This window comes from Phodopus roborovskii, unplaced genomic scaffold, assembly GCF_943737965.1.
Source record: "Phodopus roborovskii unplaced genomic scaffold, PHOROB, whole genome shotgun sequence".
NCBI lineage: Eukaryota > Metazoa > Chordata > Mammalia > Rodentia > Cricetidae > Phodopus > Phodopus roborovskii.
The window spans coordinates 25,116,803-25,188,891 of record NW_026126447.1 but is presented as its reverse complement, the minus strand read 5'-3'; positions in this window follow the sequence as shown (position 1 = coordinate 25,188,891).

The window sequence follows — 72,089 nt, the reverse complement described above, 5'->3', positions numbered from 1 at the left end:
ACTACAGTTAGAAATCATTCAAAAGGTTCTTGTTTTGTTTTGCTTTTCCAAAGCTGTAATCATCTACATGCTGGCTGGCTATCATACTTAATTAAATTTGTAAGGGTCACATCAGAGGTAAGGAATATTATCTATACAAGTAATGCAGTCAGAATACTAATGCAGTCAAGGGTTTTCAACTGCCCTTTCTGCTTTGCCCTTCTTATAGACATTATTTGTCAGAATAAAAATATCAAGCTAAACACATCCAGTAACTCATAATCCTTGTTTAAGCCTAATTGAAATATTTTATAAATGTATCAATTTCTATGGTCAATAAATATTTTATTTGGTTTCATCCATATGTTCTTATTCAAATAGAGGAGGATATTGTTTGTATACATGGAGAAAATGTATCCCAAGTAAATGTGTCTTTGCCATTTACTCACTACAACTAATACTTAAACTGCCATAATTCCAGGATATTTCATAACTACAGGGCAGGAGTTATTGATGTGAATAGTACAATTAGCAACTATAAAAACCCTTATCGAGATCCAGCACTGTACTCTGGTGATTCCTTTAAGCGGGCTGTTCTTTGATGGTTCCTGTAAGGCTGCTATTTCACACAAGCTGATGTTTCATGTTTACAGCTCAGATTCTACTACCCTGGACTATCATGATTTTCTAATGAATAGATTAAGGCCATTTAGATTGTGAGATTGTCAACATTTACCAACAGATTACTAAAGAGATAACTCCTTTACATTTCTTGATTTCTTAAGCAATGAGTTCATGAAAAAATGAACATGGAATGGAACAGTTAAACCACACACACTAAAAATTATGTAATCATGTAAATCACTCAAACATTCTGAGCCCAGGTTTCTTGACTGGAAATAAGCTGAAAGTAAGATATATAGCATTTTAGTTCTGATGGCTCAAATAACACAAAATCCCTAAAATTCACTTCTATTGTAATAGTAGTCTGTATAATCTTTCCAACATATAAAATATAATTTATTGAATAATGTGTGTGTGTGTGTGTGTGTGTGTGTGTATGTGTGTGTGTGTGTGTGTCTGACTTACAGTTTCTATTGGTGTGATAAAACACCGTGACTATGTCCATCATTAAAGAAAGTCAGGAAAGAAACTTAAGGCATTAACCTGGAGGCTGGAAAATAGGTAGAAGCCGTAGACAGCTGATTACTGTCTTGTTTATCAAGGATTGTTCGGCTGGCTCTCTTGTACACTCAGGATTACCTGCTGAGCTCTTACTACTCACAATGTTATAAATCCTTCCACATCAACCATTAACCAAGAAAATTCACACACATCTATTTATTGGGAATATTCTCTCAATTGAGGTTCCCTACTACTAAATGACTCTAGCTTGTGATTTAAAACAAGAGTCGATCATATCTATTCTGTTTCCTTTAGGTATATTACCTCTGTGAATATTACACAGATATTCCATTAACAAATAGAATTATATTTATTTAATATAATCACAAACAATTTTTTTCTAAACAAAAACAAAACAAAAAACAAAAAAATAACATGACCTACATAAGAATAATACCTCAAAAAAGAGTAGAAACATATAAACAATATAACAAAAATAACTTTAAATTTGTATCAATACTCCAAAATCTATATCAATGTAAAATATTTGAGGTTAATAGTTATCTTTTGTTTGTTTGTTTTGTTTTTCAAAACAGGGTTTCTCTGTAGCTTTTGAGGCTGTCCTGGAACTTGCTTTGTAGAAAAGGCTGGTCTCGAATTTATAGAGATCCATCTGCGTCTGCCTTCAAGTTCATCTGCCTCTGCTTCCAAGAACCACAAAAATATAATGTGATGGAAAGTGAGGATGTCATTACATATCACAGACAAAAGAAAATTTTGATGACTAAACCACTGTCTTTCTCATCCATGATGTTTACTCCCTTCCATTTCATAAATCCATAAATATCTCCAAAGTACAATTAATATATCAATAAGTATAGCATGAATATCAGTTTTATTCAAACAATTCTAAGAAATGACAAATAGAGAAAAGTCAGGAAAAAACCCAATTTGTTCTTTCACATCGCTAATATAAACTGTGGCATGTAGAGCAAAGCATAGCAAAATTCAGGATTGAAAATCCTCTACATAGATACCAAAAGTATTGCTCCAGTTAGGAAACAATGATTTATATAATCAATATTGTTTTCGTAAATGAACACTATTCTAACACAAATGAATCTATATGCTATCATATTATATTGGTCTTAACTTCTTTTGATCAGCTTGGAGATTGAAATATGAAATGTCTAAGTTTTGTTTTGTCTTATTCTGTAATTACTATTTTCCAAAAATTTCAATGATTTCTTCAAATGAAATATATTTCAGTCTTGTTGAGCTTAATGGTATAGTATTTAAAATTATAGTTAATGATAGGAATGTGTAAGTTTTGTGTAAAATTAATAAATACGAACACAAAAAATTAAATTTGTAGCAATATATGATTTTCAAGTAATACTACATTTACATAGGTTGAGGTATTTCCTAGATAATTTTGCTAGAAAACTGTTCTTGTATACAGGTAAAATTATAACAAAAGATATCTTAACATCCATTTTGTGATATATGATATATGGGAATTTCTTTTAGTACTCACAATTCATTTTAGAAAAGATAATATAAAATTATTATACAAAATTTTAGCTATACTTACACCTGCTGAGACTGACTTTTTAAAGTTGCTTTCTTTACCTTCTATGAAATCCACCACATTAGCTACCACACACAAAACAGAGAGAGAGAACGAGAGGGAGGGAGGGAGGGAGGGAGGGAGGGAGGGAAAGGGAACCGGGATTGACATGTAAAATAAAAAAAAAAAATACATGTAAAATAATAAATTAAATTAAAAAATGCTTTGCCTCCAAAATTTAAGTTCAAGGACAAGTTATTGGGGAAAAGGTTTTCTATTTTTGTTTCCACAGAAAATGAAAAGATGTGGATTCCTTCCAGACTAATGTGGTTTGATCAAGCCAGACCGCCTGAAACAGAGTACCAGGTGATTCTACATTCAAAACAGCTGGACCAAGCAGCCTTACAGACTACAGCCAGGATTCCGGCATCTTCTTAAAATCCCCCATGACAGCGCCCCTTACCAGCAGGAAGTAGTTTGGAAAGAACTACGTCCAAATTCCCAAATATTGTCTATAAATGTTTGTTTTCATTTAAATGGACTTGGTTTTATATATATATGTATATATATATATATATATATATATATACATATATATATAAAGAAATAAAAAATAATAATAGTAAAACTAGAGTCAAGTGTGGCTGTGTGTGTGTGTGTGTGTGTGTGTGTGTGTGTATGTGTTATCTTTCACCTGTGTGTGAGTGTATCTGTTTGTGTCTGTGTGTTTACTTATATCTTTCACCTGATATAAGTAAAGATAAAACTGCAAGGAAAAAATGTCTTTGCTCATAATCTTTGGGTAAAGAAAGTGACTGTTTCATTATACTTGCAATTGTCATTTCAAAGCCCTGGCTCTGGTTTCTTAAGGCTCTGGTAACTTTCTGATATAACTAGATGGAGATCATTCCGCTGTGACCATGTTACATCTCAATACAGAACACTCATTTTTCATGTCTCCTGCTTACAAACAAACAGCAAACTCCATAAAAAAGTCTTGTACTTAGCTGATCTAAACCTAGACAACAACAGAGGCAGTTTCAGAAATGAAGCCAGCAATTCTCAATGATTTAAATCTTAAATTTTTATCTGTGAAGAGCATTCCAACATATCTTGATCTTGGATATGAACTAAATTTTATCTTCCCAGATGGGTCAATATGCTTTATGATACTGGTTTAAGAGACAGCTCCTGGGTACTACCATTATGTTATTCTGACTATTTTACCTAATAGCTACATTTGTGCCTTTTTGCATACAAATTCCTGCTGAAGAACTTTATACTCAGCAAATAAAATTTCAAAAGTAGTACATTATCTGAGCTAATAATTCACATGTAATCAGAGCACTGTATAAAAATAACACTTGGGGAGTAATCAAATTGCAAGTTTATTTTTGTCTTCTAGAACCCATTTAAAATTTATCCAGTGGGAAAAGCAATCCCTTTTACATTTTGGTAATGGATAGCTCAACAATAACTGCATTATAAATTCCTGTCTCAGTTTAGTAATTAGATATATCCAGTATACATGTTAACCCTTTTCAATTATTTTCTTCCCCTGGAGCTGAGGGCTATCCTTCTATCCTTCATAACCTGTTGGCCTTGAGGAAAAACTCAAATTCTTTCCTTGTGTCATTCCTGCTCTGTTTTTTCCATCCTTTCCCCCCCCAAATGATTGGCTGTTTTCACAATCTCAGTAAGAACATGGGAACCGGCTGTTCTTCGTCTGAGTAGATGATATCATACAGGGGTCTGCCTCTGCAGAGTTTCACAGCACCTTCCCATTTCAACCATCCCCTTCAGTGTCCAGGTCACCCCTGTGTCCTGAGATCCAGTTTTCTAGTTGTCTCTGCTTTACACAATTTGGGAACCTATGATGGACTCCAGGCAAATACTTTTTTACACAAATTCATTTCAATTGGAAAAACATTAAGAAGTAAAGTATATTTATTGCATTAAATAATCCCTTCTCTTATAAATATATTCTAATGCCAAGCCTCATACATACTTGTCTATATATCTTTATGCAAAGTAGAAATTATAACATAAAGATTTCATCTACATAAAAACACTGAATTTCCGTGTTTTTGAGAAGAAAATATTTTTTTAAAAAGAATTAAAATAACTTCCAATTTTTGTATTCTTTAAATTAGAGCTTGCCTCATCAAATAGGAAGTCTTCTTATAGAATATTTTAAGGAAAAAATAAACTATACTTAATTAGCTATAGCATCAAAACTTTGAAAGCAACTTCCCATATCAGCTAATATTTATAAACCTTATTCTCTTTTTGCTAGTTAAAAGTAGAAAAAGCAGAATCACAAATCATAAAATGAGGAGTATCTAATTTGGAATTTAATGATCTCTGTACTATTCACTGCTAACCTCAGTAGTATAATATATGCCTTTGAGTAAAACTACTGAAGTGTAAACCCTCCTCTGTGGTGGTTAACTTTAGGCAAAATTTCTAATCCCTTTAAATCAAATTTCATCAAATCTGAAAGAGGCATCTTTGATGGATGATATTGTCATCCTTGTCAGGATGCCAGAAGGACACAATGAGATGACGCCCATCAGGATCAGCATAAATCCTGTTACATGATTACAGGAACAATAATTACTATATTTTGTCCTATCTTATTTAACTGAATAGTAGCAATTATTTGTATAAGTCATGAGTAAAAGTTAAGAGAAACTCAATGATAAAAGCATTAATTAGCTATCCAGTTTTGATTATAGTCTGTTTTTCCTGGTGATCTTGAGTAACAAGCATATAATATTGAAATGGGATAATTTGAATATACAATACATCTTGCTACAGAATAAAGATTACTAATATGAAACAGAAATTTATTTTATGTTACACAAAGCTTGTTATTTCCTCTGATAAGTTTTTCAGTATTCCAGTGATACTAGAATACATCTTTTGAATAGTAAAATTCTACCATTTCAAAGAGAAATTTAGAAATAAATGTTGAAAGACACTTTAGTGCAACAAGAGAGGCTATCATTGAAGCCTTGAAAGCCTGCACAATCTATCATACAATTATGAAATACAGACATGAAGATATTGTTCTTCCCCACATACACACAATGAAATCACAAAAAGAAAACAGAAGTAAATTTGTGAGCCTGGTGCTTAAAATTAAATAGCTAACATAGTTTTCAGAATGCAGTTTTGTGACTCAGGCTGGACAAATCAACTTCAATTGCTTCTGAGGAATAAGAAAATAGTGTTCCTTAAGGGTTTCATATATCTTTGGGAGATAATTGTGACTGGCATATAACACAAATAAATTCTTCTTCCCCACCTGCTCAAGGTCCAAGCAGTTCAATACCTCTTTTGGTCAAGTAAATGCAAGTAGTAGAACACTGCCTAACTTCGGCCCGACAAAAATTAAAGTCCTATATACTTAAAAACACTGCTATAAAGGACCTTTTATTTTTTTAGGCAAGTGCTAAAGAAAGTGTCATACCTCTCTGGGCATTTCCCTAGTGCCAGATTTCTCCTTAAATCTATAATGGCTCCCTCTATTATGGTATCTCTTTTCTTGTTCTCCTCTATTCTTTCCTGTCTCAATCTAGGTAAATGCCTAGAGATTTACAAGGATGAACCCAACTAACAATCTAAGCAATAGTGGAGAGACTGTCTTAAATGCCCTTCCATGATAATGAGATTGATGACTACCATATATGTCGTCCTAGAGCCTTCACCTAGTAGCTGATGAAAGCAGAAGCAGACACTCATAGCTAAACACTAGACAAACTCATAGAACCCAGAAACAGAGAGGGAGGAGTGATGAGCAAAGATGTCAAGACCAGGCTGTAGCAACCCACAGAATCAGCTGCCATGAACAAGGGGGAGCTCATGCACCCCACTCTGATATCTGGGGAAACCAGCACTGGACCGACCCAGACTCCCTGAATGTGAATGTTAGTTAGGAGGACTGAGCAGTCTATGGGGCCTCTAGTAATGGATGAGTATTTATCCCTAGTATCTGAATGGACTTTGAGAGTCCATCCCATAGAGAGGGATACTTTCTCAGCCTAGACACATGGTAGAGGGCCTAGGCCCTGCCCCGAATAATATGAGAGACTTTGAAGACTCCCCATGAAAGGCCTCACCTTCCCTGGGGAGCAGAAATGGGATGGGCTGGAGTTTGGTGGTAATAGGGGAGGATGGTAAGGTGAGAGAACTGGAATTGACATGTAAAACAACCTTGTTTCAAATATAAATTACAAAAAAAGAAAGTGACATAGCATTTAATGGAGCGTACACTAGATAGCTCCTATAAGGGAGAAAGTGTACAGGATCCAAATATAGCAAAAGGCATAGGATTGAAAACAGTTTCTGTGTGACGATTTAGCAGGTTTTGATGAGATGGTGGGTGGGCCAAGCAGAAGACCTTGCGAGTTCTGTAACATGTCAAAATGACAGTAGACAAGTGTCCCATTTCATCTCCTCAGGTGTAATATTGCCTAACAGGATTATATGTTTACCTTGTCAACAAGACTGTCTTGACACCCCATTAAAACTACATTCCTTTTAGTTCCATCTTCCTTCTCAACATTAGCCACAATATTTATTCAGCTAATCATCTGCCTACCTAAATCATGAGCTTACTGGATACACGGACCTTTATACTTTATTGATTGTTGCTATTATATGACATATATCAGGCATGATACATAGGTACTCCTGATTTGTTAAGGTGGTAATGAGTCATGGTACTGATTGTAAAGCTGAGGGTAGCTGAAACAGGAGAAATAAGGCAAGATCCATGTTCACTCCACTCACAGCTTTCTGGGTCTAATTACTCATTAAAAAAAAAATCAAGGCCAGTTGATATAGTGTACACCTACGATCTCAGAATTAGGTGGGTGCAGGCAGGTAAATCTCTTAGAGATCAATGTCAGGCTGGCCAACATAGTGAGTCCCAGGACTGTAGAGCTACACAATGAGTCCCATGTCCAAAAATATTGGGCAAACAAAAACAAAGATTAAACTCTGGCATTTCTATCACACACACACACACACACACACACACACACACACACACACACACACACATCTTTAATTGATCCTAAATTGGAAATCATTTCACTCAATATGAATCCTGATCCCAGTCCTTAGTGTCTTGGCATCTCATAATGTCCACTTCTCCATATGAACCATAGTCGATAGTATAAAGCACTATACTTTGTATGTCACCTAAGTTCTTAACATTTCATACAAACACATCAGCCCCCCACTCTCAGAGGGCTTCTTATAATATGCTGCTTGATGTCTCTTCACAGCATTTGTGATAAATAGAATTGTCATGCTATCACTTAGTATATTTCTCTTCTACTTTTATGCACAAAAACATGGATATCATAAGGGTAGGAATTAGATTTATTTTGCAATCTTCCTTCCAACTTCTAGAGTGTAAGCAATAGACATGTGACATGAACTAATGGTTTTGTGAATAAAATATCTCCAATGTTTTATATTCATAAAGAAATAATATTTTATGCTATCCCAAAGTCTTAAATAAAACTGGATAATTTTGCCAACATATCGTCACAGTAGAACATAGAATTTCAACAATTATAATTAGAAAATTTTTATATATTATAAAATGTTCATAAATATCCATAAGCTCAAAACTGGCTGCTCACCAGGACCCTTATGCAAATCATCCACAGGTGAAATGAAAAATAGAAAAATTGTATCCATCAATATGCTTTCTTACAAAATCTTATATAGACAGATGTTTGTAACATCTGAAGCTTATAGAGTCTTATACTTTTTCACGAATAAGTAACTTGTCTCTTGCAGAGATAATAACTATGGCCATTCTAATAATAGTTTTATATTTTGAAAAATGCATTCTGGTTATAGTAGCAAATTACTTACAAAACACTGAAAATTTTCTTCGAATTTTTTTCTTTCTCCACAAACTCTCTGGCAAGGGCCCATTTGTCTTGTGGCAAAACATGGATTTGCAAGAAGGAACAGTTATTTTTGTGAGATCAATCCCAACTTACTTTTCACAGAAATCGCACGTAGAGCTCCAATCTGCCCTGGAATGTTGCAGAGGGATTTCAGCTGTGAAGTTCCATCAGAGCTGATAGCTGTTCTGGGATCATCAGGTTCCAGCTCACAATGGCAGAGGTGACCCAACAACACACTCTTGTTGACCAGCTCGGAGGATGGTGCCTACACTGTCCTCTGTAGCATGACTGATATCAAGTCATTGTTCTCCTCTATATTCAGAAACCTAGTGGTGGGGATAGCCTTAGTGAAAAAAATAAATAAATAATAAATAAAAAAAACATAGAGCAGAAGAATTTGAGCCCTGCTGCCCTCACTGGGGAAGTTGGGACTCTATAGCAGAGTTCTGTTATATATTCTATTTACAATATAATCTCAAGTCATTGTAGGCATATGGCCACCACATGCCTTTTCAAAGACATCACATATGACCCAAGCTTGACTTTCATGTCTCCTCTGCTCTATGGGCTAAGTGTTTTTAGCACTAATTTTGTCTTAGTTACTTTTTCTTATAAATAAACAAGAAATGTCAACTGCCTTTCATGAGAGCTACACTGTGGGAATGTGCCATATGGAAAAACACTAAAGTCTACCTTTAAGTAGCTAGTGACAACAATGAGGATACTAAAATATAGCTGTTGTTAGAGAGAGAGAGTGAGAGAGAGAGAGAGAGAGAGAGAGAGAGAGAGAGAGAGAGAGAGAGAACAGAGAGGGACCAGAGAGAGAAACCAGAGAGAAGCACTTGGCTTGTAACTGAGTCCTCTGGCCTCCAGGTAAAGCTGATGACAGGGCCATGAGCATTCTGCCCATGGTCGGGGCATGGGTCAGCTGGCTGCTAGTTCCTAACAATAGCCTTAAAGTTATGTTTCTTATCTTTGCCTTTTGATGGCAAGCTTAAATTGAAAACATAATTATGAATTCCATGCAAGAGCCCAAGTTCCCAGGAAGTTTATTACCAAACACAATTGAGATCTGACCTGCATTTTGTCTAAGAAAAGCCTGTGCAATTAACAGTCACTAAATTCGTGTCTATCAGACAAAATTTATTCATTAAAAAAAAATGTTAAACCTCTAAAACCCTCCAATCTTTGAACTTACCTATATGGAGTGTTCATTTTTTAGTGTATAATAAATTGTATGCCAGACATCTATCTTATGCTATATTTTCAAGAACAGGGTGGACATAGTAGTACAAAAGATGAAAGGCCAATTTTTAAATTCTGGGCTCAATAGTTTATAAGCTTGTGGCCTTAGGAAATTATTTAACCATAGTAAGTTCTATCATAAAAGGAAGATAATTTTAGAAACAGATCTGTTGGTAGTTTTTGAAAAGGAGTTTCCACACAGAGATGGGTGAGCATTTATTATTTTCCTACATAAAACCTAATAAATAAATTTTTCTTAGTGTTTGAGGAAGGCTGCTATATTGGATTTTCATATGTACATTCACAATACAAATAAATGGAAATGTGTGCACATATGCAAGCATGTTGAACAAGAAACAGATGCTTAAAATATTTTATTTTCTATTATGATAGGATTTAGAATATGAGAAAATCAAAAGCATGTCAGTAAAAAAATAAATCTGTTTTATTCCTTCAAAAATAAAGACAAAATATTGAAGATTTAAAACAAACTAACATTTTTGAAACAATAATTTGAAATAAACGTGCTCATTCCACAGTTAACAAAAATCATGAAGGACTTTTAAATATATACGTGCTTTATATTTCTTTTCCACCTAGTCAACTCTGGAAAACTACCGAATGGCTAGCTTCCTAGCAGTAGGTTTCAAGGGAAAAGCTTCTCCTGAAACATGCCTGCTAAATTTCCACTTTCTGAATCAGTTATTCAAAATGCTTTAAACTAAATCTATCTACTTTTCTTACTCCCCTAACCTATGTGCTCCTATTTACACTGATTTACCAAGAAGCCATCATAAGAAACCACACATGAACTCAGGAAGTCTGAAACATGCCAGCGCCCTTAAGTGGGAAACCCTGACACTGGCACTAATCACCCTTGTGTAAATGACTCAGTGCTAGTTGGTTCCCCGTGTTTGTCTTTCAACAGTAGGGAATATAATGCAATAGCTTGAAAAATAAAAGACCTTCTCATTTACACATGAAAAACCATCTTATGTGGTAGCACCGTGGGGTTGTCTGCAGAGCTCTGTGTATACATTGCATTTAAAGGCTTAGATCTCCCTGCACCTGCTGTGTCACTACAGACCCCTAACAGTTTGAAGCCTGTTAGAGCAGGAGACTTTTCAGGCCCTGACTCCAGGATGCCAATACAGCTGGTCAGTTCAATTCACTTGATGAGGAGAGAAGAAGAAAACAGTCACTCCAGTAGGGGGAATTCATAGAACTATTTCTTTAGTGGTGTGGGGACAAACTGGTTTACCTTCCATTTCCATTTTCCCACCTGTTCCGCGGGCTTCTATAGTTTCTCAGCTCCAGGCTCATCATTTGTTTTAATCACACTAAATGCAGCACTGAATCAAGTTTCCAATCAGAAAGCTGCCATCTGCTCAAGCCCCGAGAAGAGATTTAGAAGATGCTACCAGTCTCAGCCCCACAGGGGCCTCGGGCAGCTTTTCCCAGTGACAAATGCAGTACTGGTTAGTGTTTCTCTGTGACTGCCCTTAAGACAAAGTATTTTGTGCATTACTATATAGAGAGATTTATGTCACTGACCAGCTGTTTATAATGGGGATGTAGTGTTTCTGAGCTGATAAAGAGACAGTAACCATTACCCAGTAAATAGAGTTATTAACTAGAGTTAAATTGGTTCGATAAACTGGAGGCAACAGGGAGTAAGTAACTCTCAAAAAGTCTTTGGCCACCCACACGATGCCAAGGACTTCAGGGATAGTCAAATAAGTGGCTTCCAAAAAATGAAGAATTCATGAATAATGCAGCATATCATCCTTTTGCATTTTATGTGTTGGCTTGTCTGTGACCTACTGGAGTTTATACCTATCTCGGAAGACTTCTCGGCAGTTTCGTTGTTGGTAGCAGGCCCTGGCATAAGTGAGCTATCCCTGGATACTAAGATGTAATAAAACTGTGGTATTATTTAATCCAAAGGGTACACATATATCATCTCCCAAGGTTTCCAAAGTCGCTTGTATTGCACAGAGCTATTTGATATTTGTGTATTAGGCTTATGCATTTTTCTAAATATCTAAATTTTATCTTAATCATAGATTCCATAAGAACCAACATTCGTTTCTATTTTTTCTTTTATATATATTTATTATTTTTTTCTTATTTTACATATGGATTCCAGTTCCCTCTCCCTGCCTCTCTCCCATGACCCCCAAACCACCTCCCACCCCCACCCCAACCCCACTCCACAGGGAAGGTGATGCCTTCCAGGAAGGATCTTCAAAATCTGTCAAGACATTTGGAGTAAGGACTAGGCCCTCCTTTTTGCCTCTAGGCTAATTCTATTTTGTTTTTAATATAACAATTATTACAAATGTCTCTATGTATGCTATTGTCATAATTACATAAAAATGAATAAATCAATAGAAATTACCATTTATTAAACGAATTCAGCACTGAACTTGTAGTTTCCTTGGATGGTTAATGAACTACTTGGAGAGTCTCAGCAATGAACATAATAGGAATTTTCAGGAAGTGTTCTGTTCTAAAAAGTAAGAGGTCAAAGCAATAAGACTTAGAAAGATCAATAAATGGCCAAAGCTCCTTTATTTTAATAAGATTCAAAGAAACAATATACTGCAGAATTTCCAGTTCCTAAGACACAATTTAAAAAAAAAATGTTGTTAATTGCTTCAAATTATAGCCTCCAGTAGCTCATTTGATAGATGTCAATCAATAGTAGGACAAAATTGTGTGTACCCTTCAGTGCAAAATAATCTGGACTTGAAAAAGAGGCAACAGAAACAAAGAGACATGTGGGGCTTCAAGCATTTCTATGCCCCACTGTTATTCAAGACAGGAAGCAGAAAGAAAGGGAAAAAATGGACTAAACTAGTGTTTCTCTGTGACTGCCCTTAAGACAAAGTATTTTGTGCATTACTATGTAAAGAGATTTATGTCACTGACCAGCTGTTTATAATGGGGATGTAGTGTTTCTGAGCTGATATGCCTGGAGAGAGTTAACTGAGACATAAAGTAGAAATTCTTTAGCAGTGGGGAATTGTTAAGTGTTAGAATGGGTCACATAGGGAAGAATAAGTTTTCTCCTTAAAAGCAGACTTTAATTTGTCTAGAACATTTAAGTGCAATCCTGCCAGGAGTAAGTAAGAGGATGAATTCTCAGTGCCTTCCTGCATAATTAACAATTCATATTAGCAAAGCTCTCTAATAACTCAGCTCTATAAGCACCAAACATTCATTAAAAATGTAGTATGTTTAAAATGGTCAATCCAAAGACCAAGCCCCTGCATCCATTGAGTATTCACTGTGTCTAATACAGAAGCCAAAATGCTACTAGGGTTTTGTCACATGCTAGAGCTAAGGTTTTCTTCCCAGCTACTTAAGAAAACAAAAACGTCTTATGGAGTGCTGAAACTGAAAGCTGAGGACTATTTAAGAAACCAATTCTTGGTGTGATAAAATGTGTTTTAAAATCTTGGGGGCTATAAAGTGTTGGGTTAAACACCAAGAAGATATGATGTCTACTGTAATGAAAAAAAAAAAAAAAAACGAATAACTAAGTACTTGAATTAAGTCTGCTTGACATCAAACTGGAGTATTACCTGTTAATTCCAGTTCTCAGTGCTGAAAGCAGGGAAGGGAATGAGTTTATGTGTGCTGGTTCCTTTAATCTATGATCTGTTTAGGTGCTATCATTAATCTCTTTCAACCACTTGTAGATTCACAAAATTCTCTGCACCATTACATTTCAGAGCCCTGTTACCCTGGGAAGTAAGTCCTTTGGTGGTGGTGTTTTTTTTTTTTTTTTTTTTTTTTTTTTTTTTTTCTCACTGTGTTCCTTCTTAAAGCCCCTTCCTTTATGCTTGGCTATTCCTCTGTGGGGCTTCCCCTACCTTACATTCTCTTTCTGAGCCTAATTATTTTGTTCTTGCTGGTCCATTTTGTTTTTTCTGATGGAGCTTAGCATAGCAGCTAATGCCCATCAGAGGGAAATTCTCATGATCGTTTATGCTTTGGAACGTCTGGACTCTATCGGGTTTATTCAAAATATGTCTGCATGTAAAAGATATGTTAATCCAAGTTTTGAAGAGCATTTCATTTTCATGTTACTACAAAATTCAGTGCCTGTTTAATCTTGACACATATGCATCTGTCTAACACATTTTCCCCTCAAAAACATTTAGTCCTTCTCAGATTTGTTTATATTTAGAAATACTTCCTTACTTTGAATAGAGGTTTATCTCAGACACTATTGATTGTTTGGTGGACATTTAAGAGCTTGCAACTCCTTTATTACATTAAATATACCCTGGTGTTTTCATCTGCTATGTCCAGAGTCATTCTTGTTATTCCCCTTATAAACATTTGTGGTTAGGTACTGGGCTATATCACTTTATCATCTTGTTTGCTTCTTCATTCTGGGAAAATACATTAACTTATTTTTTTTACTTCAAGTTTTTAATAACTACATTTTTACTTTTAGATAAATTTTGCTCTTTTTGAATACCACTTTGATTAATAGCCTGCCTGCTCTCTGTTTCATTAGTGCATTTTCTCTTATCTCTTGGAGGGTAAATCATAGTGTTGTGATGCTATCCTCTGTCTATTGCCTCAATTATGTTGTACCTGGATTTCTTGCTGACTTTTTGTATCATACTCTATTTCACCTACATTTCTAGAGCCTTCATTCTCTCACATTGAAGAGAAATTAAGAAACTAATCTATAACCTTGTGTATTGGTGAAACTTATGTATTCATTGGCTTTTTTTGCAAGTAAATAAAGTATGAAGCCATGTTTTCAACAGGACCCACTCAACTGTCTGATCACAATGGCTGCCTATCATGTAGGGATCAGGCAAGCTAAAGAGATGGGCATTCTCGTCCTATGATACGGCACATTCAGCAAAGCCTCATGCTTTAAAGAAACTAGTTTTATACTTCGCTTGAGATCCTTGATTCAAAATTCCCTTCCAGGTCAGTTTTCCTTCAAAACAGCTTTGATTTCCTTCACTACCAGGATAGAAATGACTGCTTTTGTTGTAGAAGGAGAAGGTATCTGACAGCTGTAACTGCATTTTAGAAAAATATATTTTCTTCCTAAAGTTGACCTTTAATGGAAACTAATGCTTCCCATCTCTGAAAACCTGAGGGACTTCCATGACTCATTAGGGACAATGTGAACACCTCCCTGTGATTTTCTTCTTTATAGGCACCTATGTTCCATTCTATTTTTGACTAATTCACTTGCTACCTAGCCACCTTAAAGTTTGATTTACCTGCTATTGATTTCATTTGTCCTTGTACTCTTGTCATTAAGTTTCAGAAGAAATAGAATGCTTTAAATGCACCAAACTTAAGCGGAACAATCCACTGTCTGTGTGTAACTATGCAATCAAAACAGAGTGTAGCCAAAGACATTCAAATACCAAATTTTGAATCTTTATGTGAAGAGAACCTGCTATGAGGCCTGGGCAGTCTAAGGGACCTCTGACTGTGGAACCAGCATGTATCCCTGGTGCACAAAAGGACTTTGGGAGCACATTCTCCATGGTGGGGTACTCCCTTAATCTAGAGGCAGGAGGGAGGGTTTAGTCCCTATTCCAAATTTCTTGACCACTCCTGGAAGGCATCACCCTACCTGTGGAGTGATGGGTGGGGGGTGATAGGGTGGTTGGGGGGGAGGGAAAGGGAGGGAGGAGAGAGGGAGGAAGGGAGAGGGAACTGGGATGGATATGTAAAATAAGAAAAATAAATGCATAAATAAATAATAATAATAAGAGAACCTTCTATGTAACTAAAAACTAGAGTGACACTTATAGACAGGGACTGACAGAGGAGACAGCAGATGTCCTAATTAGAAGAAAAAGCAGCAAACACAAAAAAAGTTTGGCTCACAGTAATAACAACTACACAGAAGCAGAAGAGGTCTAGCAAGGAGAAAGAATGGAGAAAGATTCAAGAAAAGCCAAGGAGACAACTCTGAATTCATTAGCATTTATAGTATTCTCTTCAGTCTAGGTTAAAGGACAAGGGAAGATCCAGTTATAGAGGCAGCATATGATCCAGCTAAATAAAATTATGGGAATATTAGAAATAAAGGGATGAGGGGGGAATATAGGAATACTTTTGGAATTTGCACAAAACTCAAGAAAAAGAAAATAAGAAATAACATTAGTAAAAATTTTAACTATGTAAAGTTTAAAGAGTTATCAATTTGATTTTTAAAATGTTTCAAAAGATTTCTTCATTCCAGAACCTAAAAAAGCAAGCAGGAAATTTGACAATATGCAAAGGTCTGTACTTGGAATATTTCCATGTGTTAACTTAAATAATAATTGTCTCTAACATATAAAGAATGTTCAATTTCAGAACCTCTAACAGGAAACATGAAATGTTTTATATACTCCATTTCTTGGGTACATCACATGCAATAATTAACAATACTTTGGAAACTCAGAATTACCTTATCAAAAGAGATTTGTGATGGACTGCATAATATGTTATTTACTATTTACCATTCACATGACTGACTTTTTATCTGCATACTGTATTATAAACACTGGATATAAAACTTTAGCAAGAACAACAGCAACAAAATCAGTGTGATGATTTATAATAAAAGGCATAAAATTAAGACATTCTAATAAGTCAGACGTTGTCTTCAAATAAATGAGCTACTTGGAACATATCTTGTAAATAGCTTATTGGTACTACTATAAAAGTCTTCACAGCAGCGGCAAGTGTTAGGATGCAGAAAATGGAAATTCTTTGCAAACATTTTCAAAATGCCAATGCAAAAATTTCTTTGCATTTGAAGAGCTCATAGTTTGAGAAGCTTATATATGACATAGTTTAGGCAAAAGCAAACCAAAAGATAAACTGCCAAAGAAAAGCAAGTGCAGAAGATGCAACAGTTTGTATAATAAGCAAGAAGATCTGGACTTAAGAAAGGAAAATTTGAGAATTATAAGTAGAATAATTTTGTAATTCTAACATTATCTCAAACATGTACACCCACTCAAATGACTGAGCATGTACCCCAATGAAGGAGTAAATCGAGCACAAGTACTTATTCAGTAAAATAAATACCGTTACAACAGGAAGCTGTGCAGAAGGAGTGGGTTAAAGGAAATATGATAACTGGATAGCTATGGTGTCTAGGAGAGCAGTCAATTGGGTCCTGGTAGTGGATCAGGATTTATCCCTAGTATACAAATAGACTTTGGGAGCCCATTCCACATAGAGGGATGCCCTCTCAGCCTAGTTAAACGGGGGAGGGCCTAGGCCCTGCTCCAAATGATACGACATTCCCCCATGGAAGGCCTCACCCTCCCTGGGGAAAAGAAAAGGTATAGGATGAGGATGGTTGGAGGGATGGAGGGAGGGGAGGGTGAGGGAACTGGGATTAAAATGTAAAACAAACTAGTCTCAAATTTAAATAAAAATATTATCATAAAATTATTATAATATAATTATGTGCTACTGAATAATCCTTTGTACACTGAGAATATATATTACTCTCATTGGTTAATAGAGAACTGACTGGCCACTATCAAGGCAGGAAATATAGCCAGGACAGACAAATTGAGAATGCTGAGAGGAAGGGAGTATGAGGAATTGTGAGAGAAGCAGGGAGAAGCAAAATGAATATGCCATGTTGAAAGAAGGTACTTCCAAGTGCCAGAGGGTAGATAAGAAATATGGGTCTATTTAAAATGGAAGAGCTGGTTAGCAATAAGCCTGACTTATTGAGCAAGCCTTTGTAATTTTTGAAAATTTATTTATTTACTTCCACAACAATCTTATTTTATATATCAATCTCAGTTCCCTCTCCCTCCTATCCTCCCATGTCCCTACCGAAACCCCCCATCCTACCTCCCATCCACTCACCAGGGAGGGTGAGGCCATCCATGCAGGATCATCGAAGTCTGTCACATCATTTGGGGAAGGGCTTTGGCTCTATGTGTATCTTGGCTGAGAGAGTAGACCTCCATGATGAATGGGCTCCCAAAGTTCACTATTTACTAGGGATAAATACTGATTCCACTGTCAGAGGCCCCATAGACTGTCCATGCCTCCTAACTGGCACCCACATTCAGAGGGCTTGGTTCATTTCAATGCTGGTTCCCCAGCTTTACAAATAGTGGCCCTGTGCTCTCATTTGGTCAAGTTAGTTGTTTCTGTGGGTTTCTCCAGCACAGTCTTGACCCCTTTGTTCATCCCTCCTTCCTCTCTGCAACTGGATTCTAGGAGTATGGCTCAGTGCTTACCTGTGAGTTTTGCTTTTGGTTTCATCAGCTAGTGGATGAAAACTCTAGGATGGCATTTAAGGTAATTAATATTGAGTTTCCATGTCGGTAATTTAGGGATTGGTGGGTGGAAAAGAAATTTCTGCCAACAGTTATAGATTATTTTTGAACTTAAAGTGTCATTGCAGATGCTTGTCTTATATCATGACCCCTTTAACAACCAGCAATTGACTAAGTTTCTAACACCAGTCATGTGTAGGAAATAAGTCCAATTTAGACAGCCATTAGCTACCACAAATATATTATTGGATATTTTATAAATAACTTGCCATGGTGATCATTGTTTTGGTTCATAGATATCACAGCTGTGTAGGACTATTAATTTCATTTTTCCATTGGCAGTTTGCATATCACTCTCTGTGACTATCAAATATAAAGAACAAGAAAAGCCATTCAGTTTAGATACTTGACCCATAGAATCCTGTGTCCTGAGTGTATATTATCATTTACCTCTGAGAAGAAACCAAAGGCAAGAACCATAGATTATATTGTTTGGGTAGTCTCTAGAACTACCCTGACCACAACCCTGGCCAACCACTTGAAAACAAATTTCCCATGAATGATACTAAGGCTTTTGTTAGTCTATGCTTCTTGTGGTGACTCAGCATGGTAAATCACATGCATTCCTGCTGCCTTTACAGGTCTGAAGATAGTATGCTCTGAAAATGGAGTTACAGATGGTTGTAAGCAAGCATATTTAGGCTGGGTACTGGGAATTTGCTCCAGGTTCTTGGAAGAGCAGCCAGTGTTCCTAATTACTAACCCATATTTCTAGCCCATTATTTGTTTTCTGGATTTATTTCTTTGGAAGTAACTGGTTAATGTGGTCCATAGACACCTAATATTACAGACTACTTTCTTTGCTTAATTACACTCTAGAACTAAGATGGATAAATTTCTATTATTGACAAAAACCACATACTAGTGCCATATAACATGGAAAATTCATTCTGCTTTCTACAAGAAAACTTCAGGCTTAGTAGATATCATTTGTATTGCTGATGGGTACTATGCATGTTAACAGAGAAAAAAAAGGTATCAAAAATATTACCAAGGTGTGAACCCTGTAAGCTACAATAGCCATCATCCTATCAAAAATATGCCCAAGTCATGAAATAGTGGTGTGAATGTTACATAATTATTTCTAATTAGACTTAAGGCTAGGTCCACAAGATAGAATCAAGGCCCATCAGGACAAAGAAAATATAGCTATAGATATGTCAGGTCTACCTACTACTATTCTACTAAATGCACATAGTATTAAAATAATGACTTATTGTTATGCCCATAGATAACAGCATCATTCAATGGGCATCAGAGTAACTTACTGATTGGCACAGAGGCTCACAACTAGCCAATACGCAAAGAATATTAGGCAATGAAGTTGCTATAAGTAAATGATACACCTATACTATATCCCTCTCTTCCTAAGGCTCAGGGATCATTGGAAAAGAGGGAATGCTTGAGAGAGTTACAGTGGTAGATGACTACAAGAAAACAGTGTTTTGAGACACAACATGATAACTTTGTATATGGCCTCAGAGTAGTTGTGTCAACATGAACAAGAACTGCACAAGATCAAGCTAAACATAAGAATGGAAGGCAGAACTGGCTACAAAATTCTACCTAGAGCAGATGAGTGCTTAGCATCAGATGAGTTCAAATATAGGGGCCTCTGTTGTTTTTAAGCCTGAAGTCCCTTAGAGTCTACTTATGCTTCAGGGGTTGGCTCTAAACCCATTCATGCACTGGTTTCACTAATTGGACTGTGGGTGTAAATAAAATGAAAGGAGAAGAGGAAATTAAAGTATACATGAATAGGAAGGTAATAATGCTAGGTGAAGGGAAGGAAACAGAAGGAAAAGTATAGAAAATGGACTTTACTGTAGTGCTTTGTATACATGTATGAAAACCTCAAACAAACAAAAAAGTTTAGATGTACCAATTACACAAATATAGAGACACAAAACATTACAATGCCACAGTAGCTATTTTTCCTACATACTTTCACTGTAACCTGATGATTAACATGATATAGTTTCTTCTGTTGATGTTTAACCAGTATCTAGGTGTACTGGATATTCATTGCTATGAGAGCCCTTCTTTGTGACAAATTCTGTTGCCATCCTTATAAGAGTTCAAGTTAAAAAAGATTATTTCAGTACTAAGGAAAGATTTCTAAATGAGTATCCTTATGGTCCTTGGTAGTCATGATTGTGTAGACTTAAGTTCTTAGTTAAGAATTTATTTAATTATGAGTGCTGAGTATGATAGCAAGTAAGTTTGGTAAAGTAAATAATTGTATATATTGTATATTAAATCAGATTATATGTTAAAACACTCTATAAGCCAATGTTAAAGATGCAAAGAGATATATCCTACCTATCACTGAAATAATGGGTGTAAGGCAGAAGGAAAGTATAACATGGTTAGATCTTAATATTTGACATAATTTGACTGTTGTTGAATTTTCCCTAGTTTTGTGGTTCAAGCAATATAATCTCATTTCCTTCTCTATATAAAAAAGTGTCAGGTGAATTAAATGAATGACCACGAATTGAAAATATTTAGTAGAATGTCAATATCAAGTTATCTAATGCCTCTACCATCCAATATACACTATAGTAATGCTGTGGCAATAACTCACGTAATCTAGTGTGGCAGTAAATTTGTAACAAGGAGATCAGAATAATGTGATGTTTTACCCATAAAAAAATCAGCAGATATAAAATGTAGAGGGAAATGAACTTCTGGAACTCAGAATGCTAAAAATAGGAATTAACACTAAGTTCAGAAAAAAGAACATGCCTAAGAACTAATATTTAACATACAATTTTGATAAGTGACAGCAAACAATATTTAAGTAATATCAAAACTTTTTAAATGTTCACCTGAAAATCTTTAGTGTATATATTAGCCAAAACTCAGCTATGACTACTTTATCAAAATGCTTCCAACAACCTCATCCACATAGATTTGTGTCTACCTCACCTTTGCAAACAGTATGACATATTTCATTATCCACTGACCTTAGGGATTTGCTGTTAATTTGTGAAACAGTGCAGAGAAATCTGCACTTTCACTGGAGTTTTATTCAGCATTATATACAAGATTGGAAAAGAGAAATATTACAATTTAAAGTTTTTTCATTCAATAAATTAACTAAACTGAGTTGACTTTACAGACATTGGAAAGCCACTGTAAGAATCATTTACTAATTTTGGACAAATAAAATTTTAAATTCTTGTTAATATAAATACCACATTTAAAGATGAATGAGAGTATAGACTTGAGGGGAAGACTTTCAGCTGGGAATATACAGCTAAGGACCATCAATGAATAGACAGTGTTTTGCATACATATGCTACTATAAATTCTTTCCCAAAATAATCCAAATATATCCATTACAGAAAACGAAAATGTTTACATATTGACATGTATTATTGAAATAAAAGATGCAGGAGTACAAACAAGTTATACCTAATGGCTATCAATAATATTACAGAGAGACAGTCACATATGACCTTTATGTAACAAGAGAAAGAACGGCCATATATTTTTAAATACTAATAAAATCTATTTCAGGAAATATAGCATAAATGCAAATGTAATATAAAAAGAGGAGCAGATGAACACTTAAAAAATATGATGGCTATAGCCACCAATAGGTTTATTGCAAAATACCAAGTTTTAAAGGAAAAGTTTGAGGCTTTGTTAGCAATGTAATTCTTTTCTTTTTCTCAAAGAGATGGCCTTATGATACAAACTATATTGATTATTGTGTTTAAGAAAGAAATGGGCAACACTTCAGAAATTGATAGCTCTTAACACTGTTGAATTCAGACCATAAAATCTTTGCGGGATTTTATTGAAAAGACAAATGGTTATATCCATCTGAATGATTTGTGGGTTCCAAATCTCTTCAATAAAAGGAAAATGCTGACTGCCTGATTCATTCTATAGAATTAATAGATCACATAAAAATAAGATAATTCATCTACCAATTTCACATTAGAAAAATTAATTTGATCAGAGACAACAATCTATACATTCAGTGATGGTGAACATATAGGTAAAGACATTTAAAAGTGGGAGACACACAGAATAATAAATTACAATGAAAATAGTAGTAAAAAGTGAATTGATGAGACAAGTAGTAAGTGGCATTTAAAAAATAGAGATTTCTGTTTTACACACCAACAGTAAACAAGAATAGATAGTTCTTAAATCATGAGCAATCCTTAAATTATTATATATTATGAATGATATAGATACAAGCAACTAATATTTTGTGCTGTGTAAAGTGTCTAAAACCTCAGTTATCCGTGTTCGGTTAGGTTAGGTTCATAATGATGAAATCCATTTTTGTATAAATATCAATTCAATCTATTGATAGAGAAGAATATCTCTATCCTAGGATGATAAAAAAGTAAAGTGATCTCTTTTGGTCCCAGGATCCCTGTCATAGATCTTAAAGAACAACTCACAGTTTAGTTCTAATCCAGAACTGTACAGTTCATATTATTTAGCCTCAAATTTAGATTCCAGGGTGACATACCAAGAGACAAACTAAGAGACAAACCAAGAGAAGAAAAAATCTGGCAAAAATGAAACTTCCAAACCCTATTTTATTCCACAAAATCAAAGTCCAGTGAGAAATTAATTATTAAATATCTAACTACATCATTTGTTTCATTATCAACCAAAGACACATGATGACCACGGAAGCTGTTACTTATAGCTAAATTCTGGAACACAGAAGTTAAAATGCAGAATGACATTGATAGATACAGCTTGAAGGTTATGGTTCTACTTTATGTAATATCAGTAAAACATGAATAAAAGTGAAAATGCAACAAAGACCCTGTAAGTCAAAGAATTAGATCTAACTAGGGGACAAGCCAAAGCCATTGGATATCATAAAGCAAATTTCTTTTATAGCACCTGGAAGAAAAAGAATACCACTGGCAAAAGGAGATTATCAAAAGAAATTTCTGACTTGAAGAGAAATACATTTTGTATGCTGAATATCATTTCTGCATATATCTAAGATATATAAAACATAGTTTGAAAGCTAGGTCAAGGAGTAGATGTCAAGCAGGGTTGACAGTTATGCAACTGAGAAGAGAGATTGAACAAAGGAATAAAAGAAGGTAACCTGTGAACAGGTCATATGTGCAGAAAGAGACATGATAGAAGGCAGGATTTTAAGAGAGGTTCAGCAATGTGCAAGAAAGAGACAAACTGCATCTAGGAGCATGAAGTGATTACAAAAAAGTAATTAGAGAGCCTAAGATGAGGAGCTCTATACCCCTCATCACCATAAGCAGGGGTCAAGCAATTTTGGCTGCATGTTTCTGGGTAAACATTAAGCCCTCATTCTTATTCTATTACAATAAGGTAATGTGACATTTTCAAATTAAGAAAAGGAAACAAACACATTTAGATATCCCACCCTCATTGAATTCAGAATAGCAATAGAATGATGGGATGAGCAGGGATGAATGAGGGAAGGGCAGGAAGAGAGTAAAAGTTGATATCTGCTGCATTGTGAATGTTGAAGAACAAAATTCTGGAGTACGTTAGGTCTCTAGAATGAACATGTTTGCATTTTTTTCAATGCACTACAATATAATGCTTGAATTGAAAAGAGAGGCAAGATATTCTTTCTATATAGAATTTCTAGTTTTTGGCTTTTCATCAAAATGTATCTTTTTAATCAAGTGAGTGGCCAGATATGAATATACAAATGATATAGCTATTTTTTTAAATTATTTTTTCTTATTTTATATATTGATCGCAGTTCCCTCTCCCTCCCTCCCATGCCCCCCCAACCCTCTCTTCCATCTCATCCTCCCCCCAATGCACAGGGAGGGTGATGCCTTCCAGGAGGGATAATCAAAATCTACCAAGTTATTTGGAGTAGGCTAAGGGAGTATCCCTCCAAGTGAATGTGCTCCCAAAGTCCTTTCATGCACCAGGGATACATACTGGTTCCACTGTCAGAGGTCCCTTAGACTGCCCAGACCTTCTGAGACCCATATTCGGGGGACTCAGTCGATATAATGCTTGTTTCCCAGATATCAGTCTGGGGGGGCATGAGCTCCCCCTTTTTCAGGCCAGCTGTTTCTGTGGTTTTCTATAGCTTGGTTTGACCCCTTTTGATGTCATTCCTCCCTCTCTGGAACTGGATTCTAGGAGTTCAGCTCAGTGTCTACTTCTGTTTCCATCAGCTACTAGATGAGGGCTCTATGATAGCATATAAGTTAGATATCATTATCATTATCAGGGAAAGGCATTTAACAAAGTCTGTACACTGTTACTCAGATTGTTAGTTGGGGTCACTTTTGTAGGTCTCAGGACATTACTCTAGAGTCAGTTTTCTCTTCAAACTTATAATGGCTCCCTCTATTATGGTATCTCTCTCTCTCTCTCTCTCTCTCTCTCTCTCTCTCTCTCTCTCTCTCTCTCTCTCCTTTTTTTCTCTCTTCTATTTGTCCCCCGATTGAATCTTCCTGGGTCCATGGGTCCCACATGTTCTCTGCTCATCCCCTCCGATTTCTCCCAACTCCGTCTCCACTCACTGCAACCCTCCCCCACTCCCAATATGCTCATGAGCTTTGTTCCTTTCCCCTTCTGTGAGGGACCTTGTATGAATCTCTTAAGTTCCTACTTGTATCCTAGTTTCTCTGGTGCTGTGAATTATTGGCTGGCAATCCTTTGCTCTATGTCTAAAATCCATATATGAGTGAGTACATACCATGTTCCTCTTTTTGTGACTGGATTACCTCACTTAGGATGGTTTCTTCAAGTTCCATCCATTTGCCTGTGAATTTCAAGACTCCATTTTTTTTTTTCTGCAGAGTAGTATTGCATTGTGTAAATGTGCCAAATCTCCTTTATCCATTCTTCAGTTGAGGGGTATCTATATAGCTATTTCAATAAGTTCATATTTCTTACAGCATAATTATTGTGCATATCAGTTAGTTTGTTCTAGCTAATGAGTTCAAATTACTAAGATTAAAGCACACGTTTTCTTGCTTGTGATTTTAAAGTGGATATGAGAAATAGATAAGTTTGTCTTTTCCATGCCTTCTGCAGTTAGGTACATTTCTCTATTTCTCTATTTATCTCTCATTCTTCAATGCGCCTTTGTCATGATGTCAAAATGGAAAAAAAAAGGAAAGGGTAGTAATAATAATAGCTAACATTAGCAGTGTGGTATGCAGCATAGTCTTTTTCAAAATTTCTATATTTTGTCTCCTTTGAAACATTAATTTTGAAGATAACAGGGAGTCTCCAAGACCATCAGATTGTCAACATTCAGATGTTACCTTATCAGGCTATTTTCACTCTCTCTGTCAGTGAATTCAGCCCACAGTTGTGATCCAAAGCATGTTTTGTGCACAGCAGGTTCTGGCTAGTAACACAAATTTACTGCTCATGAGAGGATCAGTTCAAGCCCATAGAACACTTCTGAATTGGCCTGATGAGCCTGAGACATCACCAGGTTCCATCTTCTGTTCTGGCTTGATTGAGGGAAAGCTTAAGCATCTTTGAAATTGTGGAAAGAAGCCAGACACAAGCAAGCAAATGAGGCAAGCCCATCAAGTTCAGATTCAATCTTACTTGTTTTCATTCAATTAACTGTGCTGCTGAGGGAAACTATAGAAATCTTTAATTTTTTATTTCATTTTACTTTCCAACCACAGACCTCCCTCCCACACCTCCTTCTCACCAATCTTCTCTCACCAATCTCGCTTCTTGCTCCTCTCACCAATCTCACCTCTCCACTAGCCAACTCATAGTCGACTCCTGAAGGGTAAGGGTCCCCGTGAAGAGGCAACATCATCTGGAACACTAGGGTGGGCCAGGGCCAGCCTCTCTCCCATGCATAAAGGCTGAGCATGGCATCCCATCATAGGGAGAGACCTTCAATAAGCTAACTCATGTATGAGGTTTGTATCATAATCCTACTGCCTCTGAGAATGGCATCTCACCATAAGGAATGAGCTCCAACAGGCTAGCTCATGTACCATATTTGTATTATAGTTATACTGCCAGGTAAAAATTACTGTGAGAAGAATACTTGAAATCAGCAAGCACACCAATACTGTCTTTTCAGTTTTAAAGCTACTAGATAACCCATCCACTTTAAAGGATTATTGTGTTTGCTTTTGATATTTGTAACTAAGTCCTACTGTAACTCTTTATGCCCATTTTTCTTGTTAAAAATGAGACTGGGGTTAGTTTTCTACACTCTTTAGTCAGAAATATATACCCCGCCCTTCAGTCACAACCCAGCACTCCCCTCATTTGCATCTGGGTACATTTACATCAAAACTTGATGCTGGCAGAATCAAATAAGATACTTGATAAACACCACTGCACCTCAAATAAAATGCAGGTGATGCCTGCTCCTCTCTGACCCCTTACATCTGTGATCTATCATTTCCCAGGTGTCAGGTACTGACTAAAGAAACAGAAATAATAACATGTAAATGATGTCTTTTCAGACTTAATTAATTCACAGTGGCAAGTAAAAATTGTGTGGTTAAAAGATCATTTTCCATTTATATAGAACTTTGCTTTTCGGCCACATTAGTGTTACAAAAACACAAACAAATGGGCTATGTATAATAAATGCAGTTTTGATTCTGCAGGATATTAAACTGCCAGGGAATTTCAATCCATTCTATAAATTATGACATGATATGCAGTGCCTATAATACGAGGGCTGTTTTTAATGATCAAAAGAAGAGAAAGAAGCCTTGAAATACTGTGTGTTACATTAGAGGCATGTATGTATATTAAATTGTGTGATGCCCACTGACAGCTTAGAAGGCTGACCTTAGAATTCTAATTTTTAAATGAGAAGAATTAGCTTCAAGAATATGAAATAACTTGTTCAAAACAATGCAATTTACAGGTAGTATTGTATGAATATTAACACAAATTTTCTGCCTTACCCCCCCCCAACACACACACATTTTGTCATTTTATTCCTGGAGAAAACAAATTTCTCCTGTATGTGGAGAAAGGATAGGAAAATGAAAAGCAGCTATGATTTAGAAACAGTGAAAAGAGACAAGAAAAAGGATTGTGACCTTGAACAAACAGTATATTCATTTTATCTTTTCTGCACTATTTAAGTACAAACTAATCTCACTGGTGTCATGGGCAAAATTTTGTCTGGATGATTACAAAAATGTTTCTTTGGGGACTGAGTGGGACAGCTGCTTTAATTCTAAACTGTTTCCTGCTATTTCTGTTTGGTGGCAGATATTAGAAAAGTTAACTATACAGCAGTCACTGACTTCAAATTAAGTGGTAATGAATGCAGATTTCCATGAAGATTCCACGAGTTAGTAATTACAGTTTTATTGCTATTCGAAATGGTGAAATAAACTCAGTCTCCACTGTCCCATACATGTAATTGATGAGTTAATTTGTCTTCAGCTCTCTTGCTGTTCTAATATTTCTCCATCGACGCCATGAAAATTAATAGGATGCAAAATGTATAAAATTATATCCACTCAAAAAAAAAGTCACAGTACAGTACTGGGGAGCCATAGTTATTTCATCTGTGGAGAGTACAGGGTCACCATCTTTTTCCCCTTTCCCAGTGACATTTTCAGATTTGACATTCTGTGACATTTTCAGTTTAATATTGCTAATACCCTGGCTGCAGAATTAAAAGTACAACCATGGAAGGGTTGAATGCAGATGAATCAAAAGATTTTTTTGTGTATATCTTCTAGCAAATGTTTGTTTGTAAACAATATACACATTACTAAAAAAACAAAACAAAACAAAACAAAAAACCACCTTAGGTGCCTTTCTGTATGTGTTTAGGAGTCAATTAGAGGATCCCAGGGCATGATCCTCAATTAGAATTTTGATATGCCAAGAGCCCAGGTGAAATTGTACCAGCATGTTTCCTTGAAACCATGTGATCAATGAGTAGCATTAGAATGAAAGGTACTTAACATACAGAAGGCAATGGCCTTCTCCCAGCTGAAGCCAACTGAAGAAAGGTCTCTACAGTCATGATGAAGGAGCCACAGGAATCTCTACACAATGTATTTCTCACTAATGAATAAGCTACAATGTTAATTGAATATTGATGCTTGCTGACATTTTTAAAGGGTTCTGTTTGATGAATAAAAGGTTAGATTTATTTTTAAAATATAGTTGCTAAGCTTTGACTATGGCTTAGCAATATCTGTGGTCCCCTCTTGCATACAAGAGAATGCTTTTGATACCCTCCATAGCTCTCCTTACTTCTTCTATGACCACTAAAAGTTTTTCATTGATATTATATCCTCATCATTTTCAGTAATTAGTATCAAAGAACGAAAATAAAGGTTGTATTGAATTATTTCAATCTGTTTATGAATCTTAAACTGAATTAAAATACTCCCTCACAATTATTTGAATTTTCCCATTTTCCACCAGCAGTACAGTACAGCGTGATCAGAAGAACTGAGCCTCTCCTCTACTCTCCAAAGACAAACTTAAGTAATAGTTATGTTTGAAATGAAACAAAAGTACCTCTGCTGAATTGAGGCAGAGGAAAACAGAAACCTACTCATCAAGCAAAAAAGAAGGCAATGCTAAGCCATGAGGAATTGTATCTAACTAATTTGGTGATTATTCTATAATTTTTGTCTGGCTTCAGGATTCTCCTTTAGGTCTGCCATGCTCTATCTTTGTTCAGATACAAGGTTCTCTAAGGGAGAGTAAACATAAACCAAATGCTAAGTGCTATCTCCCAGAACATGTAGAGATCAAAATGCTATGCAAAGATTGTGGTCTTGGACAGATATGCAGCTTCTGTGCAATCCATTCTGTTGAGATTTCAGATTATGAAAGTCATACAAACAAAGCCGTGACCTTTCAGCTTATGAGATGCTGTGCTCCATTGGTCATAATGTTGCAACCATGATTTACAGAGAGAGAGGCTTTGGATACAGAGGAAAATGTGTGGCAGCGTTCCCATGTTGGGAAGCCTGTCTGAAGCATCACTAATGCTGTCTTATGAAAGATTTCAGACAGCAGTTATCCTGTCCTCACTCTTTGCTGCATGTTTCTGGTTTGTTTCATGTCATTGTATCTAAGGATTGTAATCTGTATTCCCCCAAAACAAACTGTCTGAAGAGATCTTACTTTTATACCTTTATGCTTACTAATTATCCAAACATAAATGGCAACTCATTTATTTTCCCACCAGCATTGGAATTTTTCAAACTTGTGTTTGGGCACAATTCAGCATCATATATTTACAATTTTTCCATTATTTAGCAAGTGTTTCTTTTGTAACATTCTAATAGGCATTTAACTTAAGTGATTTTGAAAAGTATTACTTAAATATAAATTTATATTTAGTGGTATTTTGTATTATACCTTTGGAGCTAGCCTAGACCTAGACAGATAAGCATCACATGTTCTCATTAATATGTGGATCAGTGTGATGAGTATCTGCATTTGTATGTTTTACCTGTGATTCATTTAGAAGCAAAGAATCTTGACAGTGGCCACTGTAGGGGCCTGAGGAAACTATAAAGGAAACATGAGTAGTAGACCATGGATAATATTAAGATGTAAAGGAAAACAAGGTTAAAATGGTTAAAAAAAATGGGAGAAAAGGAAACGTCAGAAGGTAGTAGAAAGAACAAATAGCACTAAGGGTGTTTGAAAACTGTAGAAGCCCATTTCATGTGTTTCTGGATTACATGTATACACACACATTTTGTATAAAGGACTTTCATTGGAGTTATGCTTCAACATGATAATATTCCTCCCAGAAGCATTAAGTTGCAAGGGCAAAAGCCCAGTGCCAGATCTCTTATGTTTCCCACTAAGATGGTGGTCATAAATGTCCCAGAGAGTAAAACAGTGTAGGCTATTGCTACTACTTGTAGTTGCTTGTCAAAACTTGATACTACAGAAGACCCCACACACTTTGGTTATAGGACATTAAAGAATCAAGTTGGTACTGGCAAGATAAAAAAGCTTCCTCCCTGTTGACTTCTAACATACTTAATAGCATAAAAGGTTCTATGTAAACTACTAAGAGAGAATTGCTAACAACAGTCTTACTCAGCTGTAAACTGCAATAATGATCAACCTAAAAGACAGAATCAAGAATTCAATAATGGCACAAATGTTATAGCTATAACCATTGACTTTCAAATGGGATTTCAGACTGGATTCACAAAACAAAACACATGCATGGAGTTGTAAATATGGATACAAAACCATGAATGGAGAGGGGGGGGTGTTCACAGACTATAAGTGTGAAATACCTACTATTATTACTAAAGGGACATATTATCAAACTACCCTATACATTTACATCCTTATACCCATAGGTTAGTGTAGACCTCTCAGAACTCACTGGAAAAAAATTGTGTATACAATGGAGGAAATTAATTAAAAAAATTATAACCAGTTAAAGATCAGATAAAATATGGCTATGGAGTATACAACATTAATTGGATATCTATTATATCTTCCTTCACAAAGGTTTCAAAGAACATAGTAAAACAAGGGATGGAAAGAATGTCAGAGCCAGAGGTCAGAGAGAAATGAGGAAAAATAATATCTTCTGGGCAGGGAGAACTCTTATACTTATGAACTAACAGCAATTGTGCTTGCCTGTACAAGACCTGTACAATATCAACCCAGTCTACAGTCCAGCAAGGAGAGATATGGGGTACATGAGCCTGTGTACATAGCTTAATAACTATCATTACTGTTGACTACTGTCGAAAGGAGAATGCATTTTCTTTAAATTGTAGCTCCTGATAAGTTAACGATTCCCCCTAGAATGATGCACACCATTGTAATGTATGAGTTATTAAACAAAAAAGTAACAAGAAAATAGCATTAACTAGAATGAAGGAAGGAGGGGGTAATCTTAGTCTTAGAGGAGTTAGGAAGAGAAGTGTGAGTGAAAATGATAAAAAATTTAATATATATAGATGATAGAGACATAGGTGAGAAATTCTCAAAGAATTAATAAAGCATATTAAAATATTTTGAGGAATTTATTTTTAATTGTTTTGTATGTGAAAAGCATAATGAATTGTCTCTGTTTTATTCCTTCCACCAGAACTCAAATGTGATTACTTTGATGCTGAATCCTAAGTCACATCACAGAATTAAATCATTATACTAGGTTTCAGTGAAGAAAATAAATATTGATTTAATCACAACTATGATAAGATCATTTATATAGTATTTATGATGAAAGCAGTTATATAGAACACTGGGTGGTGTTCTAGAAATTTATCAAATTTGTTCTAGGAGTTATGCTCAGTGTTTATGAGTATCTGCTTCTGCTTCTATCAGCTACTTGATGAAGCTCTAGGATGGCAGATAAGGTAGTCATCAATCTCATTATTGGGGAAGGGCATTTAAGGTAGCCTCTCTACTATTGCTTAGATTGTTAGTTGGGGTTATCCTTGTAGATCTGTGGTCATTTCTTTAGGGCCAGATTTCTCTTAAAACCTATAACGGCTCCCTCTATTATGGTATCTCTTTTCTTCCTCTCCTTAATCTTTCCCTGACTCAGTCTTCCAGCTTCTTCATGACCTCCCCTACCCTTCTCTTCTTCCTAACTCCCTCTTCCATCCCCTATGCTCCCAAGTTGCTTGGGATATCAAATGTATTCTAGCACAGTAGGGATATTTTTCATAAAATGGGTCTCAGCTAGAAGAACTGAGCAGTTTTAATTATAATAAAGAGAAATGTTCCAAGAAGTGGATTTGGAATGGATTCCAGCTTGTCATCAATCTACAAAGATATTGGAAGAATCATTTGAAAGGAACTGTTAGTAAATGTTTTCCTTATGGTAAATCATGAAATTTGGCCCTGAATTACAAGCATGTACAGGAACAAAATGCTACTTTATTTTTTCTAAATATTTTGATGTACAGAAGATTAATTGCTTATCTGCAGCAGACATATATGCAGGTATGAAAATTTTAATAAGCTTAAGCACGGGAAAGACATGTAAATCTTTAAACAATAAGCAGTATGTATGGGACCTCCTATTGAGCTGCCCTTGTCCAACATCAGTATGGGGGCTTTTGCTTGGTCTTTTTGTAACTTGTTTGTCCTGTTTGGCTGTCATCTTTTGGGGGCATGCTGTTTTATATATAAGAAATGGAGGGGAAATGGGGAGATGGTGGAGAGTGAAGAGGAGTTGAAGGACAGGAAAATGTGGTTGGGATGTATTAGATGAAAGATATATTTTAAGAATAATAATAATAGTAATAATAATATGTGGATAAATTTAAAAATATATGTTTAGTAAAGAGACAACTTGTTTTAGACATTGTAAGTAATATTAATAATGCAATTTACTCAGATATGTATTTCCATTTCCTAAATGTTTAAATTTTTTTTCTTTTACTCAAAGTTTTTATCCCTAGTTATATATTATATATGTTCATTAGGGCACACTATTATGAAACACTAGTGGATAAAATATGTGTAAAATACCTTTCTTCTCTTAAAAAATCTTATCATTTAATGTACACAGCATCTTTACAGTAATCTGCAGTATAAAGAAACTCCAAGGGACAGACATGGATTTAAAATGACGATAACTAAGGTTAGAAACAGCATGCAATCTATGAACTATGAGATACAGTTATATAAGTTAAACAATTCTGTAAGGAAAATGAAATCTATGAGTGTAACAAAGAATTATCCATTGCTTAAAAACCTTACTTTAATTGTTTGGTATAGATATTTAGTATAGAACTAAAGAATAAGGGATAAGAAATGTCACATGAATCCAGCTATGATTTTTTTTTACATGTGGATGCCAGTTCCCTCTCCCTCCTTCTCTCCCTTCCTCCCTTCCTCCTTTATACCCTCTCTGTCCACTCACATGCACCCTGACCACCCTCCCCTCCCATCCCCCCACCCCAATTCCATATCTAATGCAATGCCATCCAGGTGGGGTCATGTAGACCTGTCAAGTCATTTGAAGTAGAGACTAAGACTTCTCTCCTGTCACTAGGTTAAGGCAATATCTGTCCATGGGGGATGTGTCCGCAAAGGTCCTTTTGTGCACCAGGAATACATCCTGGTTCCACTGTCTGAGGTCCCTTAGACTGCTCAGTCCTTCTAGCTGAGACCCATATTCAGGGAGCCTGAGTCAGTCCCATGATGGATTCCCAGCTATCAGTCTGAGGGCCCGTTAGCTCCTCCTTGTTCAGGTCAGCCGTCTCTATGTGTTTTTGTAACCAGGTCTTGTCCTCTCCCTCTGTATCTGGATTCTAGTTTGACTCAGTGTATAGGTATGGGTGTTTGCTCCTGTTTCTAGCAGGTACTAGATGAGGGCTCCATGATGGTGGATAAGTTAGTTGTTGATCTCACTCTCCGGGAAGGGCATTTATGGTAGCCTTTCCATGGTTGCTCAAATTGTTAGTTGGCTGCGGTCTTGTAGGTCTCTAGACCTTTCTTTAGGTTCAGTTTTCTCTTCAAACCAGTAATGGCTCCCTCTTTTATGTTTTTTTTCTCTCTCTCTTCCTCTCTCTTTCACTCACACACACACATACACACACACACTCTCTACCTATGATCTTAATAAAACTAGGAATAGGTTCAAGGCTTTTAGGCAAATATAAAAATTTATAATTTAAGAAGCAACAAGGCACAGACATAAAGAAAGTGGTTATGATAAAGGTAGAATGCATGTAACAAAATTAAACACAAAACAAATTATGTTGTATGACAAAAGTAAATAAGAGCTTCAAAAGATGAACAGTACCTCTACAAATAGAATGGGTTTTACTAAGTCAGTTTGTGCATTAGTGTTAGGTTTTGGACCCACTGCCAGTGACTCCCAGTCACATCATTGTCACCTATATTAAGGGAGTATAGTTTGTTCTTATGCAGAGTCCCCATTTGTCAGACCTGAGTCAGTGATCTCTCATTAGCTTATTCTGTGGGTTTCCCCATCATGGTCTTGACTCCTTTGTTCATATTTTTTGCTCCTCTTTCATGTCAATTGTACTTGAGGAACTTGGCCCACAAGTTAGTTATGGACTTTTGCATCTGCTTTCATCTGTTTTTGGAAGAGGGTTCAATCTTCTCTGGGGTTATGGATTGCAGGCTGGGTATCTTTTGCTTCATGTCTGGTATCCACTTATGAGTAAGTACTAACTATATTTGCCTTTGTCCTGCCTCAACTAGATGATGGAACAGGCTTAGTAGACATCCCATGAGAGGCCTTACCCTCCCCATGGAGGATATGGGAGAGCGGAGGAGGGAGTGGAAGGAAAGGAGGAAGGGTAAAATGGGATTGGGATGTAAATCATAAAGTAATAAAAAAAGAGAGAAAGTTGAACAGTATATGAAGTCAAAAGATGACATGGGAAGAAGCTTATCAAAATTTGGCATGAATTACATTTAAAAACATGGAAATGGAAAAGTTCCAAAATTCAGATACTGTTTGCCATTTCCTTAGATAAAAAAAAAAAAAACAGTAATGCAACAATTGAATATTCCATAGTCCCTATGGTACTTCTAATAAACATTTTAACATTTAGGTAAATTTTAAAAAGTCTGAGGATAGCACAACTTGATAAAATACACAAAATGGAAAATAAAAGCCTTATATATACATTTAATCAAAACTATAAATCATTTAAAAAAGCAAAAGAAATACTTTACTCTCCAAAATATCACATTCTGTCAAACCTATAAAAAGGTATGGGGCCAATTTTCTATGAACTTCCTGAGACAAGAGAAAAAGCAACAATGTCCCTGAATTGTTTGAGAGGAAAAGCCTTATCCAGACACCAAAATATACTTGAAAGAAATTTGGATAGTTAAATATGTTTATGAATGTACATGAATAAGCCTAAACAAAGCATTTGAATTTCAAGGCAATAGCATGTAAAGTGAAATGTTCTGACTGATTTGTGTTAATTACACAAATGCAGAGAAAATTAAATTTTTTAACTTAGTACAAGCAGAACAAAGGAAATGTGGCTCATGATTACTGCAAGGAATTCTATAAGGCATATGAGAGAATCCTACATGAATTCTGGTTACAAAGTTCCAAAGGACAGGTTGGTGTGCAATATCCAGTCTTTGAGCTGTATTGGTAAAAGTGAAAACAGAGAAGAGCCTGTAGGGAACAGTGTGAAGTAAATGGAGGAAGGGGTGCATAATATGCAACCCAGCAGCTCAAAAAAAAAAAAAACAAAACAAAACAAAAACAAAAACAAAAAAACAGAGACATTAGCAGAATATCCCAAGTGTGTATGGATGAATGAATGAATGAACAAACATAATCAATTATATACTTACAATGGAATATCACTTTTCATTTTTAAAAAAAGTAAAAAAAAAATCACACTATGAATCAACAGTGATTACATTATGTTAAGTCAAACAGGATATGGAGGAGAAATAATGTATGATTCAGCTTAATGAAACACTTAGTTAAGCCTAATTCATAATGGGAGAGGGTAGGGAGGATGACTAAAGATTTAGAATAAATAAGAGATGAAAACTCAGTGCGCAGTGAGTAAGAAGTTTCAGTTCTGCCAATGGGAACAGGTCTTGTGATGACATGGGAGGCACAGAACAACATGGATGTATTTGATCCCACTAAACCATGCACAGAAGTTTTCAAAATGCTCACAATAAATTTCTTAGTTGCTCATAGAATTGGATCAATACTCTAAATTTCTAATTAATGATATTGCTTGATATATTCTCAAAATATAAAAACTGATTATAGCTCTATAGATCACTAACAGATATTCAGAAACAGAGGATAAAAGGAGACCATTCCATGGTCATAAAATATCAAACAGCTAGAAAAGTCTGTGTCAAAATATCTGAAATGCTATCACACAAAGAGTAGAAACCAAGGAAATGAAGGAACAGCTTATGCTTATAAGGCAAAGATCCAGTGCTGTAAAATATATAAATTCTCCTGTATTTTTAATCCTATTCAAACATTTGATATGTGTATTTAATATTAACTACTGGATTCCAAAATATATAATGAGGACTCTGTGGACTACAATATTCACAGTCTTTACTGAGGTTCTTGTTCTGCCAAATAATGGAAGTTATCATAAATTTCACTACTGAAGAAAGCATGTGTATGGAGAACTTGAAAAGATGGAACAAATCCTTGAAAATTGTAAATAGATATTTTCACTAGAGTGGAAATCATCACACAGACTTTGGAAAACTGTTCTTGTCTGCCTTATCTACAGAAGTTGAAGACACACGGGCTGTATCGCTGCATCAATCAAGTGGCACAGGTATTTGTATGATTATTTATCACTAATCATGAACAAGACATTCATCCCTGCTTTGTTTCTTAGATCTCCAAACAATAAAAGTTCCATATGGGATCCTCAATCTAGAGGTTTTAGCCTTACTCATACTTTCAAAGGAATATTGCACATACATGACTATAAACAACTACAGGAGGCATCACTGACAATCTTACGAAAAAAACAGAAAACAAACCAAAAAAAGACACAAAAGAACATATGCTGTATAATTTCACTTTTTAAAACTCCACCATGTTTCACATGTCTTCTTTCAGCAGTGCAGTTATGAATGAAATCAAGAACATTATAAACATCAATATGAAGACCTAGAAATCACGTTAAAGATGGAGGCACATATGCTTCCAGGAAGTGTCACTACTTGACACTGTGATTTTGATTTTTTTAAACTTGTTTTTTATTGTTTGATATTATAACTCTCATTTTCCTCCCTCCAAACCTTTCCATGTAGCCTTTCCCTTTGCTCTTTCCAATTACTTGCCTCAGTTTCTTTCATTATTGGTACACATCTCTCTTTCTCTGTCTCTCTCTCTCTCTGTGGGGGGGTGAGTTTGTGTGTGTGGGTGCATTGGTGTGTGTAAGTGTGTGTGTGTGTGTGCATGAGTGTGCACACATGCATATTCTTAAATACATAAATATAAAAGCTGCTGGCATTGTTAGTGGTAAAGAATAATAGATGTATGACAAAGATCTACATATTGAGTATAATTTAGTGGTTAATAATAGTTAAAAAAAAGTAGGAAGCATGAGCTACCAAGTTATATGAATGTCAAAAGAATGCTTTAAAAGTATTTAAATATTATGAAGGACTGTTAGCCTGATTTTCTGAAACCCTTTGCCATATTTTATTACTGACCCTCTGGCTTTTAGAAGAGCTGAATGACTCTACAGGGATTTATTGATACCTGAAAAATGCTAAAGCTCTAAAATGTCATCAATTTTTGCTCCAGGAGTAGAGTAAGATTTCAGAGAAAATGGTTTGAGAGAAAAATTTATATACGGATGCCTCCTTTACATTTCTTAGTTGTGGGCAAACATTCCTAACTCAAGTACAGGTTGATAACTTTGAAGCCTCTTTTTTCCTCATGGTATGCTGTAGCTACCATCCCCAAAGTCACGAGCAGTGAGATATATCTGATGTTGGGTTAGAGCCTCAGGAGCATAGAGTGTGGAGTATACATGCCTACCTCTTTAGTTCCCACACAAAATTGACAGAGATGGGACAGGTCATGAATGGTGGCGACATACACAGAGAAAAAAGTTTTAATAAACTCATTTTTGTCACATACATCTCCTACCAGACCAAGCATCTGGATTACATTTCAAACATTCTGACCTGTTGGTTCACAGACATTATCCCTAGAAAGACTGCTTGCACAGGGTATGTTTCATTTAGAACCAGCTCAGGAGAGTTGCCACCAAACCCTTGTAACTTGGGAGGCCCAGGTGTTGATCTGGCATCACAATCTCACTGCTCACATGGAAGCCAGATGATTGCCTCCTATGCAGGAAAAAACAAACCAAACAAAACATGGATGCTTTCCCAATTTAGGAGGAAATATAACAATAGGAAATCACAATATTTCCTTAATAAAAATAAACATTTACAAAAAAAGGCGTTTCTCTGTGCTCACATTCAGTGTAATATGATAGGCAGCCAGCCTGATGGAAGCTAGTGGGTTAGAATATGGGAAATGATTTTAGATGAAGTGGAATGATGTGCGACTTAAATTACAAACCCCCAGGTTCACAGTACGTTCTGAAACAATAGGAGGGTGAAGTCAAGTTAAGAATGACTTCATTAGTTTAACAACCAGAAATATGTTCCATTCTCCCAGGCAAACCTATGGAGGGTTAAGCTGCGTTGAGCAGACAGAGGGCTTCTCACCGACAGCATCTGCTGGGGACTTGGGAAAACTATTTTCTCTTAATAGATTCCATTTTCCATTTTTACTTCTTATGGCGTGCAAACTCTTAAAGAAATGATGCATTGCATGGAAATTCATCCACAGCTGAGAGTGCAAATAAGGGAAGAAAAACAAAATCGTAAAAGACATTAAAAGGTACATTTCAGAGCAAGTTTACTCAGTATCTCAGGCAATGGAGCATTCATGTTCTCAATTTTCACAGAGAGCTAGAAAAAAAATATGAAAACAAAGTGCTTCCTAGGGAAAAGATATCCTTACCGCGCCTGAGAAAAGTTGGTTATTTTTAAACTTTTTCCCCTTGAGATAGAGGGAAGTTGTGTAGCTGTGGATTTTAGTTCCCTCCTGAGGGTCAGCATATTGCGATTTTCTATGTGGGATGTAAATATTTGCTGAACTGTTTCAGAAAGATGGTCTAGTGGCTGATGATCGGGGAAATGGTAGAGACCAGCGGTTGCACAGCTCAGAGTTCTTTGTTACATTGCACCCTTCCACTGTGATCCTCAAGCTGAGACTTGGTTGGGGGACCTATGGCTGAAAATGAATTATCTAGAATCAGAACATGTTTCTAGAAATATGTATCTTGGAGATCTTTCACTCACATTTGGTATGCTCTGTATAATTATAGCATAGTGCTCTTAGGCACATAAAACACAGCAATTTGTTGACTGGGAATCCAGATTGACAAACTTTCCAGACTTTGTAACTTTTTCTCTGTATAAACTGAATATAGTGATTTGGAATTGACTGAGATCACAAAATCTTCAACTACAAATGAAGGATTCTAAGGAGCTCCTACAAACTTTGGTCACAATTTGTCAAAAACACAAAGGATTTGCCAACTATTATTATTATTATTATTATTATTATTATTATTATTATTATTTATTTTATTTTATATAACAAAGTCCAATTAAAAGAAAACAAACATTTATACACAATATTTGGGAATTTGGGCGTTGTTCTTTCCAAACTACTTCCCACTGGTAAGGGGCGCTGTCATGGGGGATTCGAAGAAGATTCAGAAATCCTGGTTGAAGTCTGTAAGGCTGCTTTGTCCAGCTGTTTTGAATGTAGGATCACCTGGTACTCTGTTTCAGGTGGTCTGGCGTGATCAAACCACATTAGTCTGGAAGGAATCCACATCTTTTCATTTTCTGTGGAAACAAAAATAGAAATCCTTTTCCCCAGGAACTTGTCCTTCAACTTAAATTTTGGAGTCAAAGCATTTTTTTTAATTTAATTTATTATTTTACATGTGGATCCCAGTTCCCTATCCCTCCCTCCCTCCCTCCTTCCCACCCTCCCTCTCTTTTACCCTCTCTGCCCTCTCACATGCACTCTAACCACCCACCCCAATTCCATATGTAGGGGAATGCCATCCAGTTGGGGTCATGTAGATCTGACGGGTCATGTGAAGTAGGGACTAGGGCTTCTCTCCTGTCTCTAGATTAAGGCAGTTATCCCTCCATGGGGGATATGTTTGTGAACTAAAAACTCTTCAAAGACATTAAAAGACATACATTTATGCCACCTTGTGCTAACTAGGACACACTGGTTTCTTAAGTTGGTTTAACTTATAAGAAATCTGAACATTGGGAAATATGAGGCCAGTAAATCACCTTTTAAAAACAATTCATTTTCAATATCACTAAGTTCTCTATTATGAGAAAATGCACCCATTTTGTTCATTATGAATAATTAGTAATATCTTACTTAAGCATATTGCTGAACCTAATTTATCTTTACATGTAGGGCAACTAGGTTAACATAGTTTTCATTTGTTGCTCATGTGAAGCAAATGTATACAGTAATAACATCTATTAAAAATGACAATCGATGTTCCTGAAATATTATTACGTGGCAGATCCTGTGCTAGGAGTTTCAAGGATATTACCTCAACACATGTGGACAGGAATTCAATAAGAAGACCATCTCAAGCTAAGAAATGGAATTTTACAGATCAGGTGGCACTAGACATGGGCTTTGAACCTAAACTGGTTCATTTCTAGAGCAGGTATTTATCACTCTATATGAATAACCAAGTAAAGAGAATAAAGCTTTATGAGGGCAAGAAGTTTCCCTGCCATGAAACAGCTCTACTGTAGCATGAGTGAAAACACACACACACACACACATGAACACACACACACACACACACACAAACAGTAAACAGTATGACTAAATTTAACCTCTTGACCCTGACATCTAAAAATATCACTGAGAGTGTCCTCTATCCTTGAGGAAGGAGATGGGGACCTGTGATGAATAACTACTTCATTAGGTTTTTTTTTTTTAAAAAAAAAAAAAGGTTTTCCTTTTCTCATAGAAAACTCTCCATGATATAGCAACTTGTGTTAGTTCAAAGAAGTGTGTTGCCAGCAGTTTCCCCTCCCTCCTGTCATTCCAATTACTCGCACACCTGCCCTCCCATCCCCCCTCACCCCTCTGCAACCACTCCTCCTCTGTTTCTGTTCAGAAAATAACAGTCCTCCCATGGATATAAAAAATGCACTCTGTCTGCACCTGTTGCACTGACCATGACCATTGAGGGTGGGGACAGATGTGGACATGACCTGGGGGAACTAGGTCTAAGGTAGGGACCCCAGATCACCCTCTTGCTTGCTGGACAGAGACAGAGAGCATCCAGAGGCATCCTTGAAACGGGAACCAGCTGGCATTCTTCTGTCTCTATTGTAAATTATTTCTCCCTGAATAAACATCTATTCAGCCTATCTGTTTTACCCAAGCCTTATTATTCCACGATAAACAAAATGTGATGTATCAAATGGTAGTAAGACTAAGTACCTCCAACTAATGACTGGCGTGTTTAGAATAATATTTTAATACATTAATTCATAAAAACAATATCCATGATATAGAAATGAATGTTAGTTCAAAGAGGTACCAGTTTGGGATTCCAACAGCCTTCGATCCCAATATTGCAGAATGAATGCTTGTGATAGTACATTTCTCTGCTTTTTTATAACTCAGGTTTTGGTTCTTAGAATTGACAGTGATGGGGCCATTATAAGTAAAATGCCAGTGCACATGAGACATCTGGTAAATTAGCAGCAAAATACATATTATTCCATATGTTATTATCATTAATAAAAAATCATTTTGGTGTGCAGAAACATACTTCATGAAGGAGGATGAAAAAGTGATACACAGGTAAGCAAAATGACGCAGTAGATAAAAGCTCTTGCCACTAAGCCTGACAACCTGAGAGTAAGTGAATGTTGATATCTTCATGAGTGTCTGATCCTCTCTCTCATACGTATAAATATGAATATAGATATAACAGAAATAATTAATAAATAAGCATTTTCAATGTATGTTTATGGGTGCCATGTAATCTCAAATTTGTGAAAAATAAGACAAGAATCCTATTCTCAAAATTAAAATTTCATATCCTTTTCTTAATAATAATGATAGTAATAGCCAAAGAATACTATATAAGCTACTTTTAGAGACCTAATCCACATTGAAATAACCAAAGTCTAAGGTTGTCACTAAAAACCTGGTTGATCTGACACTGGGAATTGACATTTTACCTCTGAGCATCATCTAGAGAATGGGAATAAAAGTGAGGCATCTCTCACAGGAGATTTGTGGTTTATATGATGTAAACATATTACTAATGTTGTTTAATGTTTTGCATAACATCATAAATCATATAATTGCAAACACAAATATGTACAACTAGAACGTCTCAATATCCAATTAAATGAAGCAGGGAAAGACATGGGATATAAAATAAACAGTAACAAACAGGTAAATGTAAGTCTATGGTTCTGAATGTTCACTTCATTTAACCAACTATTGTTAAAAGAAGAAAAGTGATAGAGTTGTGTTGAGGAATAATATATATATATCCCATGCCCCCGACCACCCCATGTCATTAATGCCCCCCACATACATACTCCACAGGGAGGGTGTTGCCTTCTAGAAGGGATCATCAAAATCTGTCAAGTATTTGAAATAGGGTCCCTCCTTCCTCTAGACTAAGGGAGTATCCCTCCATGGTGGGGTCTGATGTGTGCTCCCAAAGTCCTTTTGTGCACCAAAGATACATCCTGGTTCCACTGTCAGAGATCCCTTAGACTACCCAGGCCTTCTTACTGAGACCCACGATCATGGGGTCTAAGTGGGTCCAATGATGGTGTCCCAGCTATCAGTCTGTTAGGTCCATGAGCTTCCTCCTTGTTCAGGTCAGTTGTAGCCTACTCTTGACCCCTTTTCTTATCAGTCCTCCCTCTCCGTAACTGGATTCAGGAATTTGGCTCAGTGTTTAGCTGTGGATGTCTGCTTCTGTTTCCATCAGCTACTAGATGAGGGCTCAATGATGGCATATATGTTCGTTACCAATCTCATCATGAAGGAAGGGCATTTAAGGTAGTTTTTCCACTGATGCTCAGATTGTTAGTTGGGGATTTTCTCCTTCTTGCATTCTTGTAGGTCTCTGGACATTTCTCTATAATCCCTTTTCTCTTCAAATCATTAATGGCTCCCTGATGAATAGACCAGAGCAAAGAAAAAAAAAGGTACCCTAATAGAGGAATATTACTATAACTAGGCAAAGGTGTGTTGTTACTTTGTTTATGCTCCTGAACATTAACTGTGTGAAGGTATATTACATTTGTTTCTGCTGTCTTTGTTAATTTTGCAATATGTTACATTTGTTTATGCTCCATTTGTTTACTTATGTAGAGATGTGTTGCATTTGTTACAACTGGTCTACCTAAGGCATCTGGTTGGTCTAATACAAAGCTGAATGGTCAATAGCAAGGCAGGAGAGGGATAGGCAGGGCCAGTGGAAAGAGAATAAGTAGGATGAGAATTCTAGGAAGAGAGAAGAATGAAGAAAGAATAATGCAGAAAGAAAGGGACGTATCTGAATCCAAAAGCTGGGACTGGCCAGCCAGTTGGATGAAATAGGACATACAGAAGGAAAGAAGGGTAGAAAGACCCAAGGCACAAAGTAGATGAAGATAAAGGGATTAATTTAAAAGAGCTAGCCAGAAATGAGCCTAAGCTAGGCTGAGCATTCACAAGTAATAAGAAGTCTCTAAGTCAAGATTTGAGAGCTGGTTGGTGGCTCAAAATAGAAAAACTTGGTGCAGGATTGGTTCAACAAGAGCACTTTGTTTCAAAGGCATGAATGTAATATTTTCCACTCCATCAGTACCATTTTCATAGACTAAAGTTTTAAAAGAATTATAAAACTTGTAATAATACTTCTGTGATATCTCACACAATGCAAATTCTTTGGGGATGCATAAAAAGTGGTATTATGAATGAGGAGATCTAACTTCTTGGCATTATAAGGACAGGTCAGGAAACTGATACTTTTTCCATTATAGCTATCCGTCTGATGGTTTCCATGTCCTTACTCCTCCTTTGTACTGTTTGCTCTGTGATTTATGTTATGTCATTTTTACTGTTACCTGGTAATATACTGATTTTTCTCTGTCAAAGCACAAATACTTGATTGGTATCTCTTCCTTCACAGAGACTTAATCTTGTACACAGCAAGCAATTACCAATAGTTGACTCACTTGCATTCATTTTTTACATATCACAAAAGTCAAGCTCCCAAATATACCCATCTTCTCAGATCTGGCACTTTGAAGCACAGCCAGAAAAAAAAATTATAAACTCCAATTAGTAGAATGATAATAAAAGCAATCAAAAATTACTATACAGCTGAGTCCTTTACAAGTCTCTCATTGTTTCCCAAACTTTTTTATTTGCCTAGCAGCTAGGAAATTGTGTTTTGCCTAAGATCAACCAACATACTTAGGTCTGTTTCATAATTCTGCACACATGAATCCTAAGCAGCTCAAAGCTGGCATAACACATCCTTCTGCATCTGATGCATAGCTGCTGTTTGACAAGTGAAGATTCAAAAAATCAATGGAGGGATTTGTGCTTTGCATAAAAGCAGACTGGGGAAGAAAGAAGCCAACAGGAAGGGGCTCTTCCTTTCTTAGCTTAGTTTCCACATATTTCTAAATAATGCCATTTTTGTATAACTATTTTATTATTTATACATTTGACAAGTATTCATTTCTATAACTCTACTCTGTCCAAGGCAATGAGCCAAGAGGATACAATGAGATTGGATCACATATACTTTGTGAAGTTCAAAATCTACCCTTCCGATTCTGAAGAATCCTCAAGTCATCTATCCATCTAGGCATAACATAAAAAAATATAATGGAAGGGAATCACAAATAAGTAATGACAGATAACGTGGTTCGGGTCAGGAGGAGTTTGATTAGAAGTTGGCCAATATATAGCTTTAGTTACTAGAAATAAAGAAAGCTACCATTTATCAAAGTAAGAGGCTATACTAGAACACCTCTATCACATTAAATATACAATGTGCCATGTCATATTCCTAAGATCTTTTAATAACCCGGGGCTGGCATTGATCGCGGTTCACTGCCACATAACAAGCTGTTTATTTACTGCAATTTTACCATTTTCAAGTTTTCATTTGTTTGTTGGAGCCTCTCCACAAAAGATAGTATAAAATAAATACTTTTATTAAAATGAAAAACAAAGTAAGTTAAGCTCATCTTTCAATGAGAAGACAAACAAAAAAGATCACATCAAGAAAACAAGTCAAAACAACCTATTTAAAACAGTACTGAGAAAGGCTTTCATGTTCATACCACATTTACTTTCTAACAATGTCTCTGTGTGAGCATTCTCATGCTGCTTCTTCAACAATGTCCACAAATGACACCATGATTTGTATAGGGATTATGTTTGATTCTGATGCCAGTACCTTACCGAAAAATATTTTTCTAATTTTACATATCTATCCCAGTTCCCTCTTTCTCCTTCACACCCCACCCCTCCACAGGGAGGGTGATGCCTTCCGGGAGGGGGAGGAATCATCAAAATCTGTCAAGTATTTGGAGTAGGGACTAGGTGCTCTCTCCTGCCTCTAGGTTAAGGTGTCCCTCCATGGGGAATGTGCTCCCAAAGTCCCTTCATGCACCACGGATACATCCTGCTTTCACTGTCAGAGATCCCTTAGACTGCCCAGGCCTTCTACCTGAGATGCATGTTCAGGGGGTCTGAGTCAGTCCAATACTTGTTTTCTAGCTATCAGTCTTGGGGGGGTCCATGAGCTCCCCCTTTTTCAGCTCAGCTGTCTCTGTGGGTTTCTGTAGCCTGGTCTTGACCCCTATGTTCATTACTCCTCCCTCCCTCTCTGCAACTGGCTTCCAGGAGTTTGTCTCAGTGTTTAGCTATGGGTATCTGGTTCTGTTTCCATCAGCTACTAGATAACTAATCCACCATCATAGAGCCCTCATCTAGTACCTGATGGAAACAGAAGCAGACACTGACGTATAAGTTAGTTATCAATCTCATTATCAGGGAAATGCATTAAGTTAGCCTGTCCACTGTTGCTCAGATTGTTAGCTGGGGTCACCCTTGTAGGTGAGAAAAATAGATTTCACTTGGTAACTAGACTGTTTGGTAAATACAGGCACACATACTAAATGCACAAAAGAATGCATGGAACCAGACTGCTGTTACATAAAAATTACTTATTTGACAATTAATTAATGCCTTAGATTCTTGAAAAATTGATGGAAAATATTGAGGCAATTTTGTAGAAAATACAAAATTGTGCACATGGATGCCATTTGTTACCTTTTACTTTCTGCAGTAAGACTTCTTGATATATTTTGAAATAATGAAATAGACACAATGTAAAATGAAAATATTGGAATGAAATGAAGTATCATGCAAAAAGTATTTGACCTAAATTCAAAACCTGGGACCTAACATTTATATGCCAAAAAAAAAAAAAAAAAAGAGTCCTCTATATTATGAGAAAACAGTGCATTTGGCAGGGGGTGGGAGAAATTGGGGAGTGGATAATAAACAATTTAAAATGCTTAATAATCCATGATGAATGCGAACCACACATTGATGAAGAGTTGCTAAGAGTGTTTGCTGCTCTTCCAAAAGACCAGAGTTTGGTTCCCTTCACCCACATTGGTCAACAATCTCTTATATTCCCAGCTCTGAGAGGACACAAAACAACACTGTCAACTGGCCTCTATGGGCACCTGCATATACATATGTATACCCATGCCCATATGTACATAAGCACAAATATAAAAATCAAATATTTTTTACTAAAATTAAACAATATATTCAGTGAAAGTGTTTAACTGCCCATGAATGCTGAAGTATGGGCAAAAGAAGATTTAATGAAACTGAGGCTGTGGCTTTGAAATATCTCTAATAATAAACTCATTCTGCATATGTAAATTAAAGTTCACTTAAATTTTTTTCTCTTCAGGAAATCAAATTCTTCCTAGGAGTTGTCATGTAGCAGGTAAATGCCATGGTCCAGCTCCAGTCTGCAGAGCCAGAAACAGATGATATAGAATGCTCCTCTGGATGAGTTCAACATATATGCTTTGTTTTGATAATTTTAGTAGTGGGGTTTTTCAACATATTACCCAGGCATAGCCACTGATGTTCTTTTATAAACCATATAGTATTAATGATGTAATCTCAGTGACAATACAGGAAGAAAGTATAAATTGGCAGATATTATCAAGGTGTTTTAAAAACATATCAACCTGGTTTACCACAAAATCACAAACAGTATACCATTAAATGGAGCAATAAAGTGGACAAGTAATTGTCCAATTAGCACTTTATAAGACCAACACCCTTATCTATGAGGGAATACAATGGAAGTTTTGGATCCCATTTCACCAGGTCATATTGGCTAACACCATGAAAACAAACACTAGTGTGGTTGTAGGAAGGAGGAGCACTCTATATTTCTGATTTCTGATAGATGCATAAGTTGTGTAGTGACTACATGAATTAATATGGAAGTTCATCATTAAACTAAGAATAGAACTAACATATTATACAACTATATCACCCCTATATATAAAATGAATTGAGATAAATATACTGCAGAGGTACAGATAAAGTCAAGTTTATTGATTCAAACTCACAATGACCAGGAAATAAGACATGTCTAGAAACCATCAGTAAATGAATGGACAAAGAAAAGCTGTTACAGTGGGATAAATTCGGCCATAAAATGCAATGAAATTATGACTTTTTCAGAAAATGGATGAAGTCATTTATAGAAGTAGAAGTCACTTTAAGTGCTGACATTGTCTTTTGTATACTGAATTGTGTGTGTGTGTGTGTGTGTGTGTGTGTTTATGTCATGAAACATGAAAGAGGGCAAAGAAATCATGAGGAATGGGGAGGTGTAAAAGAGGGTGATCAAATACATGAAAGTGGAATATGGGTCAAATTGTTGGGACCAAGTGTACTTGAATGAATTTGACAGTGGTGGGTAAGTGATTGTGGATGAGGGGAACATTAAAGACAAAGTCAAGTAATATATAAGCATTAAATGCCATAATGTAACCCATTACTTTATGTAAAAATGTTTTTAAAAATTAATTTTTAAAAGTAAACACATAAAGGAGACTCATTTACCTTCTCAGTGTCATGTGCTTTCTGAACCTCCTCTGCTGCACAGGAAGAATTCTAAGAAACAGGAGCAAAAATAGTTATATCTCCAAAGACAAACTAGAGAAAGGTCTTTATAACCTGAAGGTCTTTATAACCTGAAATCCTAGAGAACACCTATTCACTTTGCTGCACCTGCTATACAAGAGGGTTAATTCCAAGAAATGTTACCAATGAGCATAGCTTGGTTGAAAAACAAGAAAGAGATCAAGGAACAAATTCTAAACTGTTTTATATGGTTCTTCAGTCCTGTTGTCCAAACCCTCAGACAACAGGGTCACTTATTAGCCGAAAAATGGCTCTCTGGTCATTAGTTTACTTACAGTAGAATGGGAAAGAATACAAAGGGGTTTTCTCTCAAATTGGTCTGTACAAATCAGTCCCATTTGATTGTTGCTAAAATATTAAACTCAGATTTTGTAATTCTTAAAGTGTATGCAGCTGTCTGTAAACAGTTCAGCCTGAAGCTTCAGTATCACTGGAGATGTCTCCTTTCTCTCAGTAAAATGATAAATCTAGCATAATATCCTTATGGATGCAGAAGTGAGTTGATTAACTAATGAGAGCATCCGGGCCAGAAATTGCTGTTTCACTTGCTGTGTGCCATTTTGTTGCTCTTGATTTGTTATCATGGTATGTAGTAGCACTCATAAAAACAGATTCAAAAATGCAGATATATTTTACTTGCAAACATTGTTCTCTATATTTTACTCAGATTCTAAAACAGTCTGAAATAGGTGGCACTAAACCATTCATGCTCTTGAAGTATTGACATATTTGACGTTCATTAACTAAGTAAATGCTAAATTATAAGAAATTACATTTCATTTTCAGAGATATTCATATGTGGACTAAGTTAGCCTTGAACTTCTAACCCTCTGTCCTCTGAAACCTGAGTGCTGAGACTGGGACTACAAAAGTCTGTCATCATTCACAGCTAAGAAGTTCTACCTGACTTTATTATCTAGTATTCTTAACATTTTAAGCACAAGATAATCTATCTCATGGATTCTCACAAGAAAGTGTTTAATATACATTAGGAAATCCCATTTTAACATTTTTATTAAACAGCCACTGGTGTTAAAAAGTAAAGAAATGCTTGTTCAACATGCATATTATCCCATCCCCCAAGTTAAATTGTCTCTCTATTCTCCCCATTCAGAATAACTTTTCTATCATATGGAAATACAAATAATTTTTATATTATCTTATCTATAATTTTTATGTATGTATATTTATATGTTTTTGGCAGCTTCTACTATAGTACATTTTCTAAATGGATGTATCAAAGGGCTTTAGTGTTACTTATCCCTCCTCATATTCCCTCTTAAAAAAGGATTATCATATCACACGCCTTAAAGGCTCAGAAATCTTTGTGGAAGAGAGAGGAAAGCTTATAAGAAGAGGCAAAAATGATGGGTAACTTCAAGTATGCAATGTTTCCCAAATACAACAAGGCCGGTGCTCATATGAACTCATTGCAACTGAAACAGCATGCAAAACACCTGCTGAATCTCCAGCAGTAGAAAAAAATCCCAGTATGAAGTGGGAAAAGCAGTCATATACTATGGCCACTAGCTGATAACCTATCATCACTTCCCAGATGCTAAAGAGGAAAGTCAGTTTTTGTTAATAGTGTGTGCCAGGGTTTTCTTGCCATACACCAGAGCAGACCCTGATTCCAAGATTAGCCAAGCAATGCAAAGAAGACTCCGTGGGGAATGAATGCCACCAACAAAAATGAAATGATCTCAAGACTGAGTGGAAAGAGATGAGAAGGTTGAGAGTGTGGTAATGTCAGAATTTGTAAGGGGTGCATATGTTTATAATACATTATATGAAATTCTCAATGAATTAACAAAATATTAACTACAAGGATAACAATCAATAACGTTTCTGGTAAGGTGGTGACTAGGTATGCAAATAACGGAGAAATCACCTTCATTGGAACATAGCAAATAATTTAAAAAAAATATGGGGAAATATTCTGCAATATTTCCAACTGGAGATAAAGAAATGACACCTGAAAAACTGGTAAAAGTGCCATTTGATTGGATTTTATATAGAGATGTAAGAGATCCTATTTGTTGTTGTTGTTGTTATTCTAAAGAAATTAATTTTCTATTAGTTGTGGTTTTGTACTTCACTTTTTATTAGCTATAAGCTTGTAGCCCATTTTGACTTTTCACTGGTTCTCTACATAAAATGGGTTCAAGCTCAAGGTGGAAATGGGACACTATGTCAATGGAGTTTGACTCACTCAAAGAGGAGAATGAAATTGTTTTATCTTCAGGGTAAAATAGATGGACTTGGAAATCATCATGTTTAATGACATTCAGTAATATAAATAATATACATTTCCTCTAATGTGAAGAATCTAGATATGTGTTTACAGTTAAATAATATAAAATAAACATGAGAAAAGTACAAGAAACACACATATTAAAATTGGAAGCAACTTAAATATTATGCAATAGGAACATAGTTTAAAAGAATATAATGTGTTTATAAATAGAAGTATTCAATACCCAATGTGATTTTGTAGAATTACTATTATTCTTAGAAAGTGTATAAAATATATTTAATTATGAAAACATTACCCAATTTATTAAGAGAAAAGGGCACATTTTCTCATAACAATAAGATCATTAAAAAATCTGAAAAGTATATACACCAAAATATACCATATCATTGTAACATTATTTATTTAAGAATCTTGAAAGGGAGTTTTTCTGCATTGATTTTATTTTATGCAGAAACATCACCTTACAATGGAAATAATGAACTTTACTAACATTATAAACAAACAAACAAAAAAAAAGAAAATGATAATGAATGATACCATTTTTGTGAGGTTTACATATGCTAATTAACATAAGAGTAAAAAAGTATGAGTTTATGTTTATTGAAAATAATCAGGTGTTTAGTTTGAATCAGAAAGCAAAACAATTTTAATACCTCTATTAATTTCAATACACTCTGAAATAATCCTTATCAATATTCTAATTTTAATAAGTCTGAATGAGAGGAGAATGGGGCTACTTAAGCAGATGGCTGTCACAGCCTGCCTTCCACAATTAAGAATTATCCCATAATCAGATGCATCCTGATACATTAGAATCAGGTCGTGACTATGATGGCCACATACACTTAGCCTAGGAAAAGGCAATCCCAGTGGGGAAATAACAAGTTATTCATCTTCAATGGCCACCTTAAAAAGTTGTCCAAGCAAATCAATGTATAGATTCCAGGTAAGAGGGTAATGTTTTGTTTACTTTGATTTTAAGTTCTGCCCATCTGTGCTGCCTGTGCTGTCACTGGCCATATAACAGAGTGGTGGCCCCCAAGGGTTGCCAAATGTTCCAGCATATGTAGCAATTGGAACATCCAAGGAAGGGCATTCCATTGACACAGCGTGGGCTCTAGTCAAACAGACAATTTGTGCACAGGATATTGGAAGTAAAACTGTAATCTAAGTCCACATTACCTAGGTGGACTTCTTTGCTCTTCCTTCCCTAAAAGGTAAAACTTCTGTAAGTCCCCATATCCCTCTTGGGCAACACAGTTTTAGGAACAGATTGTCCTAGAGCCTGTGAGAAATCTCAGGCAGTCTCAGCCCAGCCCGGAGGTCTTTGTTTTAAGCTTTTTTTTCTGATGGAATGCAGGAAGAAGATGAGCTTGTGGTGGGGTTAATAAGGAAAGTGAAAGGAAGATTTCTCATAGTCCTGAAATCAAATCATTCCACCTAAATCCTCTGGAATAATTCCTCAATTTATTGCAAACCTCATTCAAAGGTTAAAATTAAAACTGTACTTTAGGAACTCCATATTTCTTTGAGATGAGATTCACAAATAAACTTTGAGTAAATAACTAAACTTATAATGAGATGTGGCCTTTTCAATGTATTTATTTGCAAAGAGTTGGTGTATAGCCCCTCTTACCTACCTGAGACTTGGAGGCTTGTGACTTATGTCTTTTTGAGAGGCAGTTTACACTACAATAAAATGGGAATAAAAACACTAGTGATTATTATTCTACATGGTAAAGTTCAAACACAGGGAAGTCATAAATCATGTAACGGATGCAGTGCTCTAGTATGTGGATCATAATTACCATGGTGCCCTTTAAAGGAAGGAATGAACGCTCACATCTGAAGTTAAGTGGCCCTGTTCCTCTTTTCTTCTCTCACCACTGAGTTTTCTAGCTGCCATCTACAAATCTCAACTGAGGTGCTTTTCCCCCTTTCTCCTTTGCTAATGAGATCCATACTTTGATAGGGCACAATTTTTTTTTTTGTTATGACACTATGACTTTCAGTTCATATCAGTCCACAGAAGCTAGCTAGAAAGAGAAAAATGTGGTAGGACCCTCTGGCTCTTAACAAAATGCCAGTCTCTGTTGCAGAAGTGAAGATTAGCAGTTATTCCTACTGGCTGTGCCATTTTTAACCATGTTAAGATATGAGCAAGTGCAGTGGGTTCTCATGACTTAAAAGGAGACTGAATGCTAAGGAAGATCTCTATAGAAATGAAATGGAGATCTTGAGATTAGAAGTTCAATACATGGATAACCCTCACACATGGACAATTTTGGTCTCTATACCACAACCACAAAATCTAGGGAAGTCTGAGACAAAAATTTAGAATGTTGGCAATCAAATATATTGTCATTGGAACTGGCTGAAAGGATTCTTTTTTTATAAGATGACTTTATATTAAATTAAATTAAATCCTGCAGTTAAATGGGGGAAGGGTTAGGATTTGAAAGGGGATAATCTGTGTCATTTAAAAAAAAAAAAAAAAAAAAAAACAGTTCTAAGAACCAGGTAATCATTTGTTCAAGCCTCTCTCTGCAGGAGATGCCATTGACAGAACTGCCCAGCTCTTATCCAAATTCTCTGACAGACAGCATTACCATTGTTATTTAGCATATATATTGCTCTTCACTGTCTTAGATTGCCTAATCTTTGCAGCACTTCCCCAGTGAGCATTATCATCTCTATTTGCAGATGAAAAGAATACAACACACAAAGGTTAAATGACTTACCCATCAAGAAACAAGCATTTAGTGCTGAACAACGAATGGAGCTTTGATCTGGACTGTGAAACAACAGGCTTCCATCTACTAAATTATAAAGCCAGGGCTTACTTCTTGGACATATGAGGAAGGGCTACAGTTCACTTCTTAGAATGCTTTTCCTCAAAGGGAGAATTAAATCATGAAGTCATGGCTTATCCTTTCCTCTTTTTCAAGATACACCATTTTATCTCTTTTTATCCCGAGGAGAAGTGTAGCAGTAATGCTTTCAAATCTGCCACATGTAGTCACCTGCAGATTTAGATCAGACCTATTTCTAATGGAAAAGAATTTCAGCATTTCCTGTAAAACTCATCATTCATTCCCTCACTGCAAGGCATAATATTCTTCTTCTAGCCCTTAATGCATTGAGTTGTAACTGATTAATATAAATCATCTCCACACATACAGAATTCAAACAGACTAGTGAACGATGGTTTCCATGAATATACTTGCATGGATGTATATGTGTGTGTGTGTTTGTGTCCACATATTATTTATTTGAATAGAATATTTCTTTAATTCTTATCTGTCCCATAAGACTATACAATTAACAAAATAGAATGCATCTACCTGTAAGTGTTATTGAATCTCTTTTTTTTTTTTTGTTAAAAAAAAAGCACAAAAACTATGTAAACTGTATTCTCAATTAATACTAAAGTTTTTCTTAGGTCTTAGGGTAGCATAGTCTGTTCAATAATTCCTAATGAAATCGGTGACCAAGATGCAGCTAAGGAGCTATGTTTTGACAAGTTAATATTTTAGATCCTTAACTTTGTTTCCAAAACTGATTCTCTGTAATCTTGAGGTTAAAAGGAAATTCAGGGGCTATCTACTCCATCAGATATAAAACAATATAAAGACAGAATTTTATTACCTTTAGTTTATTTTTGTGCTAACATAAATTGAATGCTGGTAACAAGTAAGCTCTAATCTCTTTTCAGAATCTCTGTAAAAGGCGAGTCCTTTAAGCATGTCTAGACAGTATGTTTGTCAATATATCTCCCACAAATTTGTGGGTTACATTTTTAAAATCCAGCCATTAGTTGTCATGATACCTTATCTCTCTGAATTTCCACCAGACAATCCCTGTGACACAGATACCCATTTGTCAGAAAGCCTTATTTTAAATCTTTGACTCAATAGACATTGAAAAAAGGAAAAAAAAAAAAAAAGAGCTATTTTAATACCTGTGTGTCTTGTTTTTGGCTAATAGTAAGATAATAAGGAATTAGAGAGAGAAATTGCTTTTCACTTTTTGCTTCTGTTTTATTTCATGGATTAATAGGCTCTTGAAGATTCTGTCTATTGGTGGAATCGTGGATCAAGATAAAAGTAAAATAAACATTTTAAAGCTTGTCATTAATATAATAAGACACAATATATATGCCAGGGTGATAAAATATCTAATTGCATTGTTCTGCCTTAGTTTATCTTATTTACAAAGATCTAATGTGCCTGATTTCGACATCTCAGTTGAATCTTGAGCTTTGGAGGTAGCTTTGTGAAGGGTCATTTTCCTTGGGAAAATTACAGACATGTACAGAAGGGACTCACCAGCATGGAAGTGATGTTACGTCTTAGGAGCAATGCTCCTTAATTTCATAAAGGTCAGAGATACAACTTTAGACAGAGGCCTATTAAAATTCTGCAGGAAACAGCCTGCTCCTTTCCAGTATCATGATGGCAGGTATGGGAGGGGAAAAGGAAGGGGGAAAAAAAAGAACTCTCACTACTTTATATAAGGTTAGATTAGGTCCTGTGTACATATAGCTATCTGAGGGGAGGCTCAAGCCCTAAAGATTTTAATTTCAGTGAAGTCATACAGAGCTAATGGAGCCACTGACAATCAATAGCTCACACTCTCCTGTGAGAAAGGGAGATTTACTGATCTCTCCCCACTGATCCTGCATCCAGTACAGCCAGCAGCTCTGATCACTCTGCCCAGTAATTCCTGCAGTGTATAAATGGCTGACTCCATTCTTTGTAGCAGCTCAGCTTTCATAGGCAGTAGACAGTTCCCTGGTAATCTCTTAATATGTCTACTGGAAAAATATATTGACGACATTGAAGCTGAGTGATAAGGAAACCGATAAATCACTTAGTGCTCTTCCTCCAAGTTCAGCCTCCTCGATTCAGGGAAAAATACAGAAGTCTGGATGAAGGCAGCTAAGCAGCAGCCCTCCTGCTGATGCCCTGAACCTGAGGTATGAGTTAGGGACACTAATCTCCTCTATTCCTTGGCTACCAGTGATGATAAGATTTTGTATTCAACACACTTACCCAGTAGTCACTCACTCTCCAAGTTGTGGAACCATAGCGTCTTATTATCAGGTCACTGATGAGATAAAATAGTATTCAGTGAGCAAGATGCGGGGGCGGGGGCGGGTGGGACAAAGAAAAGCAAGAAATAAGTTTTTGAATTATTATCTCACCAAATAGGGAAATTTCTTATTGTACAGGTTTTCGTTTTGGTTAAGTTTAGTATTTTTATTGTGGTTGTTGTTTTATTTTGTTTTGTTTGTTTTTCCTACCTACCATACTCAAACTTCTGAGTTTGGGTTTGATAGACTCTTCAAGACATATTTGAAATTATGTATTTATTATATGTCAAGCAATAGACAAAAGAGCAAGACTACATCCCAATCAGTTCTGCCAAAAATGATTTCTTCTACTGGTACTACACAGTACTGCTGCTTAATCTATTGGCTCCCACAACCAAGAGTTCCCCATGCCCTCCAAGGAGATAAGGGTCATATATCTGCAGATGCACAGGGTGAGGGATTGTTACACATAAATCTTAAGAAACTTGGGAGTTTATGCTCTTTGCACATGAAAGAAGTTTGGACATTTGTCACTCAAATTAAATCAGACAACAATTCAAGAGTGAAACTGAAATGTGACAACCGTGACTTACAACACTATTGCCACCTCTAAGATGACTGAGCTGCCAAACAAGGATCTTGGAAACTGCAGGTAGCAAGCTGATGCTCCTACATCCAGGCACAGCTTCCCTGTTTTTCTTCTCAGGCACATTCATTGTATGTAAGCCTGGAGAGAAACAGCGAGAACCACTCAAATGTACACTCTGAATTCTTTTGAGATCTTAAAAAGGTTTTTTTTTTTTTTTTTTTTTTTTTTTTTTTTTCTACCACCTTTGAAGTGTCAAATTGGCAATATGGAAGGGTCAAAGAAAGAGCATAGTCACCTGTTATGAGTATTCTTTTCCACAGGCAGGTCCCAAAGCCACTTCAGCCTCAAATGAACACTCACAGGCATGTTAATTATAATACCCTTGGTCTATGACTAGGGCTTTTTTATTGGCTAGCTCTGTCTTAATTATTAACGCACAACTGTCAATCTAAGTATTTCAACATGGTCTTCTGTTACCAGAGAACACTTCAATCACCATGTCCTCTCTACCCAGGAATCACATGACAACTGTTCTCTGTCTATATTCTCAAAATCCTCCACATCTCCTATACCCACCTATCTTGCTACCCTATTGGCCACAGTGTTATATTCATGAATCAATAAGAGAAACATATTTACAGCTCTTATCAGTCACTAAGTCACCGCCATCTACTATTGCCAGTCATTAAACATATCAGCTCTGATATGTCTATTGTGAAACGCAATATACAGTTTAAAGGGTAAGTTCCTGAAGAGAAAAGGTCAAATCCTAAATGTGACAGTATATATACAAGGCTCCTGAAAATTATGTTATTATTTATTAAAATATTTTACTTGTTTTCAGGGGCTTAGACATGAAATAGTATGTGTGTAAGTCAGAAAACAATAGTGGGATTTGTATTTCTCCTTTTTCCATGTGGATAGGGCTCAAACTCATGTCATCAGACTTGATGCCAAGTGAAATGAAACATCCCATCAAAACAAAGGCATTTTTGTGTTCTATATTATGTGACACATAAACATAAATTTTCTAGCAAAAAAAAAAGATAAGGAAAAACAGAATTAATTCCTAAAACTCTAACCAGATATTTTTTCCTAATGTGCTTTCCCTAGTCTGTCTGACTCTACTCTGCCTGATTCTAGAATCAACACGACACTCTCATGGCTTTGGATTTATGGATTTATGTTTCTATGGTTAAAAAGAAAAATGAGGTTGTTAATTTTCAAAGAGAAAATTATCTTGATTTTCAGAAAGTTTTGTTATAGATCTATAAAAGGGAATTTAAGGTATATTTAAGGTAATTCAGACATTCCTACACAGCAAGAGCAGGTCCCAGGGATTATTAATGTGGCCCCCTATCTTTAAATTTTTGGCAAAAATATTTTTCCCTAGCTAAGAAAAGCTTTACTTATATCAAGTGAGTTCTGAAATGTAAAAGTAAAAGAAACTTCTAATTAAAAATGGTTATTGGGAATGAGTGTATGGATCAGCTAGTACATTACTTACCACACCCATTTGAGGCTCTGAATTTGGCATTGCAGTACCCATGTAAAATGCTTGTAATCTCAATGTCAGGAAAAGGTAGAAATGCCAGGAAGAAGCAGATATGTCAGGAAGAGACAGGCATATCAGGAAGAGGAAGGTGTGTTAAAAAAGAGGCACACAAGAGGATCACTGATTTAGCAAATGTAACTGAAACAGTGAATCCAGGTTAGGTCTGCCTCAAAAAATAAAATGGAAAGAGACAAAGGATATATGCATGTGAAAATGTAAAGACATAGAAAAATGATTACTGTGCAATAGGTACATTGTTCATTGGATTTTGGATAAGAAGTATATCATTTTCTCCCTCCCTACCTACCTTTTTGAAAGATTTAAAAAATAAACTTAAACAGGCCATCAAATCTGTCACTGTAGGAAGTAAATAGTAGTGTCAAGATTTACTGATAACCCCTTGATTTTTCAAGTCCATGCTACAATGACAAATATTTAAAAAAATGATTATTATCTGGCTTTTGAATTGGTTAAGAAGTATTTAGAGTATCTCTGAGAAATAGTTTAATAGTCTTAAGACAGTCATAATCTTTGAGATTGGAAACATGCCTTAAACATAGTTTATGCTTGTTGAAATGTAATTTGTTTCTATTTAAGATAATGACTTATAGACATAAAATTGGATCTCTACCAATGGTATGTTTGATTACCTAGCATTCTATCAGAAAGAGATTCATTGAAATGGAAATTATCATATATTGAAGACTATTATATTATTTCATTCTCAGAAACATTAAAGTACAAAGCATTGTAATCCTTATTAAACAGAAGAGAGAAAAGGGGTCTTAAATTGTTAAATGACTTGGACTAAATCTACAAAGTGAGGGACAGAAATGATATTGAAATCCAGTTGTTGACTCTACCACTATGATCCATTCATCCCAACATGCCAACACTTAGTAAATACCAAGTGAATCAACCACTAGGATACATGTGATTGCTGCCTCATTAGACCCTTAGAGAGAGAGAAAGAAAGAAACAAAGATGGAGATGGAGAAAGCAAAGACAGGGAAGGAGGGAGGGAGGCAGGGAGGAAGGGAAGGAAGGAGGGAGGGAAGGAGGTAGAGAGGGATAGAAGGAGGGATGGAGGGAGGAATGAAGGGAGGCAGGGAGGGAGAAAAGGAGGAAAAGAGCTCCATGGCAAGCAGCCAGCTTACAAATTCCCTGCTATAAGTGAAATATCTATTCTTTTTTTTTCTGAATGACACGTTTAATGATACAAATGAGAAACAAGAAAGCTATAATGTAACATCTCTGTCATTTCAAAGGAAAGAAATAAGACAGATAACAATTACATCTCATTTCAGAATTGTAACTACCTGCCACAGCACTATAACAAGACTTGACAGGATCTGATTAATTATTAATCTGTAGCATAGCCCTGCATTTCCCTGATGAGGGTAAATATGCATGTTGTGGCAGTAGAAAATTACTCTAGGTAGCACAAAAGTAAGTGAAACATTTTAAGAATTGTGTGTTAAGCATATGGTTAATTTCCTAATCATTGGCAGTGATACTAGCTTTCCTTTCAATGATAGTGTTTGTTTCCTATCAGGCTTACTGCCTAATGATGTCACCCACATGTGAAAATATACAGGTTCTACAAATTCTATATATACATCTGTTATGCACACCAAAAGACACATACTGGAGTATATTTATCATACTATTACCTTTAATATCCACGTGAAATGACTAAATGTTAGATGGATAAATAAAACTTGGTATGTTCTACAATGATATAAATGCAAACAACAAAAATGACTACACAACATGTAGATAGTCTATGTAATACTAAAAGCAAGAAGCTAGATACAATGGAATACATAGTATATTAGTTCAGCCATGCAAAAAAAAAAATGCAAAGTGATCAATGCTATTAAACCAAATCGTTGACTGATACTAGATGGTCATCCCTGAAAATGTGCATATAAGTAACATTATGCAAAGCTAATTAGTACAAGGTTTCCCTGTGACCCATAAAATGGCCATTGATGATAGTTATTGCTCTCCATATTCCCTCCTTTACCCTTCTATAAGATTTCCTTTGTTATGTAACTGTTCCACTCCAATATTCTCCCTGTCTTCATCATAACAATACATTCTAATTCCACTTCCTTGAGAGATCCTCTGCTCTCTATTAGTTGCTTACTGAGTACCTAACCCCTGTAGCTATGTGGATTGTAGTATCTATACTGAAGAATTAAAGCTTATATCAACATATAAGAGAAAACAATATTTGTCAATTTGGTTCTAAGTTAATTTTCTCAGGATGTTTCATTTTTTCAAGCTCCACTAATTTTTCTACTCAGTTCATGATTTCATTTTTTTTTCTGAGCAGGTAACATTCCATTCATCAGCTGATGGACATTTAGGCTGTTTCCAATTTCTAGCTATTTTGAGAATAGCTAGGAGCATCATCAAGTATTTCTGCAGTAGAATGTAGAGTTCTTCAGTTATATGCCCAAGAGTTGTATAACTGGATCTTGATTATATACTCAGCTTTCTGAGAATTGTAAGGTAAAAACTTTTTGAATAAGAAAAATACAATTTTAAACAGCAAGAAAATCATATACAATTTAACTGAAGAAGTCAACAGAACACAAAACATAAAAACAACCTATATAGAAATTCAGAAATTAAAATAGAAGGAAAAATTTTCAAGTTAATTTCAGAGAAAATCTGACAAAATAAAAACCTGAAAATATAACGTAGGAAAAGAAAATTACTTGTCAATATTTTTTAACATTGACTAACTGCTTATCAAGTAGAAAACTGAATAAAACAACATGTAAAAACATACACTATTAAATGATATTTATATCAGGATGCAACATAGTTTAATATCCCTAGAACAAGGTCAATACCATTTAATCATAGTAGAAAAATAAAAACTACAAATCATTTCAGTGTATAAAATGCACTTGACAAATCACAGCCTCTACACAATACAAACTCAGTTGAAAAGAAAGAACTGTAGATCATTACAGTAAAAAAGGGTAGCCAATAAAAATAGTGCAAGATTGGAGCTTCCCACCTGAAATTGGGGCAAGGAAAATAGCCATACTCATTTATTTTTCACCTTTATTTTGTTGTTCCTTTAAGTACATTAAACCAAGGAAAATAAAAAGGGAAATAAATAGATTGCATAATATCAGAAAGAAAATATGTTATTGTATATATAATACAGACAATTTTATATATAAATTGCAAAATTGTCAACAAAAATTAAGTGAATTGATATATGTTATAGGATACAAGGTCAATACATAAAATGTCAAGCTTTATTCCATATTGTTATATTAAATAACTACAGAATAAATGATTCACAAAGCCCCATTTATAATAATAATATATGAAATTAAGTTTATTACTTATTCATTTATTTTTTTAGAATGTCAAACATGATCATAATGTATTCTGATCTTACCTATCCCTCACACCCTCCCTTTAACTCCTCCCAGGGCCTCCTCTATATATAAATATCCTAAATTCATGCCATCATTCTTTAATATATTAAATATATTAAACTCAACAAATAAAATTAGTGCTGCCCATACATGCATAATCTGTTAGACCATGTGAAGTTTATAAGTGGTCATATACCTGAAGATAATTGACCCTTGTCTCACTCTGCAGCCATAGCCAGTATTTCTTCAGCTATAGTGCGGCCATATGAGTCCTTCTCCTATCCATGCTGGAATGCTCACTGATTTTGTGTAGGTATTTTGTATAGTCTTCCACAAATATTCAGAGACCATCAGTGTGACATCCCTGTCATGGCTAGAAAACAATAGCAGTAGTCACTGCTATTCTACACCTTGATCAATTATTGCCTCTGCTAACCTGCCAACTGCAAGATTCCCTGAAAAGATGTGAGAGATAAGCTAATCTATGAATATAAGAACAATAATTTCAAGAATTAGATACAATTTCAATTTAGCAAAATAACAGTAGGAAATTCTTTCCTAAGGTTTATGACCTCTTTAGTCATTGGTTCTTGTAAATATAAATATACAAATATTTAAAGTGAACAATTTCACAGATATAATAACTGAAAATAATTAAAGAAAATTTAACTAAATTAAAAGATACCACATTCTTATGGGTTAGAAGTGCCATAATATGGAGATGTAAATTCTCCATCAGAATTGTGCCTAGATACAGTACACTTTCTTTGTAGAAACAGGTAAGTTGATTTTACCTTGTACAAAGAAAAAAAATCAGATTTAGCTCAAATAAACTCATTTCCTAAAAAACAAAACAGGGATATTCACTACTCATGGTGTCTACCATAAGCATACAGACACCGAGACACTGTATTGTCATAAAAATAAAACTCTGAAACAGTGAGAAAGAGTTCACAGAAATACATACAAAATATTCAACTCATTGTCATCAAAATCTCTAGAGCTAACCAGAGACAAAATAACTATTTTTAATGATACCATATTAACATGATGAAAACACAAAAGAAAAATAAGCCTTCATAGGCTAGATGGAAATATTAATCCAAGGTGAGTCATAGTGCTAGACGTAAAAATCCAAAGAATAAATTCTTAAAAATGCATAAATGAGGCTATGGCAATAAGTGAGTCTGTTCAAATGCTTTCCTATAACCACAGGACCTGCTTCATCCTCAGAACTCATCCTAAAATGGAAGTTATAGTGGTATACAGTTTTAACACAATTGCTAAGTTTCAGGAGATAGAAAGATTTCAGGGGCTCACTGGTTAGCCAGCACAGCCTACTTGGCAATTTTCAGGACAGAGAGCCCCATCTCAAACAGCAAACATTAGATAATCCCTGTGAAACAATATTTGAAATTGTCCTGTGTTTACAGGTATACATGTACACACATAAATTTTTATTCACACACACACACACACACACACACACACACACACACACACACCTTTATACCCAAAACTATTCATACATTCACACAAACACATATAAGAAGTACACAGGTGTTTTTTGTTTGTTTGTTTTACAACCACTTGATAGGCAGAGATTTCTTAGAAAGAGAGGGAGTTAGGAGAAAGGGAAGGGGAAGAGAGGAGAACATGTGGGATTAAGAGCAAAAAAAAAAAAAAAAAAAAAAAAAAAAAAAAAAAGATAACATAACAGAGGGAGCCATTATAGGTTTGAAGAGAAAACTGACTCTAGAGAAATGTTCAGAGACCTACAATGATGACCCCAACAAACAATCTGAGCAAAATTCAAATGTAAAAAAAAATTAAAATTTTGTCTTGAAAGACACTGCTAGAGTTAGGTTAAGGAATCTACAGATGAGAAAAAATAGGATATATATCAGAATGTTTCTATATAGATCCTAGTTTTTCCTACAAATCAACATTAAAAAATGCACACTTAATCTAAAATAACATTTTGAGCAAAAATTATACCAAGACATGTTCAATTTATGATGAAAAGGAATCCAGTATGTCTTTCATCAGAGGAAAATCAACAAAAACACAACCTATTCTATATCATAAGAATGGTTATGATAAACAAAACATACAAGAACAAATGTTGATGAGATTGTGTAGAAGTTAAGTTTTCAAAGATGACCAATGAAGTTTGAGAATGTGTCACTTAATTTCCATAATTATTAGGGAGTTTATTAAACAGTCATTTATCTACTTTATAACTTAAATATATTGTTCCCTAAATATTTAATTTTAGAATTTATAAAATTCATAAAACCTGATATTTCTACCAGAACATTCATGAACATTCATAGCAAACTTACTCATATTATGCCCCAACTTGAAACAAACCCATATGTCAATCACAACTGAATTAGATATCAAATTATTATATAATCAAACAAAGTAGTATATACTGGGAAAAAAATCAAAAAAATGTTCTATCCAACTATTTTCTGACACATCATTTATCTCAAAAAAGAGAGACACATGCTATCATTTCATTTACATGAAAATTTAAATGCAACTCAAATGTACCCCAATGATCAATTTTACTGAAAACCAGCATAGTGATTGTGTATGTTAAAAAAATGAATGTAGGGGGAATGAGAAAACATTGAGTTGATAGAAAGGTTCTATGTATTAATTGGAGTTTGGGTTTATATAGATGTACATATTTGACATTCTCCTTAACTATATACTATATGTGTTCATTTTCTACTAAATGTGTGTTTTCCTTCACTTTTCTCCCATATATATATATATATATATATATATATATATATATATATTAGTTTAAGTGAGTAACCATCTTGTTTTACATGTTGATCCCAGTTCCCTCTCTCTCCACTTCTTCCCTGCCCCCAACAACTCCCTAAACCGTCCCCTTTCTATTCCCCAGGGAGAGTGAGGCCTTCCATGGGGGAACTTTAAAGTCTGTCACATCATTTGTAGCAGAGCCTAGGCTCTACCCAGTATGACTAGGCTGAGGAAGTATCCCTGTATGTGTAATAAACTCCCAAAGTCCATTCCTACACTAGGTATAAATACTGTTTCACTACAGAGGTCTGATAGACTGCCCAGGCCTCCTAACTGACATCCATGTTCAGGAGGTCTGGGTTGGTCCTATACTGATTTCCCAGCTATCAGTCTGGGGTCCCTGAGCTCCTCCTTGTTCAGGTCTGCTTTAATGTTTCTCCAGCCTGGTCTTGACCTCTTGGCTCATTACTCCTCCTTTTCTGTAACTGGATTCCAGGAGTTCAGCTCAGTGTTTAGTTGTGGATGTCTGCTTCTGTTTCCATCAGCTACTGGATGAAGGATCTAGGATGGCAAATAAGGTAGCCATCAATCTCATGGTCAGGAAAGGACATTTAAGGTAGCCTTTTCACTATTGCTTAGATTGTTAGTTGGGGTCCTCCTTATAGATCTCTGGACATTTAGCTAGTGCCAGATTTCTCTTTAGACTTATATTGGCTCCCTCTATTATGATATCTCTTTTCTAGCTCTCTTCTTTTCCTGACTCAAATTCCTGCTCCTTCATGTTCTCCTCTCCCCTCCTCTTCTCCCCTTCTCTTTCCCCTAACTCCCTCTCCAGTGACCCCCCATGCTCCCAAATTGCTAATTTTACTTTAATGATAAAAGTGCTAATCTTTTTTTTTTTGAAAAATTCATTGTAAGTCTGGAGTAAAGTCATATGTAAAAATAGCTAAAATTTATCAGTACAAGAACCAAAAGCAGAAATACCAAGAAAAATTAATCAAATACACCTCCAAAAATTTACATCATTCATAATGTCCACTTCCTAAGTTCATCTACCAAAAGGGACAAACTAAAATATATTCTAGCCACAATCGAGAATAAATAAAATAATGCAAACATATTTCACAGTTGAATGTAAGACACCAAACAGAAATGAGTATAAGTTGTAGGATTTAATTAAAAACAAAACAAAGAAACAAACAAAAAAGACGCACTGGGGAATTGAAGATGGCTCATTCCTTACAAGCATGTGTACCTGAGTTCAAGCTTTGGCATCCTCATTAAAAAGTGAGGCATGTTGATGAGTGTTTATAATTACAGTGCTAGCAAAAGAAAAAAACAGTGGGTTTCCCCAGGGCTCTCCCGCTAAATAAAACCTGAAAAAGTCTGCGAATGAGAAACAAGATTTAAAAGAAAATAAGTTTTGGCAACATAGAGAATCTGAAGATGGAATGGTCTCACTGATACATTCTAGTGGATCTTTTTTTTTTTTTTTTCAGACCCATGATGTCAATCTTCTGTCATCTGTGTTTCCGCAAACACTTCGAATAATTCTGATGCATCCTGAAGTGTGAAAACTGCTGTACTAATGCTTTTACTTTTTTATATTAATTTATTCTTTATTTTACATATCAATCCCAGTTCCCTCTCCCTCCCTCCCTCTTTTCCTCTCTCCCACCCTCCCATGCACCCAACCACCCTCCCCTCCCATTCCCCCCTCCCGACTCCACATGTAGGGTAAAGCTGTCCAGGAGGGGTCATCTAAATCTGTCAAGTTATTTGGAGTAGGGACTAGGACTTTTCTCCTGTCTCTAGGTTAAGGGAGTATCCTTCCATGGTGGATGTATCCCCAAAGTCATTTTGTGCACCAGGAATAGATCATGATTCCACTGCCCAAGGTCCCTTAGACTGCTCAGTACTTCTTGCTAAGAAGTACTGAAGGTCTGAGTCAGTCCCATGCTAGAATCTCACCTATCAGTCTGGGGGGATCATCAGCTCCTCCTTGTTCAGGTCAGCTGTCTGGATGTGTTTCTGTAGCCTGGTCTTGTCCTCCCTCTCTGCATCTGGATTCCAGTTCGGCTCAGTGTTTAGTTATAGGTGTTTGCTTCTGTTTCCATCAGCTACTAGATGAGGGCTCTATGATTTTGGATAAGTGTGTTGTTGATCTCATTATCAGGGAAGGGCATATATGGTAGCCTTTCCACTGTTGCTCAAATTGTTTAGTTGGGTCGGTCTTTTAGGTCTCTGTACATTTCTCTAGGTTCAGCTTTCTCTTCAAAACTATAATGGCTCCCTCTTTTATGTTCTCTCTCTCTCTCTCTCCTGTCTTCTATCCCTACCCTGACTCAATCTTCCTAGTCCCACATGCTTTCCTCTCCTCCCCTTCTCTTTCTCCTAGTTCCCTCTCCACTCACTGCCCCCCATGTGCTCTCTGGAGATTCCTTTAAAACTGTCAGTGTTCTTCAATAACACATTTAAAAGATCATGAATAATTATACTTAAAGAAATGCAAGGATAGATCAACAAACAAAATCAAGAAACATATCATTCTATTAATTCTAACTTGAGATCCACACCACCATTTCTAGAGGGTCAATCAAAAAAAGGCTTCTGGCAAAATTCAAGAGCCTTCATGGAAAAAGTCCTGACAATACTAGCAATAGATGTTACATACTGGATCAATGATTAGTAGATCAAACAAAGAAAGAACAAATAATCCAATCAATAAATGTAAGATAGATGAAAATTTCAATTGGAAAAGAATGGACAGTTAAAACAATGTAAAAAAAAATCTCAGACTTGTTAACCTTTAGGGAATGTAAAACCAAAGTATCTCATAATCCAATCTCATACCACATACAATAGTTATCACCAAGAAAAATAAATGACAATCAATGCTAAAGAGGAACCTCTATTCACTGCTTTGGGAAATGCCTGCAATGTTGATATCATTATAAACTTTACTCAAAATATTTAAATTTGAACTTTCATATGGTGCAAACACTTCACTTCTGAGTATGTGGTTAAAAGTATACAAACCATATCATTATAGAGTTTATCAGCATAGACATGCTTTCATAGAACCAGTCACAAAAGCCAAGTTACAAAGTCAGTCCAGGTGCCCATTACTGGTGAATGAATAAAGATATATGGTATGTATGTTCAATGAAGTTAAATCCATTCGTAAATAAAAATGAATGGGACTGGAGAGCATTATGTCAAGTGGAGTAAACTAGATACAAGAAGGCAGACAATACAAGTATTTCTCGTGTGAGTAAAATGGTAAATACGGAAAGCACAGCACATGAATCTGAAATCATAGATACTAAGAATTCAGAAGGAGAATGATGAAGTGGAGGCAAACAGCAAAAAGAGAGAGATACATGTAGTCAAAGTACATTGTCCTAATGTATTAAAATTTACTTTGTACAGTTTGCATAGCCTAGTGAAGTCTTAATTACAAAATGCCCCATGTTTAGAATGAAAATAGTGATGATCCTTGAAAATTAATGACTATGAAAGCCATAGATTTATTCTTTTGTTATCATTTAACTTGCTTAATGTTTGATATAAAATGAATGAATGCACCCATTCTGTACAAATAAAATGTGAAGCTATTCATAAATCAACATGACCATGCTTTATTAACTATAAAATTAGATATAGTTACAGCAGTTTTCATGTAACTGTGCTTCAGATAAGCAGCATTGTACATGATCACGCGAGGCTCCTGAACTAATAGGCTATTTCTTCATTTGGGTTAGTGATAGAGAAACATTTACTTGTGAAAATTCACTAAGATTTACACAGTTACTTCATGCATATTATATTTGTGACTCTTCAATCAAATGTTTATCTAAATAGAAAACAGAAGCTATGTGGTGAGGAAGAGCAATATATTCCATAATTTGCTCATGAGGTGTCACGCACAGCTGTCATGAAACTGGCACATGAATTCACCTGCCTCCTGGTGAATGCAGGTTCAGAAAATGGGTATGAGTTTAAAATGCTGTTTGCCATGCACTTCAGAAATTAGTTTACTTTTATTTGAGCATCTGGCCATTTCAGGTGCCCCTGGGGCAAGACCAGAATTTATTGTTCTGTAGTTATATAGGCCACTTGTTTATATAGAGAATTTTATGGCTTAGTTCCCCAGGCTTATGTCAGTAATGCTGCTGGAGTTTTCTCTGTTAATTATCCTCTGGGACTTCAACATGCACACAGATGTCAATTCAGATGGACCAGCATGTATCTTCCTGGGAGCAATGGACTCTGAGTTTTAACCAGATGGTTGAGGTAAGTTCCCTTAAGGCCAAGCTCATTCTAAACTTTGTCTATTACTTCATTTGTTAAAAGGGTTCAATTTTCAATGCGGGATTTGATTTATTTACCAAGTCGTTACTTCTTTACATTCCTTCCTTTTACTATTATTTCAAATTTTGTAATAAATATCTTGATATGGCATGATTTATTTAAAGGACTCTACTTTTCATGAAGCACTGTCCTAAATCAATTAAATAAACTTAAACTTAATTCTCAACTACCCTATGCAATAATATATGGCTTTTAAAATTGCCACCACTTAGAAGAATAGTGAAGTAAAATCTTTTAGCATGGTCATACAGAAGAAATATAATGAAACTCCAGATCTTTCAATCCATGGTCTTCACAATATTTTAGATTGTTCTCAAGACAAGAAATAAGACTGTGATTATGTAGAAATATCTGCAGCTATCATTTAAGTATTTCATTTTGTACAACTGATTAGATGTAACCCTCTGATTGTTAAAATTAGTGTAGACCGAATGTCTGGATGGTAGCAACAATCCAAATATAATAGAAAATATGCATACAGAAGACTTCATATGGACCAGCCACATATTAAAAAACTAATAAAAGTGCCTGACAGTGCATGACTGTAGTCGCAAATATTTTGGACATTGAGGCAGAAGGATCACAATTTTTGGGCCTTCTAGGAATTGAAGGAAGACCAGGGAAAATTAGTGGGAACATATAAACAAACATAACAAAATACACAAAGGAATCAAAGGTAAATTAGAGAGTGAGCTGGAAATAATACACAGTGGCACGCCATTTAATTGGTATACAGAAGACTATTAATTTAACTTATAACATTTAAACTGTTATTAAAAACTAACAAATAATTTGGGTATTAAATTATTGTACTGTATTATACACAGAGTTTCACAATATTAGTTTTCAATGGGACAGCTACAGATAAATATGAGTATTAACTCAAGAAAATTTCCTACCCTGTGGAGCATCATAAGCATGATGACTAAGCTTCTAATTTCAAAATTCAGAATTGGCAAAAGGATTTATGGAAACTGAATTTCCAAAAATCAATTCATCCAGGCATGAACACCAGATATCATTTTATTTGCAGATATATGAACAGATAATTTATAAAACTTCAGGGACATGGACATTTTCCCAGAGTTTATTATTTTACTATTGTAAGTGATACTTTGCTCTGGTTTGGATTTTTTTTAAAACAGTCACAGGAATTAAGGTCAAAGAATGATTTTACCCAAAACTTAAATTCTACTTTTTACAGAAAGATAATGCAGCATATATTTTTATGTATAAATAGGATATTCTTAATCTTGTTTTCCATTAGCCTGTCATTGAAACATAAACAGAAATAATGTTCTCTTAGATTCAAAAGAAGATAACATCATATGTTCACTTTACTAGCTGGAAATAATGTACTCTAGGAAAATTCTCAGCCAATACCACAGATGAAACTAATGGGACCATTAGTAACCGTGATATGTTAGGCTTTAGATACATGCACCAATTCTCAGAGCATGATGACAATGTTATAGACATTTAATATTTTTCTGTTGCTATCTTTTGCTTCCTGCCCCTAAAGTGTCACTAAAGATGGAGATGTTTTCTTGAAATAGTTCTAAGAAAGCTAAATGCATCTTTTCTCCCTCAAGGATAGGAAGAAAAAAAAAGAGCAACCTTCTGTGAAAGACACTGTGGTTTTTATTAATATCAGCAAAAGATATATTTATTTTTGAGAAAGTATTTCATAAACTAACTCCATATAAATCGTGTTGTATGCAAAGATCAACATTAAAAATTTGAAGTTGACATTCAATTTTATCTGAATTCAATTTGGGTCTTTTAGAAAACAAATTCCTCCTAGTGTTTGTCATAATTACTTGTTACTTGGGTAGTTTCAAAACCAAGAAAGCTCAAAACCTTTCACACTACTAATTCAATGTAATAAAAATATTCTTTCAGATGGTTGTCTATATTTAAACAACTATACCAATCTAAGCACTATCTTAATTCCCTCATAATTAAATGATTAAAAATACAACAACAAAATAACCAGTGAAGAGATGCTCATTTCCTGTCCCTAAAAACATGCGTTGCTGATTGCCTCATCTTCCGTGTACCTTTCATTGTGTCATCAGTGTATAAGACGTTAACAGAGATGCACCAAGTAGAGCACCACATAAGCCAACTTCTTCATCTATGTATCTTTGGGAGTTTTGATAAAGGAACTATTTTGAGAGTTGGAAACTCTGCATCTGTATCTATATATTTTCAACAATAAACCATGGACTGAGAATGCATTGAAACAAGAAATACTGAAGAAGACACATTAAGAATTTTAGATTACAGCACAATAACAAAAGGAGATGAGAACTGAACCTATATCTCTGTGGTATAAAAAAGAATGTGGCCTTTCTCACTAATAACCTTACCAGGTCCCTTAAATAGTAAGTTTTCTAAGAATATTGGTAATTTTGCATTAGGAAAAAAGAGATCTCAATTCCAACTACTATGAGGAGGAACAGACTCTTGTATTGCCTGTCCTGATACATTGTGATTATTGTACTTATAAAATATTATTCCTACATTCAGCCCTAGAGAGGATTGTCATGCATGGATGCCAAAATATCATTGTAGGGGTCATGAAGTCCAGAATCCTCTTCTTGACTTTTTGTTAGTAGAATTAATATGTATTGTTATTCCAGCTTTATCCCATATGATATGACTTATAAAATATTAAAAAATAAACTCATCTTTGAAGTCATACTTTTGGCAATTTATGATAATTTCTTTTCCTTATGCTTTATAGCTGAAGTGGCTAAGACTCCAGTGCAGTATTCACCCCATGGCTGGCTAAATTACAATACTACTTGAACTCTCTGACTAACAGGTTTTTGCTGTTAAAATGCAAAACAAACAAAATGCCTTGGGTGCTGTAAGTTGGGATACTGACAATGTTTCTGTGACAACATTGTAGAAAATGGATATCTACATGAACTACATGAATCCCCTTTTATTCATTTATTTTTTCATGAAAGTCTCCCTTATCTTTTTCTTTTATTATTATTTTTTTACATGTTGATCCCAGTTCCCCCTGGGAACTTCTCCCTTTTCAATTTGGATCTCCTTGATCTCCTTTCGTTGTCTTATAGCTTTAGCTAGAACTTTAAGTACAATATTGAAGAGATATGGAGAGAGAGGGCAGCCTTGTCTTGTTCCTGATTTTAGAGGAATCACCTTAAGCTTCTCTCCATTCAGTTTGATGATGGCTGTTAGTTTGCTGTATATTGCTCTTATTTTGTTTAGGAACATTCCTGTTATCCTTGATCTCTGCAAAACCTTTATCATGAAAGGGTGTTGAATTTTGTCAAAGGCTTTTTCAGCATCTAGGGAGATGATCATATGGTTTTTCTTTTTCAGTTTGTTTATATGGTGGATCACCTTTATAGATTTTCATATGTTAAACCATCCCTGCAACCCAGGAATGAAGCCTACTTGGTCATGGTGGATGATTTGTCTGATGTATTCTTTGATTCGGTTTGCCAGTATTTTATATTATTTTTTTGCAACGATGTTTATCAGGGATATTTGTCTGTAGTTTTCTTTCTTAGTTGTATCTTTGTGTGACGTGGGTACCAAGGTGATTGTGGCCTAGTAGAAAGAGTTTGGTAATGAACCTTCTGTTTTCCACAAGTCTAGTAGCCCCATCTATAAAGACCTGGTATTTAAAATTTAAGTATAAGCAACTTCCTAACCCCCAGGAGTAGTGCATACTGGTGTTGATTGGTGGCATCATCTCCAAACACAGTAGCATTGTCTCTTCCACTTCTGCCTGAAGAAATTACCCTTGGCAGAATGAAGCCACATCCAAATAGCAATAAAAGATTTTCCACCACTGGATGTTTTCAAATAAAAATGTAAGACATTTAGTTGCTTCATCATGGTCAGGAAGATTTCATTGTCATCCCTGCTGACTCTAAATGGGCGAATGCTTAGAATTCTACTTGGGATCTTGCTTTCTCAAAAAGTTTATAGGTCTCTTCATGAATATCGTCTCTGTTAGGATTTTTTCCAGGAAC